A 61,552-nucleotide genomic window follows, 5' to 3' on the forward strand; every position below is an offset into this window, starting at 1 on the left:
GATGCTGTACTGCAAAAGCTTTGGTAAAGTCCCATGTTTATAATAAGGGGCAAGGTCAAGGAGACTCTGAGTATCTTCTAAGAAAGGAAACCTGGAACTCAGACCAAAGTCTCAGAAAACTGTTGGCTTCTTTAAGTTCCCAAGGCTTTAAAAGCTGAGAAGGCCCATTAGCACCACCTGGAGGAAGAAATGCGTAATGCATCGGGAAAGTGTGGAAAGTACGTACCTCATTCAGGATTCACTCACTGAACCACCTAAGACACTGCAGGTGTGGATGCAGCAATGAGCAGAGCGCACGGTTTCTGTCCCCTTGGAGCTCGTCACACTCCAGTGAGGGAAGACAGATACCACCTAAACGAAGACAAGTATGGTTGTGGGAGAGAGAGTGGTTAGACGTATATTAACTTTCTGTCACAACACACCTGAGATTTCACCTTATAAAGAGGAAACTGCTGTTGGGCCTGCGAGGAGACATGAATATCATGGTGAGAGTTGGGTAGGGTTCCATGGTGGAGGAAGCTGCTCACCTCAGGGCAGCCAGGAATCACAAAGATGTCGCCCCAATATCCCACGCAAGGGCATATGACCTAATTTCCTCTAACTGCACTTTTATCTCAGCTGCCTTTCACCATCACCACCACCACAGCTAGGGACCAAGCCTTGGACAGATAATCCAAGCCCAGACCACAATAAGACGTATAAACCTCTGGTAGGGTACCTCTTAATAGAAAACTGAATGGGGGGGGGGGGCAGGGAAGGTACCATGACTGAAAACAGTACAACACTGTCTGTGACTAGACACCCTGCTTAAAAGGCCAGGTTGTACAGCGCCTCAGAAAAGCTTGGAGGAAAGGTCAGGAGGAGGAGCACTTGGCTGGTGCAGTGAGTGTGTGCGGCTCTCACTGGGCATGTCCAGCCCCTGATATAGAAAGAGGATGAATATGTCTTCCTAACATCTTGTACTACAGAGGCCAGCAAACTGGACACGACATGTATTGACATGCGTAGTCTAGAGCCAAAACTGTAGTTTTACCTGGAAGTGACCGACTGGAAGGCTTGCTTTAGCTTCATTGGCAAGATGGTTGCACCTCGGATTTTTCCTCAGGGGTGCTCCAGGGTCAGTGGTAACCTCTGCGGTGTGGAAGGGCATCCCCAGCCGTAAGGCAGCAGTCTGTGGTGCATGTTCTTAGAGCCAGCCAGGTCCTCACCTCCATGGCAGAGGACAGAACAGCTCCCTCCCATGTGAGGGGGGGATAATCGTGGGAACCTAGAAGCGCAATCTGCAGCCCCACAGGGCTTCCCATCTCTTTTGGGAGCACCTCACTGGTAGGGTTTGGGGTTCCCGCCCCCACCCCAGTAACTTATTTTTGTTGTTCCAGAAGTGGTAACAGGCACTAACCTTAGCTCTGCCATGACTAAATTGGGTTTGAAGGAAATGAAGATGCTGTAGCTTTGGGGTATGGTACACTGCCGTCACCTGACACCCCGTCTCTTAGCGGAAAGACCAAACAGCGCCTGCAGCGGCAGGCCAGCACATATGGAGTGAGGGCAGGTAACAGTGAGAAAGTGAATGGCCCGAAGCACATACAGCAGAGCCCTAAAAATTGTCCTTTGTAGCCACAAGGCTGGTGTACCTGGAATAAAATGGGACTGTGACAGGTCTCCTGTGTGAAAGGACATTGCTTTATCGGAAGTAAGACCTGGGAATATTCACTCAGATTGGGGTCAGTCCTGTCTTACAAAGCTGCTCCCAGCGCGGAGGCAGCTGGGGACCCAGGGCTCACTGCTGCAAAAGAGAATCCATCCTCCTTCCCCTAGCTACTTTCCCCCTAGCTACTCCCCCGCCCCCCAGCTACTTTCCCCTCCCTCTCATTACTTCCACATGCAGAGCTGGGGTTAGGGTCTCCAACTCTGGAAGAAGATTGCAGGACTGTGGCACTGTCCGTGGTTCTGAGCAGAAACTTGCGGGGGCGGGGGGTGGGGGGGGGCAAGAAGAGAGAAAGAAAATTTTGTCCGTGTTGGTTGAATTGGTTGATATGGACAACAGAGACATTCTGGGTTCAGTCTGGTTACCGATGGTTGGCAGCTAAGAATGGCTCTTGGAGTGCTTGGAGAAAACAGTCTTTTTTATAATTTATTTTTATTTTATGTGCATTGGTGTTTTGACTGCATGTATGTCTGTGAGGGGGTCAGATCCCCTGGAATAGGAGCTACAGACACTTATGAACTGCTATGTGGGTGCTATGTGGGAATTGAACCTGGGTCCTCTGGTAGCGTAGTCAGTGCTCTTAACCATTGACTGATAAAACTTAGTCTTAAAGGTGGCCTAGAGGGGCTGGAGAGAGGGCTCAGAGGTTAAGCACATGAACTGCACTTCTGGAGGTCATGAGTTCAATTCCCAGCAACCACATGGTGGCTCACAACCATCTGTAATGTGATCTGATGCCCTCTTCTGGCCTGCAGCTGTACATGTAGGCAGAACACTATACAAAACAATAAATAAGTAAATCTTTTTTTTAAAAAAAAGTGGCATAGAAACTGAAATGCCTAAAATGCCCTAGTCTAGTTGGAAGAATCAAAAGCACAAAGTTAGAAATGTTTGATTATAGACTACATGTAATATATATAATTTTTTTTAGACAGGTTATAATGGCAGGATCACCTCAAACTCACTACATAGCCAAGGATGACCTTGAACTAATTTTAAAATCAAAGTTTACTTTTAGCAAAAAAAAAAAAGTTTCTAGCAGGTAAGAAAACAGAAGAAAGTATGCAGGGCAGGAGGGACTGAGTTCAGCAGCAGCACCTGACCTTAAAGCCACAGCCCTCCTCCTCTGCCTCCTGAGTGCTGCTGGGGTTAGAGTGCACCACCGCTGCCCAGCCGCTGCCCTGCCAGGGATGGAGCCCGGGCCTCTGTCATACCAGGCTGTGCTCCACCAAGTGAGCCATCCATCCCAGCCCTTAGCTCATTAGAATGGTCAGGAGGAAAGAGAACACCTACTCTGTTGTTGTTGTTGTTGTTGTTGTTGTTGTTTTGTTTTGTTTTGTTTTGTTTTTGGCAATATTGGGCAAACCCAGGCCCTCTGGCATAAGAAGTAAGCTCTTGCCTACTGGGCTACCTCCCAAGGCGGGGCCTGAAGTCTTTAAGGGATGCAACAATTGAAACAAAATACGTTGGTCGGTATGTTAGGATCCTGAAGTGACAGGGGCCAAGGATTATTCTCCAGGCAAGAAAACCTAAAAGTCCTACTTGATATATATATATATGTTCAATATCTAACAATTAGGCCTGTTTGGAGGCACCAAAATAGAGAGCTGTGGGTGCTGGGTCGTGGGAGCTGAGAAAGCACCAGGACACCATCAGAACCACATCAGATCTAGTTTTCCACAAAGATCTTAAGCCCCATGCCCCTGCATTTAGAAAGGTGGAGATGCTAGGGCTTCAGGGATTACTTGGAGACTGGCCTCAAGCTAGCACAAATCACAAGGGATTTAAAAGGATTTTGCAGTCCACTCATTAGAACAGCTTTTGGGGGTGTTCTGGACTGAACTGTCTCCTAGCCCCAGGTGGCCATATTTGGAAGGTTCTTACAAGTATAATTAAGATGTCATTCTGAAATAGGATGGTCCCTAACCCAATATGGATGAGGTCATTCTGAAGCAGGATGGCCCCTAACCTAATATGGATGAGGTCATTCTGAAGCAGGATGGCCCCTAACCTAATATGGATGAGGTCTGCCTGGAAAAAACAAAGCTTGGTGGCTGGAGATGTGGCTCAGTGACAGAGCATGTGTCTAATGTACAAGGCCCGGGCTTGATCCCTGGCTTCACATGTACAGAAACTGGGAAACAGGTATGTGTATAGATTAACCCCAGAAGAGAGATTGTAGGGAAGACTGCAAGACCCTCGGTTTCTAAGAGCAGGGAAGCGATTCCCCTCTGTAGCCACAGAAGTTGCCAGCGCAGTTCCAAGGTTGCCAGCACCCAGACCCAAAGCAGCCAACCCCTGCTTCCATAAAGCCACGGGACCCTGGCACTTTGTCAGGGGTCCAGTTACGAAAAGGAACCCGGACCCGGGTCTAGCTCACATTGCCATTCTGTGGGCCTCTCCCAGCTCCTGCCCACTCAGAAGCTACTAGAAGCTTCACCCTGACTCAAGTGAAAGCTGTTATGATTGAAACAACAAAGGAAACTCCTGAAGTGCCTTCCCCCCAAAAAAAGCCAAAAGGCAAAAGCACTGGGGGGTGGGGGTGGGGGAGGGGAGGTGGGGGTGGGGGAGGGGCAGTTCTTGTGTAACCTACACTGGGGGGGAGGGGAGGTGGGGGGGAGGGAGGGGCAGTTCTTGTGTAACCCACACTGGGGGGGTGGGGGTGGGGGAAGGGAGGGGGTTGGGGGGCAGCTCTTGTGTAACCCACACTGCCTTCAAACTTCCTATGCGCCCGAGGATAACCTTGAACTTCTGACCCTCCTGCCTCCTCCCCGGTGCTGGGATTACAGATGTGTGCCACCGTGTCGCACGCAGCACTGAGGGCTGAACCCAGGCCTTCACGCCCGCTAGACCAGTGGCCCTCAACCTTCCTGATGCTGCGACCCTTTAATACAGTTCCTCGTGTTGTGGTGACCCCCCACCCACCCCCAACCCCCAGCCACACAATTATTTTCGTTGCTACTTCCTAACTGCCACTTAGCTACTGTTATGAATCATACTGTAAATACCTGATACGCGGGCTGGGGAGACGGCTCAGCCGTTAAAGGCTAGGCTCTGCAACCAAAAATAAATACCTGATTCGCAGGATATCTGATATGCAGACCCTATGAAAGGGCTGTTTGACCTCCAAAGGGGTTGTGAACCCACAGGTTGAGAACAGGGGTGCTGGATAGACAAACTCTACCAAGTGAGCTACACTCCAAGCCTTCAGAAGTGATTCTTGAGGGAATGAGCTTCTAGCACCACCATTAAAAGCACAGTGCAAGACTCCATCACATGTAACTCGTCTCCTACCTACCTACACATAGCTGCTGTTGTGTATATAAACCTCCTTATGAACAAACACCTCCCTGTCACTGAAGCCCACAGCCACACCGTGTGGTGTGGACACCGGCCTGCTTTCCTCCAGTCCAAGGAGCAGAAAACAAGCTGAGTCCACCTGTCAGGTCAACAGCGCCTCCCTCTCTCCTGCTTGTAGGTTGCCTGGCCGCTTCAGAAGCTCTGCTCAAGTCCAATCTGCAGCCCCTACATCTCTGGAAACATCACTGTCCGGGTCTCTGGCCTCGTAGGAAGTGGCAGGCATCTAAATCAGGGGACGAAACAGGTTCTAGAGTACAGGGGACAGTCTCTGGAAGTTGAATTTCTTTTTTTTTTTTTCAAGATTTATTTATGTACACAGTGCTTGCCTGCATGACAGAAAAGGGCATTAGATCACATTACAGATGGCTATGAGCCACCATGTGGTTGCTGGGAATTGAACTCAGAACCTCTGAGCCATCTCTCCAGCCCCTGGAAGTTGAATTTCTAACCCTGAGGTTTTCATCCCCGGTACATGGCAGTGTTTGCTGTAAAATGAAAGATGAGTTCCCTGTTCATCCCCCACCATGAAGTGTTCACTGAGCGCTACATATGTTGGTTATGCTGCAGGGACTCGTGCTGGGGTTGGGGGTGCTGGGGGTTGACCCCAGGGCCTGTGCATGTTGAGCAAGCATTCTGCAGCCCAGTTACATCCCCAGCCCTGCACACTGCTGGTTTGTTTTTGCTTTTTTCGGTGGGTTTTGTTTTTGGTTGGTTGCTTGGTGGGTTGGTTGGTTTTTCAAGACAGGGTTTCTCTGTGTTGTTCCAGCTGTCCAGGAAGGCTCTCTATGTAGACCAGGCTGGCCTTGAACTCACAGAGATCCCCCTGCCTCTGCCTCCCTAGTGCTGCCATTAAAGGCCTGTGCTGCCACCACTGGCTCACTGGTAGTTTTTGATGGGTTCAGAGGACACTTTCTTAGCAATCAGTACAAATACAGTGCACAAAGTTTGGAGGGTGGTGGTGGTGGTAGTGGTGGTGGTGGTGGTGGTTTGGGTGGGTTTTTTGGTTTTTCCAGACAGGGTTTCTCTATTGCCCTGGCTGTTCTGGAACTCACTCTGGTAGACCAAGCTGGCCTCAAATTCACAGAGATCCACCTGCCTCTGCCTCCCAAGTGCTGAGATTAAAGGGGTGTGCCACTTCATTCAGCTAAGGTTTGGGTTTTATGACCTTCTAAATCCTTAGCTAGTGAAGACACTGTGCCCTGACCACTCAGTTGATATTGCCTTAATACTGAGGCCTAGAGGCAAGTGGATCGCTGTGAGTTTGAGGCCAGCCTGGTCTACAAAGTGAGTCCAGGACAGCCAAGGCTACACAGAGAAACTCTGTCTCAAAAAAATAAAAAATTTAGAAAAAAAACCTGAGCCCTGCTCCATATTCGAGGGTACTAGCTGGTCAGTTAATAACAGCCAAATCACATTGGCCCCCTTCCACTGCAGAGAAGGCACAGGAATTCTTCAACATACAGATTGCTTCCAAGATATAGATTAAGCAAGCCAAATCCAAGATCATCACAAATATAGGTTAAGTGGGAAAAATCCAGTCATAAAACCAAAGATGTCTCCCCTCAATTAGTCTGTTTAATTATTTGTCACTTTAAGAAACATAATGAGGGCCTGGAGAGATGGCTCAGTGGTTAAGAGCACTGACTGTTCTTCCAAAGGACCCGAGTTCAATTCCCATCACCCACATGGCAGCTCACAACTGTCTGTAACTCCAAGATCTGACACCCTCACACAGACATACATGCAGGCAAAACACCAGTGCACATACAATAAAAATCAATTATTTTTAAAAAGCGTAATGAGAGTCAGACAGTGATGGTGCACACCTTTTTAAAAAAGATTTTATATGTGAGTGCTCTGTTCATATGCACAGCTGCAGGCCATAAGAGGGTATTAGAGGGAGTTGGAGAGATGGCTCAGTGGTTAAGGGCACTGGCTGCTCTTCTAGAGGACCGGGGTTCAATTCCCAGCACCCACATGGCAGCTCACAACTGTCTGTAATTCCAAGATCTGACACCCTCACACAGATACATGCAGGCAAAGCATCAATGCACATTTTTAAAAATTAATTTAAAAAAAAAGAGGGTATTAGATCACATTATAGATGGTTGTGAGCCACCATGTGGTTGCTGGGAATTGAACTCATGATCTTTGGAAGAACAGACTGTGCTCTTAACCACTGAGCCATCTCTCCAGCTCAATGGTGCACACCTTTAATCTCCACACTTGGGAGGTAGAGGCAGGTCGATCTCAATGAGTTTGAGGCTAGCCTGGTCTACAGAGTGACTTCCAAGACATCTGGAACAACACAGAGAAACCATGTCTGGAAAAAACAGGAGGAAGGAGGAGGAGGAAGAGGAGGAAGAGGAGGAGAAAGAATGAGAGGAAGAAAGGAGAACGAGGGGAGGAGAAGAAAGAAACAGCAGCAGCATAGTTGGGGGTAGAGCTTGGGAGATGGCTCAGTAGGTAAAGTGCCTGCCGCTCACCTACAGGGTGGCACACCTGTAACCCCAGTGTGGGAGTGTGGGAATTGGTGGGTCCCAGGAGCCCAATGGCCGGCTGGTCTACCAGAATCAATGGGCCTCAGGGTCAGTGAGAGATTTTTTGTCTCAAACAATAAGGTAGAGGGCTGGGGAGGTGGCTCAGTATGGAAAGGTATTTGTCCCCAAGCCTGATGATCTGAGTTTGATCTCTGGAACTCAAATGGAGGAAGAGGAGAGCTGGCTCCCAAAAGTTATCTTCCAGCCTCCACACACATGCTGTGGCATCTGTGCCTGCCCTCACACACAAATGAAAGATGCAATAAAAAAATTAAAATAAGATGGAGCATGACCAAAGAAGATACCTGACATTGGCTTCTACATGCATGCAACTGTACACACACATGTGCACAAACACATGTACATACACATGCACATATGTGCACATATCTACAACACAAGTAGACACATAGAAGAATTTTAATTCAGAACATGGCTGCTCTGGCAAGAGATCACATCCAAAGGCAACCTGGGTCTGTGTGATCTGGCTGGAATACAGACATGACTTTGTTTTTGTTTTTTGAGACAAGAGTTTTTCTGTGTAGCCTTGGCTGTCCTGGAACTCACTATGTAGACCAGCAGACTGGCCTGGAACTCAGAGAGCCCCCACCCACCCACCCACCCCCCACCCCCCGCTTCTGTCTCCCACCCAAGTGCTGGGATTAAAGGAATGCGCCGCCACCACCCAGTCAGACATGACTTTAATCCCAGGAGACAGAGGCAAGCAGATGTCTGAGTTCAAGGCCAGCCTGGTATAGAGCAAGTTTCAGGTATAGAAAAGCTTATGTCCAGGCATGGTGGTCCACGCCTTTAATCCCAGCACTCAGGAGACAGTGGCAGGCAGATGTGAGTGATAGTCAGTGCTGCTAAGGCAGTTCAGTTGAGGCAGTGAGTAGAGTTGAGTTCATGGCAGTTCAGTTCATGGAATTGAGAGGCAGTTTTACTGGGAGAGTTCTACAGAGAGAGAACAATCTAGACCCAGATGAAGACAGAACTAGCCAGAGAAGGAGAAGGAGCCAGATTAGAAGAGATTGCCAAAATTAGTTTGAGGTCAAGCAGAGCAATTCAGTGAGAAACCAAGAGAAGCCAGATTGAATCAGTTAGCTTGGAAAGGAGTTTGAGCCTGAACAGTTGAGTTGAACAAGCCAGCCACAGTTCAGAAAGAACTAGAAAGGGTGAGTTTATTCAGCAGTAAGCCTCAGAGGTTGAAAACATTCTAGGCCTAGGTTAGATTGTACAGAGGCTAGAAGCTTCCAGGACTAGGCTCCGGTTAGCAGACGGAGAGACATCAATTACATCAGGTGAATAAAACACTACTTTTACACACACGTGCTCACGCTTGTGTACACACACACACACACACACACGTACGCCCCTTTGCGCGTGCACACACACCCATGTATACTCACACAGTATAGTGATTGAGAGGCTAGTCTCTGGAGCTGGGAAGTGTAGGTTGGAGTTTCAGTTCCAACCATTTAAGTAGCACATGACCTTGGGCAAATCTTGACTGACCCCCGTGTCTGAAGCTCTTCACCCGGAACATAAGAATTAAATGAAAGCCTGCTACAGTGCCTAGCTGGCAACCTAGTCTTTCATTCTCGTGATAAGCATCGCCATCAAGGTTATGCACAAACTCGCTAAATGTCATTTATTGGCTGTGTGGTCTCCCACAACACACCGAGTGAGGACTGGGCGAAGACCCATGGAACCATGTGCCAGACCTGCAGGCCTGCCCACTCATTTACAGCCCAGCTGTAATCTGTGGAAACTTCAAGTTCGTTCCTACAGGATCAGAAACGAATTCTGACACAGTAACCAATACAGGGCGCTCACTCACTCACTCACCCACTCACTCACTCGCTGGCATCCTTTTTAAGATTGTTTTTGTTTTATGACCGCTTTGCATACATGTATGCCTGTGCGCCATGGGCATGTCTGATGCCCTCAGAGGCCGGGAGAAGGTGTGACAGATGGTTGTGAGCTCCCATGCGGGCACTAGGAACTAAGCCCGGCTCCTCTGAAAGGGCAGCCAGTGTTCTTTCATTGTGTTGAGACAGGGCTTGCTGGGAACTCACTATTATAGACCAGGCTGGCTTTGAACTCCCGTCTCTGCCTCCCAGTGTCGAACTAAAGGTGTAAGCCACAATGCCTGGCTTGCGGCAAGTGCTTTTAACCAGTGAGCCCTATCTCCAGCTCTGGGTGCTGGTCTTTGAGGATCAGAGTACAGGAGTTCAGGAGCCATTGGATAGGAGTGTGGTTATGGGACATGTTGGGCCCTGGTAATCCACTCGCTATATGTTTGCTGCTTTTTCCTGTGACCGCGGTTGGTGTTTTGTTTTGTCACGAGACAGGCCCCTTCCCACCACACTGAGCAGCCCACTGCAGCACTATTTTCCTGGATGATCAAGATGAATCATTCTTCTAGCTCAGCTACTGGTTCAGTGGAAGAGGAAGGTTAATTGGCCCTAAAATCCCCAGTTCAACGCATCCAAGTGTTTGCCTGGGTACAAATATTAGCTTAAAATAAACACCAACCACTAGGCGGGGCAGTCGAGGTGGGAGGGTGGCATATGTCTTTAATCCCAGCACTTGGGAGGCAGAGGCAGGTGGATCTCTGTGAGTTTGAGGCCAGCCTGGTCTACAAAGAGAGTCCAGGACAGTCAAGGCTACACAGAGAAACCCTGTCTCAGAAATAAATAAATAAATAAATAAATAAATAAAATAAGGTAGGGGACACAGGAGAAAGACATTGACCCCTGTTCTCTGCATACACATGCACGCGTGTACACACACAAGTATAACACACACACAAACAGTTTCTGAAAGCTAAGCCATGGAAGGCTTAGTTGCTTTAGGCATGAGAAGTGGGATACAGGTCACCCTGTCAGCTGGCTTCATGTAGCTGAGCTGCTGCCTGCGGAAAAGGACAGTGTGGTGTGAGCAGGAGAAGGGAGACTGCAGGCATGAGCGACCGACTCACACGAAACTGAGAGACACGGCTCTGGGGCCTTTCTGTTTGCTTCCTTGCTCTGTTGTGTACGTGTTTATTATTGTCAGCCAGCTTCTCTCCACTCCCTCATATTTCCCCTGGCATTGTAAGGTGTGTCACTGTCAGCTGACAATTCAGTCTTTAGGTTATAGATTGTCAAGATAGAGTTATGTCCAGGCTAGAATGAATATCACCAGAAATAGACATGACTGATGTGGTCCAGGTCTTGACCCGGCCAAACGTGAAGACTAGAGGGTAGATGTGGTTAGTCGGCTTTTAGCATCCACACAACCACTTCCTCAGAGCGGGGACCGGCTCCTGTGCGCCTTGGGTCTGCATACAGATCAGGTCTGCCAACTGCATCCAGATATATAAACATAGGATGAGACAGTGACAGAGGCCATCTCTCAGATGTCTGCTTGGGCTGTTGGTTCACCTTTGTGACAGCCATCTGGGCTGGTGCAAACAAGCAGACGTGGAAATGCACCAGCGGTGATGGCTGAGCTCAGGGTTCAAGTGTGTAATCAGGGAGCCAGGCGTGGTGGTGCACACATTTAATCCCAGCACTCGGGAGGCAGAGGCAGGTGGATCACTGTGAGTTCCAGGCCAGCCTGGTCTACAAAGTGAGTCCAGAACAGCTAAGGCTACACAGAGAAACTCTGTCTCGAAAAAACAAAAAACAAAAACAAAAAGGTGTGTAATCACCTGCTTCCTGGAGGTGGCAGCAGTGGTTGCACACTGTGTGTGTGTGTGTGTGTGTGTGTGTGTGTGTGTGTGTGTGTGTGTGTACACATTCGTGCCTGTGCCCGTTTTCTTGTTATTGCTGCTGACGAGGGACTAAAGCCTTCAGCTTGTTGCTGAACTCCTTCACTTTACAAACTAATTGGATTTAGATTTTTTTTTCCTGGAAATATTTCAGTGGAAGAACTAGGGTGAAGTTTATGATCTCTTGGCAACCACCAGCTTCGGTTTCCTTGGCTTCTGTGGGTCGACTCTGTGCCACCCCAGCAGCACCTGCCCGCCCCGAGCTCACCACACGCACACTTCAGGCCTTCACGGACAAAGCACACACCCCCACCCTCCCCTGACCACGCTTTGCAAAATCACCTCCAGGAAATGCCTACAAGTATATGAAACGTGGATTGCAGACCTCTGAGAAGTTCCATGGCCAGACCCAATTCCAAGCTTGGCCCTGAATTTCCACACAGCACCCTCTCCCCACTCTGACATGACTGTCTTGAGAGAGGGCTTCGTGGGTAGAGAGCGAAAATCCGTGAGGGTGCTGACACTGCGTGGTTGAGCCCACAAAACTGACAGACGCACAAAAACTGACAGTCACAGAAGGGCCAGTGGCCCAGGAAAGCCGAGCCCTCCAAGCGTGTGCTGGAGATGCTGCTCAGCCGGCCAAAGGAGGAGCCGCCTCTGGACCCAGGCTCCTCTACGTTGCCTCTCCTCGGGAGGAGGCGAATTCATTGCTAATGGGATGCTGGCCGCTGGTCTATTCTGGAGTTAATCTGTTTGCTGCTGCTATAACACAGGGCCTGAGTCTGAAAAATCTACAAAAATTAGAGAAAAAAGAGATTTGTTTTTTTACACGTCTGAAGGTTGAAAAGTCCAGAGCTAAGGAGACTGTATGTAGCAAGGCAAGGCAGTCTCCCACCACCACCACACACACACCTCTCTGTCTGTCTGTCCGTGTCTGTCTGTCTGTCTGTCTGTCTCTCTCTCTCTCTCTCTCTCTCCTTCTCTCTCTCTCTCTCCCTCCCTCCCCCTCTCCACTCCCTCCCTCCCTTCCCTTCCCCTCTTTCGCCAGGCTAGCCTTGACCTCACTATATAACCAAGGATAACTGAATTCCTGCTCCTGTCTCTCAGGTTCTGGGATTGCAGGTGTGATGGAGGGAGGGAGGAAGAGGAAGAGAATCTGAGAGTAAGTGTCCACCAGGGGGAGAAGGCTGTTTTGTGTTTTTGATTATTCAAGACAGGGCTTCTCTGTGTAGCCCTGGCTATCTTGGAACTCACTCTGTAGAGCAGACAGGCTTCAAATACAACATGTGTTTTTTTGGGTGGGGACACACTCAAGCCACAACACAGGCCCTGTATCAGGGCACAGAAATCGCTTACCTACAGGCTGGCATGGCCATTGATTGTCAACAGGGAGATCATTCACAAAAACGTGGCCTATCCTCTCTGCCCTTAACTGAGGTGGTGTGTGTGTGTGTGTGTGTGTGTGTGTGAGTGTGTGTGTGTGTATGTGTAGGGTGAGGGAGTGGGGTGGGGGGGTGGGGATGGGAGGGTGGGAGGGTGGGAGGCAGCCAGCGAGGGTGAAAACCAGAACAAGGGTACCACAGAACCCAAGAGGGCGAAGGGCTCCAGCTGGTTGTCAGCCGTGGGAGTCAGGTCAGCTCTGCTGAGGCTGGCTTTGCCGTGAGTGGTAAGCTTAGAGAGAGCAATTTCAGAAGAGGACGCGCAGAAATTGACTTCCTTCTGCCGAGGAGTGAGTGGGAGGGGAGGAGGGGGAGACAGGCGCTCTCTGCTTGTCTTTTAGTGGAAAAGACTTCAACAGTACAGAGAGAGAGAGAGAGAGAGAGAGAGAGAGAGAGAGAGAGCGTGCAGTGTGAGAGATGGGAAAGATGTGTGGGTCTCCGGTCCTGAGCAGACAGATGACCGTTAGGCAGAGGACTCAGCTTTGGTCTCCTCCCTGCTCAGCTTGCAGGCGAGTAGAGGACAATGAGAAATTCTAGTTGGCTGACTGAGAAGATGCCAGATTCCTAGCATAGAATAGGGCAAGGATGGACCTTGCCTCCTTCCTCTCGCTGCGCAGGCTCCAGTCTCTGAAGCCACGTGCAATATCACTCTGGGAGTTGCGAGGCTCAAGGACACAACCGTGGGTGGTGAGACAGATCAGCAGGCAACCGTGCTTGCCACCAAGTCCTGGGTTCAAGGCCCAGGACCCACACGATGGAAGAGGAGAATCAACTCCTTGCAAGTTATCCTCTCTCTCTCTCTCTCTCTCTCTCTCTCTCTCTCTCTCTCTCTCTCTCTCTCTCTCGGAAAGAATCTACAAAGAACAAAGCTGGAGCAATTACCAAGTCCCAGACTTTTCCTGAAATTCCAGGCTGCTCTCTCCTGAGGTTTCTAAGTAGAAAAGACAGAGTGTGGATTTTTTTCCAGAGGCCACGAGGTAGACATGGCTGTCTGGGGTGAAGCAAACCAGGGTGCTTGAGGAGGGTATGGTTCAATGTCGGGTGTTGGCCTTGCATTCACAAGGCTCTGGGTTTGATTCCAAGCCAGGCAAAAAGATTTTAAAAATAGTAGGAAGGTCTGGCTAAGAAACAGAGACAGCAAAAGGCAGAGACATCATTAAAACAACAATTGCATTTATGAGGTGTCTACTCATCCGTGTTTGCATATGTATGTGGACACGGCTGTGTCTCGGCATGTGGTAGTCAGAGGATAAGTTGAAGGAGTCTGTTGTCTCTTCTACCATGGGGGTCCCAGGGGTCATAGTCAGGTCCTTAGATTTGGTGGCAAATACATTTACGGACCGAGCCACCTCACAAGCCATTTGCTCGTTTAGAGTATGTGTGAGCATCAGCACCCTTGCCACGGTGCTCGTGTGGAAGTCAGCTGTGGGTTCTGATGCTTGTCCTTAGACCATCACGGGTGGTGGCAAGCACGCTCACCTGCAGAACCATCTCACTGGCCTAGACATCACTTAGCTACCTCCTCCCCCCCCCACCCCCCACCATGGACTACATCAGATGACATGGGGTTTGGAAGAGGATTTTTTTTATGGTGTTTGTTTTGTTTTGTTGTTGTTGTTGTTGTTTGCTTGTTTTAGTTTTAGTTCTAGGCTAGAGCCCATGCCTTACCTGTTTCAATAAAGAAAAACAATTCATTGGAAATTTGCATAAGGGGGAGGGGCGTCTTGTGCATCTCTGGTTTATTACTCACTTCCTCCCCTCTATCTTCATCCTAGTTCTTCGTTGTCTCGAGGACTCGACTGTGTAGAAAACGGGAAAGTCTGAATTCTCCAGCGTTGTTTTGGCCACTCTGGACCTTTTTTTTTTTTTTTTTTTTTTTTTTTTTTTTGCATTTCTGTATAAATTGTAGGTTTTCCTGCTGGTGTCTTGACAAGGATTGTACTGAATATGTGAGTCGGTCTGGGGAGAATGGCCATCCTAAGAAAGACGAGAATTTCAGTCCTCAACCTTTGAATATTGTCCTTGATTCTTTGTTTGTTTGTTTGTTTGTTTGTCTCTGTTTTTCAAGTCAGGGTTTCTCTGCGCAGGCTCTGGCTGTCCTAGAACTCAGAGATCTGCTTGCCTCTGCCTCCTAAGTGCTGGCATTAAAGGTATTGCACCACCGCCGCCGCCACCTGGCTATTTGCTCTTTTTAATTTGTATTTATTATTTTAATAATTTATATTTATCGTTTACATGTGTCAGGGGGTACGCGCATGTAAGTGCAGTGGCTTGAGGAGGCCTCGCATCCTCCTGAACTGGAGCTATCAGCAGCTGTGACTTACCTGGCACGAGGTTCCAGGCTCCTAACTTCTGGCTGTCCAACTCCTTTATGTCCTTCCTCCCTTGTTTGCTCCTTGTTTCTTGTACGTGTATAGGTGGTTTGCCTACACATGTGTCTATGCACCGCCTGTATGCTTGGTGTCCAAGGAGGACAGACGGAGGCATCAAATCTCCCGGAACTGGAATTAGAGACAATTGTGAGCTACCACGTAGGTGCTGGGAATCAAGCCTGGCGGGGGGGGGGGGGGTCCTCTAGAAGAAGCAGTCGGAGCCCTTAACAGCTGAGCTGTCCCTCCAGCCCACACTCCAACTTCTTCTATGGCCCTGGTTTTGAGCAGAAGAATGGCTTCGTTTGTTTGTTTATGATTTGAGACTGAATCTTGCTGTGTAGTCCAGACTGGCCTGGAACTTTCAATCCTCCTGCCTTGGTTTCCCGCATGCTAGGATTATAGACACGCAGCACAATGCCCGACTTTGATTTATACTTTAAGGGGGCGTTGCTCAGAAGCGTGGGGAGGTGATTGGAAAGCAAGGGGTGCTGGGTGAACCAGGGCACCAGCAGCAGAGAGAAAGAAAGGCCCTTGCTGCGGAAACACGACGGTACCCAGCAGGAGCTGGTGACTGATGTGCACGGAAGAATAGGGATCTCCCAGGCTCCTGTCTGAGGACATGTGATGCTGCCACAGGAGACAGAACACAAGGAGAGCAGTGTTGGGGAGACAAAGTGATCAGATGAGCTTGTGTTGACTTGGGGACACCCACGTGGTATGGTAAGGTCAGTGGATTTGCATCTGCAGGTCCCGGGTCAGGGGTTAAAGAATCATCAAATAAAAAGGAAATAAACATGCAAAGGATGAGGAACAGAGAGGGAAGCAGGAGGGGCAGTGGGGAAATGCCAGCTGAAGACAGGAAGGCCACACAGGGAGCCTGAGAGGGAACCAAGGAAGGTGCCCAGGAGAGAAGTGTGGGACAGAGTGGAGCTTGGGGAGCACGGAAGGAGTCAGGAAGGGAAGGCATCGGAACAGCGCTTCCTGGATTTCAGTCCACGTGCAGATCATGTGTCCCTTCTGCATGTCCCACCTCACTGGGACAAAGGAGCTGGCCTTCAGATGCCAGACACACATCATACACACACACACACACACACACACACACACCACACACACACACACACACACCACCACCACCACACACACACCACACACACACCACACACACACACCACACACACACCACACACACACCACACACACACACACCACCACACACACACCACACACACACACCACACACACACCACACACACACACCACACACACACCACACACACACACCACACATACACACCACACACACACCACACACACACACCACACACACACCACACACACACACCACCACACACACACCACACACACACACCACACACACACACACCACCACACACACACCACACACACACCACACACACACAACACACACACACACACACACACACACACACACACACACACACACGGCTTCAGGGGACATCCCAGGCAAGTCTCTGGCATGCATGATGGCGTCAGAGGAAGAGCAATGGATGTTTATTCACAGGAGAGCTGGGCATCAGGACAGATGGGTGTCTGGGATGGATGACGAGGCATCAGAGATGGTGAAGGCAGAGTGATGAAGAAAGGTGGCAGAGCAGAGCCAGGGGGTCCAATCAGAGGAGAAAGAAAATATATATATATATATGCCCATAGGGAAAAACCACATACACATAAAACCTCCCAAACATGAGTGGTGTGTCCCTTGGGGATCCCAGAGGGTTATGGGTAATTCTGGCTTCCTTATTATGCTTTCCTGTCTTTTGTTCTCTCCCATCCCCTCCCCCTCCTCTCGCCGAATGTAAAAGATAGAAATAAGAAGCAGACATGATGCTGACGCTGGGGCCAGAGGATCAGTCATTTGAGGCTAGCTTGACCTACATAATGAGACCCTGTCTTTAATAAATAAATAAATAAATAAGTGCACGTCTTTAATCCCAGCACTCTCAGGAGGTAGAGGCAGGTGGATCTTTGGGAGTTCCAGGCCAGCCTGGTCTACCCAGCAAGTCCAGGACAGCCAAGGCTACATAGAGAAACCCTGTCTTTAAAACCAAAACAAACAAACAAAAAAAGTGGAGCTGGGGAGATGCCTCAAGGGCTAACAGCAAGCTCCCCTTTGCAGATAAGAGGAGTTTGTCTCACAGTCACCTGCAACCCCAGCTCGAGGGGATCCATCACCTCTGGTCATAGGACCCCCAACACACACATAATAAAGTATTACATTTTAAAATAAAATCAAATAATGTAACAAGTGCGGGATTCATGCTGTTCACAATAGGCTGCTCATAATGGTGAGCATCCTATTTTCTTTTTTTTTTTTTAAGATTTATTTATTATTTATACAGTATTCTGCCCACAGATGGGCCTGCCCACCACAAGAAGGCACCGGATCTCATTACAGGTGGTTGTGAGCCTGAGAATTGAACTCGGGACCTTCGGAAGAGCAGCCAGTGCTCTTAACCTCTGGCCATCTCTCCAGCCCCTATTTTCTTTTTAAAACAGAAACAAAAACAGGGTTGCAATAGCCCAGTGGGTACAGGCACCTGCTGACCCGAGTTTGGTCCCTGAACCCACATGGTTAAAGGCGAGAACTGAGAGGCCTCAGTTGACCTCAGGCCTCCACACATGTACCATGACAAATGCGCTGGCACAAACACACGAGCACACGTGCACACACACTGGGGGAGGAAAATACATGTAATCAAAGCCAGGAGGTGGTGACCCAGGCCTTTAATGCCATCACTCAAGAGGCAGAGGTACACCTGAGTACAGGCCAGCCTGGCCTACAGAGCGAGTCCAGGACAGCCAGGGCTACACAGAGAAACCCCACCTCAAAAACAAACAACAATGTAAGTAATAAATTAAATACTTAGAGCTATAGCCAAAATCCTTTAGAACCATGCTCTGTCTCTCAGACAAGTACGGCCACTTGACTTAGTTTATTTTTCCTTTTTCAACATTTGTTTGGCTTTTTGTTTGTTTTTTGAGACAGGGTTTCTCTGTGTCGCCCTGGCTGTCCTGAAAATTACTCTGTAGAGCAGGCTGACCTCAACCTCAGAGATCCACCTGCCTTTGCCTGTTGAGTGCTAAGATTAAAGGCATGCGCCACCACTCCCGACATGTTTATTTATTTGTGTGTGTGTTTAAAGGACAATTTCAGGGGGACTGGAGAGATGGCTCAGTGGATAAGACCATTAGGTGCTCTTCTAGAGGACCTGGGTTCAATTCCCCGCACCCACACGGCAGCTCGCAACTGTCGATAACTCCTGTTCCAGGGGATCCAACGTATTTACATAGACATGCACACAATCAAAACACCAATGTACATAAAAATAAAAATAAATAAATTATATAACAACGGACAACTTCAGAAATTCTCTTTGTCATGGCAATGCCCACTTTTTTGTTGTTGTTATTGTTGTTGTTATTGTTGTTGTTGTTGTTGTTGTTTTTGTTTCGAGACAGGGTCTCTCTGTGTAGCTTTGGCTGTCCTGGACTCACTTTGTAGACCAGGCTGGCCTCGAACTCACAGCGATCCGTCTGCCTCTGCCTCCCAAGTGCTGGGATTACAGGCATGCGCCACCCTGCCCGGTGCGATGTACACTTTTGATACCAGCACTCAGTACCTAAAGTACAGTGTGGTGTGGTTGAGTGAGCCACACAGCAAGTTCGGGATTTGGGGTTGGGGGTGGTCGATAACGCCCGTCAGCCTGGTGTAAGCTAGACTCACCAGAGACGAGCCTCTGAATGGAATGGGCCTGTTAGCGATTCTTTTGATGGAGTCACCTGAGGAGACGAGGGCCAGCCTAAATGGGGGTGGTCTGGCGAGCTGGGATGAACAGAAAGGAGAAAGGAAGTCAAATACGGGCGTTCGTGTTTCTCTCTGCTTCCTGGCTGCAGACAGCAACCAGACCAGCTGCCGCAAACGCCTGTTGCTATCACTTCCTTACCACGAGCCATTACAAACCCTTTCACCTTTAAGTCGGAACGTATTTTTGTCTCCGCGATGAGACAAGTCACTAACACAGTTATTAAAGTGAGGAGGAGAGGCTGCCCATGGACCATCAGAACAGCCTCCAGGAGGTCACACCCTGGTAACCCTGACTCCAGTGTAAATCCACAGGGCCACACCCGGTACAATGTTCCAGGAAGAGCATCGTCCCTTGTGTTTATCTGGCCCTGGTTTCAGTCTTTTACACCTCTCGAGTCATTAGTGCTCAGAGCTGATGGAAGAAACACTTCACCATCCCATTTGATCAGGAAACTGAGGCCTGGGGGTGGGGGTGGGGGTGGGGGTGGGGGCGACAGCGATCAGCAGGCCACAGGAAGTTGATGGAGGCAAGAAACTAGTCCTCTGACCTGGAGATGGTTTTTTTTTTGTTTTGTTTTGTTTTTCTTGAGTGTAAGGCAGTGTGTGGAGAGGCAGGCAGAGGCAAGGGTCACACGGTGCAGGGACAGTGGACTTTAGTCACCAGGAAAAGAACTGGTGATAGCCTCAGGTCACTAAACTTATATGACTGCTGGAAAATTACAGTTTAAGGAGGTGTGGAGAGCAACAGTTTTCCCGACTCAGAGGCCCCAGGGTTGGGCACAGTTTGGGAGGCCATGGCTCTCTTCACCCTGCCCACACAGTCAGAAAGGGGGGGTTCGCCTTGTAGGCAGGCTTGAGTCAAGCCTCGGCTCTCACCGTGCTCTGTGTGGTGAGACCGTGGGAAAGCCCTTTACCCTTCCGGCCCTTGCTTCTCTTGTCTGGAGAGCCGAGTGGTCATCTTCAGTTCTTTCTCTAGGGACACAAAGAAACCATCTGTGCATCTGGCAGCAAGGACATTTGGTTGTTTTACTTATTTATTTTCATATGCATGTACCTGTGCTTGCATGAGGTCAGGTACCCCACATGCATGCAGCACCCTCCAAGGCCAGAAAAAGGGTATCAGAGCCCCCAGAGCTGCGGTTACAGATGGTCGTGAGCTGCCACGTAGGTGCCGGGAATTAAACCCATGACCCTAACCACCGAGCCATCTCTCCAGCCCTAGCAAAGACACTTAAAAGGCCGGGTCCCTAAGCCAATTCTAGAAGCCCCGGGCATCCTCGGTGCCCTGCACTGATGGAGAAACACTATGTACTCCCACACCAGAGTTGGCCTCAGCACGGCTGTGACCACGGGCACTCCTCAGGGCAGCCCTGGGAGGTGGGCTCTGTCATTTGAGAGCTGTTGGTGGAGGAAGGCTGGAGGGAAGTGCGAGAGAGCCCTTTCTGCTTCAGCAAAAGCAAGACACGGATGCGTGTTTCGTGTAGGGTTCCAGCAACAGATCCGTGTGTGAGGCAGAGAGCAGAAGGCCTCCCCGCCCTCCTCCAGGCCCTCACAGCACTTACCACTCTGAGGCCCTGCTTCTATCAGGAGTGGCTTCCACTTCCACAAACCGCATTACAGTTGCATCTCTTGCTGGGTAAAGATAAAGACCTAAAAATAGAGTCATTGGGCTACAATTATGAGCATGTAACCATTTGCACCTGGGCTAAGTGCTGCCCGGCTGACTGCTAAAGGACCCCATGGACATGGCATTGCATGTCCGCCAGGGAGGGCGCCAGCTAATGGCTTAATGACCTGTCTCCATCCTCCATTCCATCCAGCAAGTCTGTCTGCTCATCCCTCACCCATTACACAATGTCCCTTTTAGACATCAGCTAATAAAGAAAGACTACCTGTTGAGAGTGGCCAGAGCAGCCTGTTTGACCTGTGGCTGTCCAGCAGTGCCTGGGGGCTCCCAGCTGCCTGCCCCTCCTGAACTCCAGAGGCAGGATGTGCTGATCCAGGTGACACAAGGCACACAGTGGGTGTCACTACAGGGACCCCTTCCCCAGATACCTGGGTTCCAGGCTCTGAGAATCTGCAGACATCAGATGAGCCTCTTCCGTGGAGACTGCTGATTGATGGGACAGAGAATGCGGACTGGACCCTGGTACCTCCTGTTACCTCCCAGAGGCCTGCTGCAAAGACCTCAGGGATCCCGCACCTGACATAACCCCAAACCAGAGCCTCAATGACAGCTAAAGTCAGCAAAACTCCTACTATGTGTCCTACTGTCTCTACACTTAGTCTACAACTGACTTTTTTTTTTTTTAATGAGTGTTTTGTCTGCATTTACATCTATGCACCTTATGTGTGGCTGGTGCCTGAGGCAGTGGTGAACCTCCATGTGGGTGCTGGGACTCACACCTGGGGCCTTTGAAACAACAGTAGTTGAGGCAACTCTCCAGCCCCCACCGTATCTCTGTGAGTTCGAGACCAGCCTGGTTTACATAGCGAGTTCCTGGAGAGCCAGGGCTACATAGTGAGACCCTGTCGAGTGTGTGTGTGTGTGTGAGTGTGTGTGTGTTATGTTTGTGCTGTAGTATGTCAGTACCATATGTTGCTCCAATGGGGGTCAGAGGACAGCTTTCAGGAGTTGCTTCTATCCTTCTGTCATGTCCCACACATGGAACTCAGGCTAGTGGCTGAGCCTCCTCACTGACTCTTGTACTTTCTTTCTTTTTTTTTTTTCTTTTTTCTTTCTGTTTTAAGCTGTATTTTCTTATATCTGGGGACAAGAATTATTACCCTTGGTTGTCCAAGGAGGGAACAGACATCACCCCACTACCAACCAAGGCAGAAAGGAAAAGTACCTTATCAACATGGAAGAACAGACTGAGATCAGGGCTCAGGGAGGGGAAAGTGTCTGAAGTCACAAAGTAGATTAAAAACAGACCCTGGTCCTCAGGGTTGTGCAAGTACTCTCTCTCTCTCTCTCTCTCTCTCTCTCTCTCTCTCTCTCTCTCTCTCTCTCTCTCTCTCTCTCACACACACACACACACACACACACACACACACACACACACACACACACACACACACACACACAGAGCCCAGGTGATGGAGACACCCCCCCCACTTGGAGCCTCGATTTCCTTCGATGGAATGGGCGTGCAGCAGGTGCGAGGGCGGCTCGGCGCCGGGCACCTGGCTCAGCAGCAGGGGCGGGGCCGTGACTCAGCCGCACAATCCCGGGGTCGCCCAGCCGGTCCGACCGGCCTCGGGAGCGCGCGCGCGCGCGGGGCGCCTGGCTGGGCGGCCTGAGAGGTGCAGGGAAGAGAGGCCGCCGAGTGCCTGCTCGGGCGGGAAGAGGCGCGCAGGCCGCGAGTGACCAGGATGGGAGCGAGACCCCGCTGACGCCTGCTGGGGCCACTGGCTGGGAACGACATGTGTCTACGCATCGGTGAGCTGGGGTGGGGTGCACCGGAGGCCCTCTCCTGGGGGCGGGACCCAGTCCGAAGCCGGGTCGTCTGCTCAACACAGCCCTGCCTCATTCACAAACTGACCCGCTGCGGGACACTTTCTTCTCCGCCTCAGTTTCCCCAGAAGTAAGATGGTGGCAGTGGTGACAAGTGGCTGGGTTTTATTTGCTTTAGGCAAGTGCTCTACCACTGAGCCCACACACCAGCCTCAAAATTTCGAGACAGTGAAATTACTCAGGGACTAGCCTGGAACTCAGTACTTAGCTCTCACTCTGAACTCTGGATCCTTCTGCCTCAACCTCGTGAGTAGCTGGGGACTCCAGGTTTGTGCCACTGAGGCCCAGCTCTGAGGAAGCCTGCTTTGGATGTGGCCGGTGGTATCTCCATCTCCTGGCCCTATTCTCCTGGCAAAACGAGGCTCTGGGCTCCTCAGATGGGAGCAGGGATGCTCGAGGAGGAAGAGATGGGGATCTAGGGACCAGGCCTTGGGTCTTTAGTCCTAAGCAAAGGTCCCAATTCCATACCCTCCTCTCACCCAGCCGGGCTGGAGGGCCAGTGTGCCCCTCCCCCACTCCCTGGGCAGACTCTGCCGTTTGGGGGGGTCTAAGGCGTTCCCACTCTCCAGCACACACATCTCATGAGCCATGCCCATTTCTCCTTTGTAAAATGAGGGCAGTCGCACCCACCTCTTGACCAGGATGAAGTTGCCTTCCGATAATAAATGCTTAGCACTATGCCAGCCACATTGCCCAATGCTCCCAGCATGGGAACCCAGAAACAAAGCCTGCTCTACCACTAGTGCCGAGGCACAGCCCTAGCCTCCTGTTTGACCAAAGCCTTGCTCCAGAGATGTTGCTGGTCTTGAGCCCAGGCAAATTCCAATAGTGTCTGGGTTGCTACTAATGGGTGGGTGGGTGGGTGGGTGGACGGGGTGCGGCCCATCAGGCCCCTGGAACAAGGCTGCAATTCCTATTCCTGTTTGGCCAGCTGTACGCCTTCACAGGGCCATTCCAGTTCCTCGTGCCTTTCCAGCCCATGGTCTGTGGTCTGCTGCTAAGCTAGCCCCAGAGCCTGCGGGCTCAAAGGGAAAGCTCGGGGACCAGCTAGGCCGACCACTCCTGGTTTTATGAAGAATCCAGAGCCAGGAGGGACTGATACCAGGTCTACAGTGAGTGTGTGACCGTCTAGACAGACCCCTCTGTGGTCCCCAAAATTACGTGTGTGTGTGTACATGTGTATGTGTGTTTACATATGTGTATATGTACATGTGTGTGTGTTACTGAGTTTAATTAGGGTTGCTTACAGGAGTGTGAGGGGGCATTTTACTGGAACATGAGCAACTCACCAGCGGCTACACCTCTGAAGAAAAGAATAGTTGTTTTTTAAGCAGAGTCTCTCTCTGTAACCTAAGCTGGCCCTGAATTCGCAGCACTCCTCAGCCCCCAGTCTCTTGAACATAAGGATTATTAGCCCCCTGGGCCCCCTGCAATTGCCCAAAGGGTTAATGATTCTGTCCCTCTTTCTTCATTTCATTCAGCCGCTGAGCTCACATGTAGGAACAGGGGCAAACCTCTCAGCCACGTGTGGGGAAACTGAGGTTTAGCAAGGGTCTCAAAGGCAGAGCCCATTGGGAGCAGCAGGAGGAGGAAAGGCTCTGCTTAGCTGAGAAGGCCACCCACATCTTCCAGTTTCTCAGAGCTGGCTAAACTGAAAGGACCCACAGGTGGCAGGGCTAAGAGCCACGGAGGATGCTGCAGAGAGCGGCCTGGAGGAGGAGGGCTTCCTGCTAGCCGATGGGATAGGACTTAGCCCCTCGGCCACCCAGGAAGTGTATTCGCTGCCAGCCGCCCTCCTGGTCCCAGCCCCAGTTAGGCAGCCCCTGCCCTAAGACTCTCTGAGACTTTCTGATCCACCCACGGACCTTGTCCACACTAAGAAACAAGGTTTCTTTTCCTCTCCAGGAGAGAAGCGGAGACTCCACGGCTCTCAACAGCTCCATTTAGCAGCTGTGTGTTAAGTACTGCGTGTGCCAGTCCCCGTGTACGGACTGACTACTGAGCAGGGCCAGGCTCCTGCCCAGTATGCTGTGGGCTCCTTGAAGCTTGGACAGTAACCTGCTGGGCTTATGGGTTCCCTAGCACCTGGCACAGAGCAGGCATGCAGGACAGTTTTATATACGAAATAGATGAGTGGGTGGGTGGATGGGTGGGTGGGTGGATGGAAGGAAAGATGGATGGATGGATGGGTGGGTGGATGGATGGATGGAAGGATGTATGGACGGATGGGTGGGTGGATACATGGATGGATGCATGGAAGGGTGGCTGGGTAGGTGGGAGGATGGATGGATGGATGGATGGGTGGATGGATACATGGGAGGGTGGCTGGGTAGGTTGGGTGGGTGGGTGGATGGATGGATGGATGGAAGGAAAGATGGATGGATGGGTGGGTGGATGGATGGATAGGTAGGTGGATGGATGGATGGAAGGATGTATGGATGGATGGGTGGGTGGATACATGAATGGATGCATGGGAGGGTGGCTGGGTAGGTGGGTGGGTGGGTGGATGGATGGATGGGTCAATGGATGGGAGAGTCATGCTAGAGCCCTGCCACTCAGAACTCAACAGTTAGCAAGGACAGCTGTGTGGACCGCCTGTGTGCTTTTCCAACCTCGTAATTCAAGGACTAACAACCAACTGTGAAGCTTTTAGAGTCAAAGGAACAGGGGAGGTTAGATGACCCCACTGGCCAGCAGGAAGCGCCTCACCGTGGACCTGACATGTGTCCCCACAGGTGGCCTGAGTGTGGGTGAGTTCCGGAAGGTGCTGATGAAGGCAGGTCTGGTGCTGGTCGTGCTGGGCCATGTGAGCTTCATCGCAGCTGCTGTGCTCCACGGCACCATGCTGCGCTTCGTGGCCACCACCAGTGACGCCGTGGTTCTACAGTACTGCGTGGTGGACATCCTCTCCGTTACCTCCGCCATTGTGGTATGGCCTGGCTGGAAGGCCAGCAAGAGGGAGGGCTGGGTCCCTGCCAGATCCCCAAGCACTAACCCCAGTAGCCGTATACTAACTGTGCAGGCACTCAAACTCTCTCTGCCTCCACGTTGTCCTCTGTAACATGGGAGTGGTGAGAGTGTACTTGCACGGCAGAGGTTAAGTCATCCACAGAAGGTGCTTAACTCAGGGCCTGGCAGGTAACTGGTGTGAACTGCTGTGACAGATCATCACAGTGTGGTGGTACAGGAGTAAGCATCAGCTTGGCTAGGGAGGACCCGTAAGGGTTTCACGGAGGAGACCTCTGAGTTGGGTGACAGTGGGTGAGTAGGAAGGAATTCCCAATGGACTGTAATTATCAACCCAGGTGTGTGGTAAGCCTGGGCTGGCTGGCACAAAACCATGCCAGGGTGGCATTCCGTGTTCAGACTGTGTGGCAGGTGCAAATGTGTGGATCTGGAGATGGCTAGGGTCTGTTCTGGAGACCCTGGGCAACACAATTAGACAAGGAGTTCAGCATCAGAGTGGATGGATGTACTCGAACTGCTTGATAATCAGATACCTGGACACCTGCCCCACTTGATGACTAAGTCAAAGAGTCTGGTATATTTAGGTTTATAGAGCTCTTCTCTGCCCGTCAGCTAAGGCAGCTGCAGGCATGGGGGTAATCTGCTCAACTTTGGGAGGAGACCTGCTGACTCCTTCCTGGCTGAGGGAACTTCCCTCTCCGAGCTGGTCTCTGCCTACAAGATGAAGCTCAGACAGGCTGCTGTCCTCTTGACCTGATGAGCCAGGCTCTGACGGTGTAGAAGCTCCAAGAGCATGTTCCAGTCAGCATCTGTGTCTTGCTCAGCATCCACATGAGGAAGGCATGGAAGGTGGCCGGCCCAGGGTCAGGAGGCTCTGGGCTGGACCACTTCATGTCTGCTTTCCTTTCCCTCAGTAAATCCTCACCACTCGCAGCTGCCCATGTCTGAGGGGGATTCTTCCCCAACCCCCTTGGGTGTAATGTCTTCCTGTGAGCAAGTCCTGCAGAGAGGGGACTCAGCCCAGACAGGTCGAGGTACTTCCTTGTTGCTACACCCCCCCACACATCCAGTACAGAGTGACCCCAGGAAGGTAGATAGGCTGAACTAAACGGAGCCCTAGTGATCTAGAAGACAGCCACTGAGCTAAACAGTGCACAGGAAATCCTGTCTCTAGAGGTCGAGAAAGGCTGTGGGCAGAGAGTGAGGGTAGGGAGAAGGCAAAGTCCCTTCGAAGTGGAAATTAATGAGGCCAAAGCCCCAAACACGGGTGGAAGTGGAGATTGCAGGACCATGCAGGACATTGGCAGGGGATGGGGGTGGGGATCTTTTTTTTTTTTAAGATATATTTATTTATTTGTACAGCATTGTGCCTTATGTGTGCCTTGCATGCCAGAAGAGGCCATCAGATCACATTGTAGATGGTTATGAGCCACCATGTGGTTGCTGGGAATTGAACTCAGGAACTCTGGAAGAATAGCCAGTGCTCTTAACCTCTAAGCCATCTCTCCAGCCCCAGGGGGTGGGGATCTTTATCCAAACATGGGTCTGGCCCCACGAGCTGTCCTCCAGCCCGGGCATCAAAGTTGACCCAAGCTTCCCCACAGGTCATCATCGCGGGAATTGCAGCCGTGGTCCTGTCTCGCTACCTCCCCAGCACCCCCTTGGTATGTGGCCCTTCCTCAGGGAGGTCTGTGGGCTGGGCCAGCAGCCCCCTTGGCGCCAAGTGTGACAGCCACTGACCAGTGCTCTTCATGCCTAGCGCTGGGCCGTGTTTAGCCTGAGTGTGGCCTGTGCCCTCCTTTCTCTGACCTGTGCCCTTGGACTCCTGGCCTCTATCGCGGTGACCTTTGCCACCCAGGGCAGGGCACTACTGGCAGCTTGCACTTTTGAGAGCCCGGAACTCCCTACGCTGGCACCTGATTGTCCTTTTGACCCTACTCGAATTTACGTGAGTGCCTCATCCTGGGAGCGGGCTGGAAAGGGCCGCTGGGATCTAGCTGCACTCCGGTTGCACCCCTGTCCCTAAGTAGATGCTTGTGCCTCTGTACCCTGCAGAGCTCTAGCCTGTGCCTCTGGGTCATCTCTCTCATGTTCTGTGTGGCGGAGAGCGTGTCGGCCGTGCGCTGCGCCCAGCTCGTGCGTCCGCTGCTAGAACTGAGGCCCTGGTGGGGAAAAGACTGCCACCACACGGTAAGTCCCCTCCACAGTCCTGGGAGGTGCCTGCTGGAGATCCCTGACAAGTCAGTCACTCCCACCCGCTCTCTGAACAGAGCCTCAGATGCTTGGGCAAAAGTTTGCTGTCCACCACCAAAGGGCTCCAAAAATCCAGAGAGGTCAGACCTGCCAACTAATTCACACAGCTCATGTCTGGCTCTCCCAGTCTTGAGGGGAAGTCCAGGCCTTTGGGGGGGGGGGTTAAACAGGGGAGCACTCTAGCCTGTCTTGAGTGAGTGAAAGTGGTGTCCTCCCCCCTGCCCTAGAAGACCTTAGTCCTTCCTTGCTCCAGTTTGGGGGTGTCCTGGAGATAGAGACCCCAACCCAGAGCCAATGACACAAGCAGGTTCCTGTGTCTGCAGATACAAGCGAGCCCAGAGCCCCTGGATGGCCATGACCTACTGAGCTGCGCCAGCTCTGTGCAGCTGACCCTCTGACATCTCAACAGCGCCATGGCTACTGAGGTGACACGTGACCAAGCCTGCACTGACTAAGTGCCCCAACACCCATGGAGGCCTAGATGGATGGATGGAGACAGGATTCGTAGAGCACATCCAAGAAAGCTCATTGGACCCCTGGGCTCAAAGTGGTGGGCGGGGTGGGGGCTTTGAACGCCCTCCCTTGGCCACCAAGCACTTCCGCACTGAAACAAGACTTTATTTTGAAGTTAATAAAAAGAACAAAGATGCTCCGTGTGGCTGCATGCAGAGGGAGATGGGGCGTTGCCAGGGGCCTGCACTTCTTTCCCACACAGAATACTGTGGAGGGCCTCTGCCCGTTTCTCTGTGGGCCTGCGTCTGGTGTGTGTGTGTGTGTGTGCGCGTGTGCGTGTGCGTGTGCGTGTGTGTGTGTGTGTGTGCACATGTGCGCATGTGTGTAAGAGGGGGTGAAATAGATCTGTGGTCATCCAAATGTGAAGAGGCAGACTGGATTTGGGGACCCCCTGTTGGAATCGTGGGGGTTTTTTATTTTGTTGTTTTTGATTTTTTGTTTAACCATGGCCTCCAGCCAGCAAGAGCTGGGGCAGGAAGTGTTCTTCTGTAGGGGAGTAGGTGGAAAACCAATTCAAGCCCCACAGCCCGGGAATCCTCATGTCTCCCCACCAAGCAAAAAGACTGTTTACCTGGGCACGACTCCTCACCTCCCTCCAGGCTGAGGATCACCCAAGAGGGACCTACCCCCTGCCTTGTGGAAGAGCCTCAGGGCTGTAGGATCAGCTGTCTGAGTAAAGACCAAACCAGAGGGTCATCTTAGTCCCACTAAGGGAGATTCTGCCTCTAGAGCCGTGGGTACTAACTTAACTGCTATCTTGCTTAGCCCCTTCCTTGCAGGGTTCGCTTCTCCAGAGGCCCCCCACAGTGCAGACCCCCTAAAAAGGGATCCCTCCCCCCCAGTCTGGCCCCCAGCCTGGATAGACACGAGGAAGAGGAAGCTGAGAGCCGGAGGGCCGGCGATGGCAGGGAGGCGAGCTGGCTCGTCGCAGCTCAGAACTGGGAGGCGCTGCTGGGGTCGCACTGCAGCAGGCGCACGATCGATGGGTCGCTTTTGGCCCCGCGGATGAACTCCTCCAGTGACAGCTTGCCTGCAGAGCGAGGGGGAGGGCTGTGCTGAGGAGGCAGCCGCGAAGCCAGGCAGGTGGTGCGGGAGAGGGAAGGAGGGAGGCCGCCCACCCCCAGCCCCTACTCGCGGCGCTCACCGTCGTTGTTTGTGTCCATTTGGCGGAAGATTTTCTCAGTCCTCTTTTCCGGGGTCGACTCGTCCTCAGGCATCTTCATCACGGAAGAAACCATCTTGTAAATGGCCTAAGGGCGGGAGGGGGAGGGGAGAGAGCATCAAGAAGTGAGAAGAGCTGATTTAAGCCCCAATCTCGATCTCCGCCTCTATAAACATCCTAGGGTCGTGCTCCGCTGTTCATGAAGGGAGGAGAGGGAAGGAAAAGTCTGGAAAGGCTTTCTAGAAGAGGGACCACTGAAGAGGGCCCAGAGCCCTTAGAGGACCAGGTGGGAATTGCTGATGGAGCTGATGAACAAAGGCACTGCAACCTGAAAGCTCCAGGTAGATGCCAAGATTTGGGGTGCACAGTCAAGAGAAATGTTGGAGGCTTCCCCAGATAGCAAAGCGCCTAGAACGCGAAGTGCAGCTGGGGTGTGCGTTTGGAGGTTAAGAGCTGAATTAGCCCTCCCTCCCAGGGACCTACAGGGGGCGCTGAGCTGAGAAAGAGGGCTCTGGGCTGCACTGCGGGCTATGATCGACAGGGGGCGCAGAACAGCGTGGAGGCAGCTGGGACCACGAAGGGGCGGGAACGTTATGCAAATGAATGCAAATGAGCACCTGCCAAGGGGCCAAGGACAGCCTGAGCTTTGCTAGGCTGAGGGCGGCATCTGCCACGTGTAGGAGCTCCAGAGGCAACACGGAGAGTTTCTGAGCTAAATGTTACAGAGCACGTAGTGCTCAGCCTGTGGGATGGGCTATGTTTCTGCTCCCTGGAGCTCAAAAACCAGACTATATCACCTCAAACGTAACAAAGAAAGAAGCCTCCTTTCTTCCCCCTTACCACGACCCTCCCCACCCCATCCATGACCAACTTTGTTTCTCCAATACTTTTTTCCAGCCTCTTTTCCTTCAGATCTGTCCCACACACTGCCTCTGAAGGCTCTTTCTAAACACAACCCTCCAGCTACCACGTCCCCAAACCATCAGGCCGCTCCCTTGTTTCCAGCTTTCCTAGCAAGGTCATCTGTGAACCAGCCTGGGCCAGGGCCCATCGGCTGCACAGGGCCTCCTGGGCTTTTCCTCCCTGGAGGCCTGTGCCTGCTTCCCACCATGCAGATAGGAAGAATAACTCTAACCACTTCTAAGATTCCCAAATTCAGGCGGGTGTGGTGTCCTACGCCTTTAATCCCAGCACTCGGGACGCAGAGGCAGGCAGATCACTGTGAGTTCCAGGCCAGCCTGGTCTGCAAAGCGAGTCCAGGACAGCCAAGGCTACGCAGAGAAACCCTGTCTAGAAAAAAACCAAACATAAATAAATAAATAAATAAATAAATAAATAAATAAATATTCCCAAATTCCAGAACAGTGCCTTGGCACATGGCAGGGAACTCCCTGTTTAAAGGCCATTGTCACCTCCCACTACTCTGTACCGAGTCCAAACCATTTGCTTTTGGCATTCGAGGTTCTTCACAAGCTGTCCAATGCTGGCCTCACCATCACCAGGCCTCACAAATGAACACCCCAGGGCCTATCAGAATCCCCACCATTTACACCCTCTGCCGGGAACAATATGAGCTACCCTTAATCATGCAAGTGGTCCTATGTGCAGGAATTGTGTTTAGTTTTGTTTTTCCTGGCTGTCCAGGAGCTCACTCTGTAGACCAACCTGGCCTTGAACTGAGAGATCTCCTGCCCCTGTCTCTGCCTCCCGAGTCTTGGGATCAGAGTTGTACGCCACAATGCCTGGCATACATGCAGGATTTCTAAGCTGTACATCAGCTCAAAAAAAGCATGTATCAGCCGGGCGGCGGTGGTGCACGCTTTTAATCCCAGCACTTGGGAGGCAGAGGCAGGTGGATCACTGTGAGTTCGAGGCCAGCCTGGTCTACCAAGCGAGTCCAGAACAGCCAGGGCTACACAGAGAAACCCTGTCTCGGGGGGGGGAAAAAAGCATGTATCAAATTCTTCCCTTTTGAGCCGGGCTTTGGTGATGCATGCCGTTAAGTCCTAGCACTCTCGAAGCAGAGGCAGGTGGATCTCTTAGTTCAAGGCCAACCTGGTCTACAGAAGGAGTCCCAGGACAGCCAGGGCTACACAGAGAAACCCTGTGGGGGCAGGGAGAGTTTCCGCTTTCCGGATAACACACCAAGATTTGGGAAAGGAATTGATGGAAGGTGCTAGATTAGAGCTTGTTTTCTCTTCACGGCTAGACCAGTGATTCTCAGCCTTCCTAACGCTGCAACCCTTAAACACAGCTCCTCGGGTTGTGCTGACCACCCAACCACACAACTATTTTTATTTCTTGCTACTTCATAACTTTAATTTTGCCACTGCTGTGAACGGCAGCATAAATATCTGGAGTGCAGGATATCTGATATGTGACCCCTGTGAAAAGGTTGTTCAACCCCCGACAAAGGGGTCTCAGCCCATAGGTTGAGAGCTTCTGTGATAGATGTATGCTTGGGCAATTTGGAATGATAAACAGCAGGAGTTCTGGAGTGGAGTGACATCCTGGTCCATTCTGCACTCGCCGTGCATGCTGCGATAAGGACTTAGCCTCCGTAAGCCTGCTTCTTTCTGCAAAATGGAGAAGCGTGTCTATCTCATTGGAATTGCCTAGAGGGTTAAATGAGATAGAAAAATATACCAATGGCTGCCTGGCATAAATGGTCACTAAGCAGCAGCTTATAGTGTCATTATTCATCCACCGTGTCCTCTGGTTTTTCAGTCCCGCAGTCTCCTGACCACGTGCCACTGACCGCCTTAACGTTTCCTATCAGAGCGGGGAGCCCCATGAAGCACACTGCCCCTTTCCCCACATGCATGGGGCCACCACCTAGTGTAAGACTGGGCTGGGAGAAGGAGTGAGCAGTGACTTAGAGAGTGGCCATTCCCTTTGTGACAATCCTCCTGATTAATCGTCCGCTAGCTCAGAGTGTCACCGGAGCCTACTTGTCATTAATCAGGCCCTGGGGTTCACAGAGCTCTGTCTGCTCCAGCTGTCTGGAGCCTCTGGGCTGTCATAGAGGAAGTAGGGGGTCTAGAGGACAGAAGCTGATTTAAAAAAAAAAAAAGAGGGCCCAGAGGTGCCTAGGGAACGGACTAGCTTAACTGCTGCAGCGGGCAGGGTGGCTTCCAGCTGAGATTTGCCAGTGTATGAATGGAAATCATGAGCATCTCTCTGAATTCGTTGGTAACCAGAGGATTGCCCCAAATGACCTGCCACCACTCCTTCGACCTTTCTAGCAGGGCCCCTCGGGTCTCCCATCATCCTGCTTCCAAAGAGGAGTGCGTGGCCCAAAGGCTTCTGGGGCAAACACTGAGGCAACAGGCAACTGGCATAGGGAACACATCGCTTCCCAAGACAGCCTTTTCAATCAAGCTAAAGGCTGAGGTGCATGTCCCCAGCAAGACGGGGAGCTAGATATGAGCCCCTGAAGTGGAGGGGCGAGAAGGGAAGAGTGCAGAGATGCAGGCGAGAAGGGAAGAGTGCAGAGATTCAGGGAGGGGCCCTGTGCAGAGCCACAGGGCAGCAGTCCTCACGGCACACCTTGCGGATGCTTCTGATGCCATTTCAGTCTATGCAGAAGATGAATGGAGAAAAGAGGGATTGACAGTCACCGGAAAGAAAGTACCGGCTCAGGACCCCAAGGCCAAGCTCTCAGCACAAAGGAACGTTATTTGCCCCTGAGGGACAGAGGGCAGGGAAAAGAGACAGAGGATGAGAGGGAAGGTGACATGAACAAAGGAGAGGTAATTGTCCCAGAGGACAAAGGACTGCCTCTGGACAGAGAGGAAACAGATGTGGCACATAGGAAAATGGCGGTTTATAAAGGTAAAATCTTAACCCATGTTAAGATTAGATGTTTAAGCCGGGCGGTGGTGGCGCACGCCTTTAATCCCAGCACTTGGGAGGTAGAGGCAGGCAGATCGCTGTGAGTTCAAGGCCAGCTTGATCTACAAAGTGAGTCCAGGACAGTCAAGGCTACACAGAGAAACCCTGTCTCCAAAAAATAAAAATAAAAAAAGATTAGATGTTTAATAATTTGTTTGTTTGTTTTTGTTTTTCAAGACAAGGTTTCTCTGTGTAGCCCTGGCTGACCGGGACTCATTTTATAGACCAGGCTGGCCTCGAACTCACAGCAATCCACCTTCCTCTACCTCCCGAGTGCTGGGATTAAAGGCATGCACCACCAGGCCCGGCTTTAGGTGTTTAATTTTAATTGGGCATGTTATTTAGGTAAGCCAAAGGGGGCTTTTGATTTCTAGGCTACAATACTTTGATAGCTGGATTATGGTAGTCAGCCTTGGGAGGAGGAGAAAGTGGCCAACTAAAGGCATAGGCCTTGGTGTCTAGCTTTAGGAATGTAAGCTAATGGTTTTCAGCAAGGCAGAGGGAATGGGGAAGAAGGGCAAGGCCTGCCAGAGCCATGCTTGCCGTGCTCGAGCTGGCCAGAGTCCCGTCAATCACTAACATTCACTGAGTACCAAGTACTGAGTACCATGTACTTGGTACCAAGCCCTCAATGGACCCATTCATCTCTGTGAGAGTGTTGGAACAGCGGGCAGAAGCCAGCAGGTTTCTGGCTTCCTGTTTTCTCGATAGGTAAAGGCGCTTGCAGACAAAGCTGACAGATCTTAGTTCAACCTCCAGGATCTGCACAATGGAAGGAGAGAGCCGATCTCTGAAAGTATTCCTCTGCCCTCCACATGTGGGCCGTGGCATGGACATGCCACCCCTACACATAAACAAATGTGATAAACAGGTGTTTAGAGGCCAGCCAGTGCCACACAGAGACAGACCCCGTCTAAAGGCAAATGTTCAGAGTGGGCACGGAGCAGGGTGGACGAGAGAATCGTCATCGCACTGACCGCCTTCAGTGAGCCACGGGGGATGGGTGCTGTGGAAAGCTTCTGCTGAAATAAATCTAGTGTGTTTCCTACTTCAGTTTGTACTAAGAAAAGACATTCATGACAAGTCTCTAAACCTCCTCATGCAATCAGCATCGCTGTCACTGCTCCAGTTTTTATAGACGAGCAGCCTAAGAGCTAACGCCAGTCCGGAATTGGAAACCTCATCTCCTAAAAGCTCGCTCGGCGCCTTCACAAAAGGCAGCTTGGAGCGGTGGCCAGCCTGGGTTCAGTCCCTCTTGTACACACGGAGGCAAGCCACACTCTGCCTGGCTGAGACTCGCGGGGCTGCCCTAAGGATGCGCTCAGCTCAGGGATCAACTAGCTCATGCTGGTGCACCTATGCAATAGTTAGGAGATGTGGACACCGGAGCCAGGCCGCCCACTCACAGGCTGTGAGGTCTCGAGCAAGCGCCTTCTCTTTTCAAAGCATGTTTCCTCCTCAGTAAACGAGCATCGGTAAAACAGTCCTTGTGAGCCGGGGATGAGGCTGAGTGGTGGAATGCTGCAAGCAGGTGAATGAATGAATGAATGAATGAATTAATTAATTAATTAATTAATTAATGAACGAACGAACGTGGCTGGGCATAGGAGACACACACCGGTAACCCTATGGCTCAAAGGCTAAGCAGGAGGATTCTGAGTTCAAAGCCAATCTCAGCTACATAGAGAGACTTGTCTCCAACCAAACCACACCAAATATAACTTGCCTAAATCAGAAATGTCAAGACAGGAAAGACAAAGTAAGGGAGGGAGCGTTCCAAATTAAGCCAGAACAACAAAGCCAGACATGGAAGCATTCTTTAATCCCGGCACAGGCGGATCCCTGTGAGTTGGACGCCAACCTAGTCTATAAAGTGAGTTTCCGGGCTAGCCAGTGCTATACGGTGAGACCTTGTTCTCTAAATAAATATGACCAACGAAGTAGGATACTAAAAGTCAATGTAGGAACCTGGCGTGGTGGGGCCACGCCTTTAATCCCAGCACTTGCGAGGCAGAGGCAAACGAATCACTGTGAGTTCAAGACCAGCCTGATCTGCAATGGAAGTCCAGAACAGCCAGAGCTCTGTGTAACAGAGAAACCCTGTCTCAAAACAAAACAAAACAAAAACCAAAAAAGAAGGATCCCAAACCAGAGTGTGCTCTAGCACGCGCACGCGCGCGCACACACACACACACACACACACACACACACACACACACACACGATATATATATGTTCCATGTATGAAACATTCTGGCAATGAATGTACCATGGCATAGGACTTGTACATTAGAATTAGAAAATGCCTCGACTTGGATAGCCATACTTTAGGATATGTAAGATAATGTCCTATTAGTCTTAGGAAATGCATCATTTACCTAAGGGGGAAAGGGTCGATGCTGAGAACAGCCAGAAAGCGTGGCACGCACACAGAGATAAAGCTGGTGGATATGGGCTAAGGACGCACAAGAACTTTCTTGGCTTTTCCTTCTTTTCTTTGTTGTTGTTGGGTTGGTAGGGGGAGGGGAGGCAGTTTCGTGCCGTCTAGGCTGGCCTCAAATTCAGCAGAGGCTGCCTTTGAACTCTTGACGTCCTGCCTCTTAACACCACAACAGTTTTAAGCATTCAGCTTTTCTTTACATAGAAAATCATGTCACTCTAAGAGATTTTTGTAAATGGGATGGGAAAAACATCCCCTTGCCACTGTTGGCTGGCAGACCGGGTGTGTTGAGAGGCTGGGGGGAAAAAAAGGGGGTGGGGGTGGGGGATGGTTCAGCCAGTGACGGTAGCGGCCCACCTGCACAATTTCTAGCATCTCCTCCCGGCTGATGTAGCCGTTGCCGTCCAGGTCGTACATGCTGAAGGCCCACATGAGCTTCTGCTCCAGGCGGCCACGCGAGGTCACGCTCAGAGCGATGATGAACTCCCGGAAGTCGATGGTGCCGTCGCTGTTGGTGTCAAAAGTGCGGAAGACGTGCTCGGCGAACTTGGAGGCATCGCCGTAGGGGAAGAAGTTGGCGTAGATCTTCTTGAACTCGTCCACGTTGAGGATGCCAGTGGGGCAGTCCTTCAGGAAACCCTTGTACCACTCCTGCAGCTCCAACTCGGAGAACTCCGTGTTCTCCCGCAGGTCCTGCAGCATCTCTGGCCGTAGCTTGCTGTTCTGCTTGCCCATGGCAGATGAGCCAAGTCCCACCTGGGTGCCCACAAAGGAGGTGAAGGGACGGAGAGCAATGGTTATGTCTTTTTTTTTTTTTTTTTTTGCCACTTGACACCACTCTAGGAGGACCCTCAGACACAAGACACTCCAAACTCTCACTTGACCCCAGACGAGAGAGGTGAGCCCCAGATCACACAGCCTGCACCCCGATTTGTGACATGCATGTCTAGAGAACAGACCCAGAGAAAAAGGAAGGGACCAGTTCACCCTCAGTGATGCCCTTCTGGCTGTCCCTGTTAAGCCTATACACAGGGCACATCTTCATCCTCCCAAAGAGGGATCTGAGGGTCAGCTCCATTTTCCACAGAAGGGAAGCTCAGAAAAGCAAAACGATCCGCCTCAGGTCACATGGACACTACCGGGTAGAGCTGATCAACCCCAGAGTTTCCTAGAAGGGTGCAGAAAGATTCTGACGCCTCCTTTGCACCTGCTGCCCTCTCACGGCTTGCCAGATGTCCGATGACCCTACAGTGCACCTGCAGCTTGGGTGCTGTCCAGCGCTCATCCTGAAGATGTGCTCGGCAAGAGGCCACATCACCTGGGCTCGAATCCCAGCTCTCTCCCTCTCCCTCTCCCTCTCCCTCTCCCTCTCCCTCTCCCTCTCCCTCTCCCTCTCCCTCTCCCTCTCCCTTTCCCCCTCCCCCCCTCCCCTCCCCCTCCCCCCCCTCTCTCTCTCCAGCTATGAGCCTTGGACACTTTCCTCAAACTCTCTGTCTCAACTGCAAAGTGGGTTTAATAACAGTACTCACGTCATAGGGGCATGGTGGGGACTAAATTAGTTAATACCTGTGAGCACCTAGAACTGAGCAAGCAAATGCTACCTATATACATGTTAAATGGGTATAAAAATGATTTGCATGTACTCAGACTCCACAAAAATCAGGCATGATATGCAAGTGCACGTCCCCCCAGCACAGCACACACTGATCCTAATGCCACATAGATCACCAAAGGCACTCACTGGGTCCTATGCCACTCACACACCAGCCTACACCACACATGGGTCACCATGCCTCCACACACAACAATCCCCCTGCCCCACAACTCACACGCACACTGGCACATGGCCCCCACGCACAACTCCCATACACTGTGCAACAAGACACACCAGCCCACGACCCCACATGTCTCACACATGCCATCACACGCCAACTCACATGCCGACACCCCTCACATGGCCAGCTGCACGTGGGACCTCCAGGCACCCTTGCCATTTGCCTTTCCATACCCGAGGTGCTGCCAGGTCCCAGGAGAGGGAGCTGCAGCCCTTCCCAGACCTGCTGAGGATTCCCCCCGGCCCCCCAGGGAGCCCTACCCAGTCCACCCAAACCTCCCTCACCACTCACCTTTTATCTGATTTTCAAAAGGTCCTCTCAGGGCAGGGATTAAAGTGTGAGGCTGAGGACAAGCAATGGAGGGGAAATAGCCAAGGCAGTCCTAAGCACAGGTGTAGGGGCGTGCGCAAGTGGCTCTTGAGGTTAGAGATGCGAGTAAGATGGGACGAGAAGGGTTCCTTGTGCATGAAGGTACATGAAGCTCTGTGTACATGCGTGTGGGTGCATGTTGAATGAATGTGCTCACACATGTGAGTCCCGGGCTCTGCACCTCGTCTTTCTCCCTATGCATTTCTATGCATGTCTGCGTGTGAATTTCTATATGCGTGTTGAATGGGCATTGCACCTGTCACAAAGAGAAGAATGTACCCGGGAATGTGAGGGGACCTGTGTCTGTCCTCAGCAGTGTGTCATGCATGTTCCTGTAAGTTGGTGCCCCCTCCTTTCTAGATCAGCCTCTACTGCCCCAGGCTGAGGAGCCACAGAACAAGTGTGTGGGAAGGGACTGAGGAAATGCGCAGAGCTGAGCAGGGGAGCATGTCCCTTACTCCCCTCCTCAAGGTCCAAGGAACTGGGTCAGCGGGGCGGGGGCAGAGCGATGCGCTGGGCAGGAGCGCTCCTCCAGGTGCCCCTTCCTCCCGGCCACCCTTGGCATTGCCTCTCCCAGCCGGAGGAAGGGTCTGCAAATACCCTTAGAGCCCAAAATAGGAGGAACCTCACAGTTAGAACCGTGAAACCCACCCCAGCATCCCCTCCAACCCTCTCCAGACTCCAGCCCTGAGCCCCCGCCTCCATCTTCCCGCACTCGGTGCGAGGTCCCTCCTGGAGGGGGCGCGCGGGACGGTCGACGCGCGACTCCCAGGAGCCGGCCACTCAGCGGTCAGGACCCTGGAGAGCGCCACGCGATTCCCCAGGGGCAGCCCGGGGCTGCCAGCGCGGCGGGTGGGAGGAATCCCACGAGGCTCGGGGAGGAGCAGGCAGGAAAGCCCTGGACTTGGGTTCTTGGTTCCGGGGCTGCCATCCCCTCATCCCTGACCCGGGCCGGAGGGTCCCCCACTCACCCAGCAACGCCGAGACACCGACTGCGCAGAGAAGGCGGCGCTGCTGCGGCGCGCGGCGGCAGAGGCGGCCGGAGGGGCGGGCGGGACTGCGAGGGAGACGCCCCGCAGCGTTGGCCCGGAGCCCCTCCCCTGGGGGGGTCCCCCCATTGGCAGCTAGGCTCCGCCCCCGCCCCCGCCCGGGAGAGGGAACGAGACGCCCTCGCTGCCCCGGGCCCCCTTTCTCGGGAGCTCCCCGCTGTGAGAGGAAGATCGGGACCCCCAGTTCTGCAAGGAAAGAGGCGGGTCAGTGCCCAGGGTCCGCGCTCCTAATCCCTACCTGGGCGCGGAGCCGCCTGTCGCTCCGAGGGCGGAATCCGATAGGCACCCTCGCTGCCCCCGCACCTCAACTCCGGAGCTAGCTGAGCTGGGGGCTCTCTAGGAAGGCAGGTGCGCCCACTTCTCAGTCCCAAGGTCTTCCAGGGGCCAGACACGCCCCCTGCCTACCTCCGCCTCAGAGAGCCCGCCCCCCCTCCTGCCTACTACTCCGGATGTCATCATCCCCCACCCCATCTAAGAATTAATGCCACCTCCCACCATCGATGAACCTCACTCTTCGCAGTACCCCTCCAGGCAAGGTATCCTGTCATCCCCCGAGTCTCTTCGAGTGCAGGCCTGAGACCTGCGAGTGCAGAAGCACTCCACCTTGGGGGCTGGGGGGTTCTGAGGCCTCTTGTCTACACTCAAGGCAGCTGCTCTCTAGAGGCGCTGATGGGGGTCACAGCTCCTCTAGTCTGTATGGGGGCTGCACCCTCCCACCTCCAGCCCCAGTCACAATCTCTACATCTGAGCTTAAATTCTGTCTTATCTCCCTCCCTTCCCATCGCAGAACGAGGAAACTGAGACTTAGAAGGGTTAAATGCTATTCCCAATTCAGGAGTGCTCATTCATCCATTTAAAAACATTTCTCGGGCATTGCTTCTGCACTCAGCCCTGTTTCAGGGGCTTGCAATCACGCAGAAGAAACAATGACCTAACGTGCATAGTCGGTCCCGTAGTGTGTCAGATCAGCAGTTTGGAGAAAGGTTTGGACCGGTGGGCTGAACAATGGACCCTCCGGGCTGCGGTCCAGGTGAGGCCAGGGGTCCTGGTTGTTTTGAATAGAGTGAGGGGGTCTGACTTCCTTGCAACAGCTCACTGAAGTATTGCATCCAGAAAAGAGAGACAGAATGAACCTGGTTTCTGGACCTCCTTCGAAGATGGGACTGACAGCATTTGCCACTCCCTGGAAAGCTCTTCCTGGTGTGTTTTATCTATCTGTAATTCAGATCGTCCTGGTTGCCCAAGACAGAAAAACAAAGCTCTCCCTGAAGGTGCCTAGACCAAGCCATCAGTTTAGCCTTCGCCTCCTGGGCTTGAAGGAAAAGGGGGTGGGGGTGGGGCACATTGACAGAGCTGGAGAGCCAGACCGGGATGGGGTAGGGACAGCTGGGCTCCCAGGAACACCGGCTCCACTGTGTGCCTTGGCTCCTGTGTTGGGACCCCCCAGTGGAGGCGTGAGAGACGCCAGATGAACGTGGGTGGTTCCCAGCTGCCTCCTTCAGGAAGACCTGCAGACTGGAAGGGAGTATCGATCTCCTTAGCCCCCCTACCCTAGACCCCTCCTAAGACAACCTCCCTCCCCTCTCCCTGGTGGGCCCAGAAGGACAGCCATGCATGCTTGGGACATGGAAAAGAGCCGTTCCGTCTGTCCCCACCACTTCTTTCCCCTTTCTCCAGCTTGAAGCTGGAATCTCCAAGCCTGACTTGATTCTTCCTCCCCCCCCACTCCATCCTTGGGTGGAGGGTCTCAGGGTACCCCTACTTCTGGAGAGGGACTGTGTCACACCATCATCCAGGGTACCTGCTTTCTTTTCCTGTTTCTACATGCCCATGACTGAATCCAAAAGTAGAGTCTGAGCCTTCATGGGCTCTGCTGGCTGCTCACATCAGACGTCTCTGCTCTCCCAAGAGCCACAGAAGCTCTGGAAAGGCTCTTGAGCCCAAGAGGAGGCCTGGGTGCTTCCCCGACTCTATAATAAAACCCTGCGTCCAAGGCAGGTGCCCTACAGTTTAGTTCAGAAAAGGCAGCGAGGGGATTGCTGCTTGAGAAACCTGGGTCTCTCATTTCTGCACCTCCTGAAGCAAATGGCTCTTTCCCTTGCTGAGCAGATGACAGTCGCGAAGACAGCTGAGACATCAGGGTCCCTGTGGTTTGCCTTATTTGAAGGCCTCTTGTGTGCCTGATCCAGTTCTTGCTGCTGAGGCTTCGTCCTCTCTCATCTCAGGAGGATGTGTCCAAGAGGGAAGGAGGGGCTCAGTCTATTTTTGTTTTTGTTTTGTTTTCGAGACAGGGTCTCTCTGTGTAGCCTTGGCTGTCCTGGACTCCCTTTGTAGACCAGGCTAGTCTCGAACTCACAGTGATCCACCTGCCTCTGCCTCCAAGTACTGGGATTAAAGGCATGTGCCACTACCACCCGGCTTGAGGGGCTCAGTCTGAAGTGGAAGTGGAGCCAGGAGAGGCGGAACAGGACAACAGGCAGTCCATGGAAGAAGGGACGTGTCTCCAGAGCAAAGAAGTGAGAGGGGAGGGCTTCATAAACCTAGGGAGAAGCCAAGGGTGGTGCAGGCCTTGAAAACCTGGGAGACAGAGGCAGGCAGTTCTCTGATTTTGAGGCCAGCCTGGTCCACTGAGTGAGTGCCAGGGCTACACAGAGAAACCCTTTCTTGAAATAGCACTCACTTGGGCTGGAGAGATGGCTCAGAGGTTAAGAGCACTGACTGCTCTTCCAGAGGTCCTGAGTTCAATTCCCAGCAACCACATGGTGGCTCACAACCATCTACAATAAGAACTGGTGCCCTCTTCTGCCCTGTGGGTGTACATGCAGACAGAGTATCTGCATATCTTTAAGAAAAGAAAGAAAAGCCAGGAGTGGTGGCGCACACCTTTAATCCCGGCACTCGGGAGGCAGAGGCAGAGGCAGGCGGATCGCTGTGAGTTCGAGGCCAGCCTGGTCTACAAAGCGAGTCCAGGACAGCCAAGGCCACAGAGAGAAACCCTGTCTCAAAAAACAAAACAAAAACAAAAAAAACAACAACAACAAAAAAAGAAAGAGCCAGGAGGTGGGTGGCACATGCCTTTAATTCCAGCACTCAGGAGGCAGAGGCAGGTGATTGCTGTGAGTTCTAGGCCAGCCTGGTTTACAATGTGAGTCCAGGACAGCCAAGGCTACACAGAAAAACTCTGTCTCGAAAACAAAAACAAAAACAGAGAGAGAGAGAGAGAAGAAAAAAGAAAGAAAGCACTCACTCAATCAATCAATCAATTAAAAGAAATCTGGGACGCTATCTTATTCTTCTACCGTTGCTGAGACACTTATCTCCTGCATACCTACTGTTCACAGAGTGTCCCTGAGAGTCTCTAAGACGGCCACCATTTTATAGATGTGGAGCCTGAGGCTCAGAGAGCTGAAGTGTCCACCCTGAGCTTCAGCAGCAGTAAGACAAATCCGAGCCCAGGTCTGTGCGACTGGGGAGGTGCAGGTCCTACCCTGAAGTGGGCGGGTCCGACCCTTTCTCTAGCCCACTCGCAAGACTGACCCAACCCCCTTCCATGTCTCCTGGGTCCTCAACGGTTTGGAAAATCCCGATGAAAGCAGATGGTGGGGACAGATGGAGGGGAAAGCATCTTGGGGGCGGAGTTACACAAACAAACATTGATAAAGTGATTAAAACCTCAAGCTACCCCTTTGCAGAAAGCCCTGTGCCCACCCAGCTTGGAGCACAGTGAGCTGTGAAGTGGGGGGGTCTGGGGAGAAGGGGGCAGGGAATCTCCCAAATGTCCTGGGTCTCAGCCTCATTAATCCCAGTTTCTGCTGGCTTCCCTTGACGCCAGGGACCACCCCCGGACCAGAGCCCAGGGTGGCAGAGCTGCCAGGAGTACAGCCCGGGGGAGGGGGCGGGGCAGGCCTGGCTGTTCCCCAGGGAGCTGGCCATGAGGAGGGAATAGCTGGGGAGGGGTGGGAAGTCCCGGGCTCTGAGCTGCAGGCCTGAAATCAGGACCAGCCTGAGCAGAGGTGAGGACGCTGGGGCTGGGGTCCCTTTTGGGGAAGCCTCGCTTGCCGTGTGGGGACTCAGTCTGCCCAGGTCACACACACTGCAGCCAAGCTGCTCACAGAACTGAATCCTGGGCTTCTAACAACTTGAGTTGCCTCTCTCCCCTCTGCAGATAGAGACAATGTCTGTTTCAAGCCTGGACGGGAGGGCTCTAAGGATAAGGAGGAGCAGCCTGGACATGGAGCCTATCTCTGTACCTGAGCTCAGTGCAAGCACCTGGGTACCTGTACAGAGTACCGAGATAACAAGAGGCTGGGACTGCCTGGTATAGCTCTCTACCGAACAGAGGTCTGTAGTTGTCGGGCTCAGCAATAGAGAGATGGATGTATTGACCCCAAGATGAACGGGGGTTCCTGAGCCAAAGCCTCGGAATCGGGTGTCAGGGCCCTAAGTGATAGTGTTATCTTCTCAGACTCACATTCAAATCCCACATTGGCCCTTTTTCTAGCTGTGGAAAGCTGACATAAATAAATAAATAAATAAATAAATAAATAACCCCTCTGACCTTCTGGTTCCTTCTCTGTTAAACCAACATTTCCAGCTGTTTCCTGGACTTACTCCCAGAGGCCCACACACACACCCCCGGCTCAAGCCGGCCAGCAGAGGCAGCTTACGGCTTTCCACCCACAAGTTGCCAGGTCTTTGGGTCCTCCTCCCTTCAGCAAGCAAGCTGCCACCCCATCATATCCAGGACCCTCCCTCCTTGCTACCTCCCAAGTCCAGATCATTCTACAAGAGTGGGCAGGCTCTCAGGATGCCTCTCCAACTTACTCCCCCTCGCTTCTGGCCAGACCTGCCTCCTCAGATTCCCTGCTCTGGTCCCTCTCTCTCTCTCTCTCTCTCTCTCTCTCTCTCTCTCTCTCTCTCTCTCTCTCTCTCTCTCACACACACACACACACACACACACACACACACACACTGGGGTCAGTTTCTCCAATCCGGGCTCCCACAGTTTTCCAGCCTAAAGGGACATCTGAGGCACCTCAGCACCAGGGCGGCCAGCCCCACTCCCACAGAGTGAAGGAGTTCCTGGCCTTCTCCCAGCCCTAATCTCTCCACATGGCATTGGATCTAGATGCGGGTGGGTGAAGTGACTCTGACAGCTGGGGACTCATCCTCCCAGCCAACTCTTGCCCAATTCAATAACTGCCCTTCCCTCTGCCGGAAGCTGGAAGCGACTCTTAGCCGGAAGCCAGAGAGGGACAGTCCTTTGCCTGAGGTCAGTCAGCTGGGCCTGCTGTCCTCCAGTCACCCTTTCATATAGCTAAAACTCTGGGATCGTTCTAAGGCAGTTCATGACCTGGGCATCTTCTTGCCTCTGGGCCAGCCTACTCAGGCCAGCTTCCTGGGGCCACCGCACAAGCAACGGTCACTTATGAAAAGTAGGGTAGGGATAGAAAGCTGTTTCCTTTAATAACTTCTTCTTCTTCTTCTTCTTCTTCTTCTTCTTCTTCTTCTTCTTCTTCTTCTTCTTCTTCGTCTTCTTCGTCTTCTTCTTCTTCTTCTTTGTCTTCTTCTTCTTCTTCTTCTTCTTCTTCTTCTTCTTCTTCTTCTTCTTCTTCTTCTTCTTGAGACAGGGTCTCACTTTGTAGCCCAGACTGAACTCATTGTAACCCCCCTGCCTCAGCTTCTTAAGTCCTGGAATTATAGGCATGTGCCACCTTGGATAACTCTACACATTTCATTACAACCCATGTGCAGAACATGGGAGATCTGAGTCAAGATCTAAGGAGTCAGGCTGCTGCTGTTGCTGCTGCTGTTGTTGCTGCTGCTGCTGCTGTTGCTGTTGCCGCTGCTGGTTTGAGACAAGTTAGCTCTGGCTGTCCTGGAACTCACTTGGTAGACCAGGCTGGCCTCAAACTCAGTGAGATCCACTTGCCCCTGCCTCCCAAGTGCCGTGGTGGAATTAAAGGCATGTGGCACTATGCCCGACTGATGTTTGGGGAGATTTTTTTTGTTATTGGGTTGTTTTTGTTTTTGTTTTTTAAACATTTATTTATCTAGGTATTTTACGTATATGAGTGCTTTGTCTTCATGTATATCTGCACACCAGAAGATGGAATTGGATCTAATGGACCATTAGAGATGCTTGTGAGCCACCATGTGATTGCTGGGAATTGAACTCAGGTCTGGAAGAGCAACTCAGTGTTTTTTTTCTGCTAAGCCCTGTTGGGTTGAGGTTTTTGGGTTTTTTTGTTTATTTGTTTGTTTGTTTTTTTAAGTTTTAAAACTGGGCATGATAGTACAGGCCTTTAATCCCAGCACTCAGGAGGCAGAGGCAAGTGGATCTCTGTGATGTTGAGGCCAGCCTGGTCTACACGGTGAGTTCTGGGACAGCTAGGGCTGTTGCACAGAGAAACTCTGTCTGGAAAAACTTTTTTAAAAAATTAATTAAGTGATAAGTGGCATGCATGCGTGTGCATGTGCATGTGTGGGTGTACATGTGAGTGTGTGTGTGTGTGCGCGTGCGTGCATGCACGTGTGTGTGCATGTGAGTGTGTGTATGTGTGTGTGCACACATGTGTGTGCATGTGAGTGTGTATGTATGTGCACATACACATGTGCCACCTGGAGGACAACTTTGTGGGCCTGGCTCTCCCCTCCCGCCTGTATATAGGTTCTCGGCCTCTCATCAGGTTTGTACAACAAGCAATCTCCCTGCTGCATCTGGCTAGCGGGAGTCAAGACTCTGCGGGGCGTGCTGGTGAGTGCTTGTAACCCCAGCACTCCAGAGATAGAGGCAAGCGAGTCAGGGGTTCAAGATCACCCAAGCTGAGATGTGTGAGACCTTGACTCCGAGTAACAGTTACAATTAGGGCTGGGGAATGGAGTTCAGTGATGGCACAATAGACTAATATGCACGACATCCTAGGTTCGATCCCTAGAAAGGGGCCATCGGGTATGTGTCTGTGTCAGGAAATACCAAGCTTTTTATTTTTATTTTTTTCATTAAAAGTCAAGATTTTGAAGAGGAAATCCCTCCTGCACTAGAGCCTGCCTCCCAACCAGCAGCTCTGCCTTGGGGCCTGGCTAAGCAGAATGCTATTCCCAGTATTGACTCCCAGCATTGCTGGTCAGGATGACAGTCTTTTTGGCCAACTCCTCACAACCCAGGAACCTATTTGAAATCCCCAGCTGCCTCTGTGGCTGCCTCTGTGGGGGTGGGGCAGATACAGCCTCAGCTTTGAGCAGCAGGTGCCTCCCAGGGCCTCAGCTCTCTGTGGAATGTCCCCTTCCTAGAGCTGTGAGGCGCCTTCAAGACATTGCGAGAAGGGAATGCATGCCAAGGGGTGGGTGGCTTCAGGCCTAGGGATGACCACAAAGGCTAGAGGGCGATGTCCCAGAGAGGGGACAGTGCAGTGGAAGCTCCACTTCCTGACTCGCTTCAGCAGCAGCCACCTGCTAGCTTCTCCAGTCTTATAGAAGTGGAAACTGAGGCACAAACAGGTCAAGTTCTGTGCCGGAGACTGGCTTAGAGTAAGAGTCAGATCCGGGGTGAGCGCTAGCTCCGCCACAGGGAGTCAGGGAAGCCAGGTTGCCTTAAAGAAGGAAGGGTCTCCCAGGGACTCCAGAGCTCAGACCTCCTGACTCAGGATCCTCCCAAGCCGGGTCTCTTCCTGGGAAAACCCAGCCAGATCTCCCATCCTAGCACCTCCCGTTCTCTGGAGGCAGGCCTGGGATCGCCTCCTTGTTTCCATAGTAACAGCGAACAGTGGGCCTTCTGTAGCAGTAAGGGGACTGACTGACACCAGTACCTGCAAGTCCGCATGTGCCCGCCCTGGAAATCCTTGGAATGGGGCAGCCTCTAGCAAAACGTCCAGGCACACGTGCGCGCCTCTGCGCAGCATACATACCCAGGGCTGTGAACGCATGCTCCTCCATAAAACACACGGATATTCTTAATGGGGAGATCACCCTGCAGGATGTGACCCGCTCCCACAGCCATCCCACTCCACCCTGGTGCAGGAAAGGCTCGGGGAAAGAGAGGATCCCACTTAACGCCACCCACTGCAACACAGTTACTGACCACGTGTTGGGGGCTGCATGTGGGCATCTCCGGTAGCCCTCAAAACACCACCACGGGATAGGAACCAAATAAGGAAAGAGACTCCCTGAAGGCAGAGTCCTTTGCCTGTGGTCGCACAGTGGGGATGGACAGCACGACAGTTTAAGCGTAGGACTGTTGGACTGCAAGCATGTGGGTTCTTTCTCTCATCGGCAGGAAGAACCCCGGCTCCATGTTAGAGCCAGGAGCGCTCATCTTGATAGCCTCCCCCCACCCTCACCCCCCCCACCCTCACTCCCACCCCCACCCCACCCCGACATGATGTTGTAGTCAAAGGCAGGACAGGAGAGGAGGTTTCCCAAGCGAAAACACCAGCAATCATGAGCTTTTAGCTTGCAGCCAACCTTCGCTTCTGTGGCGTTTAAAGCCGTTCCAGGAATGGAGTGTGGGAGGCGAGGTTATCATGGGGGCTCTTCCTTTGTGGCGTTCTGCCTAGTCAGCTGAAAGGAAATAAAACAGCCAGCACCAGACCTTCTGTGGAGCCACCTGGGGTCACTAATTGGCTGCTGGTTACTGTTCCTCATTCCTCCTCGTTAGGAAATCTAAGACAATGCCTAAATGCCGGTACTGCTGTCTTCATCTTAACAGCCACCACAGACTGGACACCTGGGCGGTTACATACAGCAGGCACTGTCAGGTGACATAAGTGGGGCTAGGACGTAGCTTGGTGGCAGAGCACCTGACCAGTATTACGCCGGCACAAGAACTTGGCTTCAATTCCTAGCAGCAGAACACAACAATAAGCTTATGAGGGGCGGGGCGAGTGAGGCAGGAGGATCGAAAATTCAAGGCCAGCTGCATATAGCCCTGCCTCAAAAGAACAAAATAAATAATGATAACAATGACCCACTGGCCACAGTGACCCATGGGCCACAACAGCCACTACTACTAATACTTGGATAGCTCCCACACAGCCTTTAGTGCACACTGAATCCTCATAGAACTGCCTGAGGCAGACGTTAGGGGTGGGCCCTTTTATAGATGAGAAAACTGAGGCTCGGTGACTTGAAGGCAGTCCCTGGTGCTAGTGACTGAGCCTTTGATAGGTTCCCGGAGAACTGCCATCCTGGGTGGTGGCCGCCAGCTTCATCTGCAGCTCTTGTTCTCTGGGGTCTTCCTCTATGGGAAAATGTGAATTCACTATAGCCGGAGTGGGCGCCCTCTGCTGGTCATGTCCTGGCTCTGCAGGGCCATCTTCCCTTCTGGGGTAGCCCCTCAGAGTAGGCCATGTGAGAGGTGGGGGTTCCTGGGGCCTCAGATCATCGCTCTGTGTGGCCTTACTTGGTCAGTGAAAAACAGAGGTTGAGGTGAACCATCCAGAAAGGCCGAGTTGAGGAATGAGCCGAAGGGCGTTGTCCTCCCCATCCCTGTTATCCCCCAGCCTCCACCTCAACCCTCCAGAACGGCCCCTGGCCTCTGGCCTCTGGCCCTGTGCTTTTGGGAGATCTGGGTGGCTGTGGTGTGTGACTGAGAAACTGTCCCCAGAGGCACAGAGCAGACAGGAGCTGTCTTTGTAGGCCTTGAGCAAGGTGGCCAGCCTCCCAGAGGACTGTGAAGTGGACAGGAATGAGGAACTGAGGAGAGAGACCAGACTCCTTCACCTAATTACAAGGCTCCTCCTCCCACTCTTCTTCCCTCCCCCCTCCCTCCCCCTCTCTCGCTCTCCTCTTCACCCCAATTGTCAGCTCCCCAGCCTGTGGTGTATACTACTAGCCTTTTCAAGAGACCACACTGGGGGCTCAGAAAGGTGGACTTTCCGGTGGGGGCCCAGCATCACCCAGCCAGGTGTTTCAGGTTTCTGAATCTGAACTGGAATATCGGAGTCCTGACCACTTCCTGTCCTTCCTCCCACCTCTCTCCTCAGTTCTCCTTTGATTCCTATGCACGGTTCCTCCAGATGAAGGAAGAGGAGGAAGAGGAGGAAGAGAAAGACAGACAGAAAGAAAGAAAGAAAGAAAGAAAAGAAAAGAAAAGAAAGCCTTTAATCCCAGCACTCAGGAGGCAGAGGCAAGTGGATCTCTGTGAGTTCAAGGCCAGCCTGGTCCAGGACAGCCAAGGCTACATACATAGAAACCCTGTCTTGAAAAAAAAAAAAAAAAAAGAAAGAAAGAAAAGGAAAAAGGAAAAAAGTCTCAGCTACTTCTTTGGTCTCTGTCGGTTCTGTCACCACTCAGATCCAGACAGTATTTCAGGCTCTGCCTCCGTGCCTCTTCACAGGTCACCTGGTCCCAACCCTGTTTTCTATGGTCTAGTCTGCTGGTATGCTGGGACCGTGGGCCTTTTAAAGTGTAAATCCATCACACCACAGCTCTGCCTTGTGACCCTGCTCCTGGCTAGAGAGACCGCTCTCCCACAGCCTGGGGCCCCAGCAGCCCTCATTCCCTCCTACTTTGCCAGTAAGACTCCCTTAGATCTCTCTGGCTTTTTTTAGTCTTTGGAACGCACCCGGCATACTCCTGCCCCAGGGCCTTTGCACTTGCTGTCCGCGCAGCTGGAACTTGACATACCTGCCTTCTGTTCTTCTTCAGCCCTTGGCTCAGAGACCACGCCTCTGGCCTTTCCTGCCCAGCGGCCGCCACCGCAGCCGCCCCATTATCTCATCTCTCTCACAGCTCCTGTCACAGCCTCGGAAGAGATTTGTTTATGTGAGTTTGAGAAAGAGTCTCAGGAACTCGGGCTGGCCTCCTTAGCCAAGGATGACCTTAAGCTCCTGAACCTCATGCCTTCACCTCCCTAGTGCTGAGATCATAGGTGTTGACAGTCACAGCCAGTTCATGCAATGCTGGGAACGGATGGGCAGACACTACCCACTGAGCAACATGTACAGCCCAGCCTTGGACGTGTATGTGTGTGTGTGTGTATGTGTGTGTGTGCGTGCGCGTGCCTCTGTGTGTGTGCGTGGCGTGTCTACATGTTTAGTCTGCCTGTACGTCTGAGCACCACATGCACGCCTTGTGCCCGAAGAGGCCAGAAGAGGGCATTGGGTCTCCCAGAAAACCAGAGTCACAGACGGTTGCGAGCGGGTAAGCGGTTGCTGGGAACAGAACCTGGGTTCCCTGGAAGAGCAGCCGGTGCTTTTAACCGCTGAGCCACCTCCCCGGCCTCTCAAAGGCATCTCAGTCGTTAGTGCTCGCTTATGCTTGTCTCGCTGAAATATACACACGTGGAGAGCTGGCTTCATTCACAGTGTGTTCCCAGGACCTAGAAGGTTCTCAGTTAATGAACGAAGCTCCCTTAGCCCGTCTGTCTTCTCTTGCAAGCTGCTCAGAGCAGTCTTTTCCTGTCTAGTCTTAGTTTTCCTGCTCCCAGCATTTCAGCTCAGGGCCAGTGACTCCCCTGCCTCCCCTGCAGACACACTGCGCTCTCAGCTTTCCTCCCTTGCCCCTCCCCCTCCTTCCTCCTCTAGTTCCCAGCAGGCACTGCCTCCTCCCAGGGGCCCTCCTTGCTTCCTTGCCAGTCAACCCTCTCTTCTGCCCCTAAAGAACTGGCGCCCTCCACCTGAGAACGCAGTCCTCCTCGTCCCTGACCATGGGCACTGTTCGAGGGCCAGAACCAATCTGCCTCATCACCGAGGCCTCAGGACCCAGTCCAACAGGCTGGGCTTGGCGTAGGACCCAGGAAAGACGAACCTGGCCTAGCCTCATCCTAATGAGGGCCACCATCTCAGAGACAAGACAGACCAGTGTCTCCAGGCTCAACAAGCCACTCCCAGTCTCCTCACCTATAAGATGGGCGTGTTCTGTGAGGACTCTGGCACGTGGGAAGTGTTAGGAAATGGTGTGTCCCTGTGGGCTTCACCACTTCCCCTGTGAAGCATGCCCTGATCCCTATCCTGAAAAGGGAGGTGACAGGCATGCCAGATCAGGCCCTGAACTTGAAGCCATGAATTTTCGTTCATGATCTGTGTGGTCCCAGTTAATGCCCCTCGCTTCTCAGAGTCTAAGGTTTTTGGTTGTGGTGGTGGTGGTGGTGGTGGTGGTGGTGATTTTTTGTTTGTTTGTTTGTTTTGGTTGGTTGGTTGGGTTTTTGCTGTTGTTGTTGTTGTTTTTCAAGACAGGGTTTCTCTGTGCAACCTTGGCTGTCCTGGACTCAATTTGTAGACCAGCCTGGCCTCGAACTCACAGAGATCCACCTGTCTCTAGTGCTGGGATTAAGGGTGTGCATCACCACACCTGGCTGAGGCTCAGGTTCTTGATCTAGAACTAAAGCTGACGATACCCACCAGCCTTAAACTCCAAATAATGCAGGTCGAGTGGAGTCCTCCCTTATTGTACCCCAAAGCAATCTCCTCCTCCTCCTGCTCCTCCTTAGCCTTCTCCTGAGTCTTCTGTGACTTGGGGCTGTGTCTGAAGAGCACGCTAACCAAACAGTGATGACGCACACCTTCGATCCCAGCAAAGGCAGGAGGATCTTTCTCTGAGTTTGAGGCCAGCCTGGTCTACAGAATGAGTTCCAGGACAGGTAGGGCTACATAGAGACAATTTAAATAATAATAATAATAATAATAATAATCATCATCATCATCATCATCATCATCATCACACTAGACATTTCTATTCTAAGATTGGACAAAGAACCTTCTGATGGCAGCCTATGATCTAGTGTGGCAACCTGTAGCCTGAGATGGGCTCTGAGACTCTGAACAGCTTTGACACCTAAGAGGGTCCAAATGCTGGTGAGTCCCCAAGGTGTCACTGTCTTCAGAGTCCTGCAAGTAGAGAAATGTGAACGCCCGCCGCTGGGGAGGACACATTCCTTCTCTCCAGGACCTCTTTCCCCTCTCCCACCCCCGCCCCTCGCCCCGCCCCTCGCCCCGCCCCCGCCCCCGCCTCCCCCCCTTTTATGTGTTTGTGTGTGCTTCCCAGAATGTTTCCTGGAGCCAGGTACTTAGTAAGTGCTCGTTAAATAACGTGTTAGAAGAACGCGTCTGTTCCGTACAGTCAACAAACATTACTGAATACCTACAGTGTGTCTGGCGCTGTGCTAAGGTAGAGAGCATTGAATAGTGTATATAAAAAACGAGTGGTGCTGACAAACCACTTCCCAGGGTCCCTCAGGCCAGGCACCTCCGGGTCCTTTCAGTTCTCCCTGCTTCTAAACAGCTCCGACTGGGTGCTAGATTCTAGGCCAGGGCTTCTTCCAGAGCTGACACAATCCCCAAGCATCTCATGAATCCTGGGAAGGCTAGACTCCATGGTCAAAATTCTCCAAATTCTCTTAAGTCTGCCATGCTGCCTCCCGCAGCGACCTGCAACTTCTCCTCGCTCCCAGACACCAAACTGCCCTTTCTCCCTTTCCCCCCTCCTAACGCCCTACATCGGCCTGGGGTTCTTCCCAGAACAGCCAGCAGGTGGCGCGGAGGCTCCCCTTTCCCCAGTCACTGGACTCTAGGCCAGACCCCCACTAGAACCTTCTCCCACCTTTTTCCTCAGCCGAGATAAAATTGGATCCTATGGCCTCTGTCTGACCCCTCCCCTTCCTGCGGCTCCTTTGATGGCCAACTGAGGAGACTCCAGTTGCTCCCGCAGGCCCCCCTGGTAGTCTGGGGGAAGGCATGGAGGTCTTTGGGGGTTAAGCTGCAGCTGGTGGGGTGGGGCTGGTTGGGCGGGGCAGGCAGCAGCTGCCAAAAGAGAAAAAGAAAAAGAAGGGGGAAGGTGCCCTGGCTGGGCAACCATCCCGGGGAGATCGGGGGGCCCAGCAAGGTCCCAGCTGAGTCTCATCCCCAGGACAAGGTACGTGGCCAAGGAAACAGATGGTGCTGGGGTGGGGTGGAGCATCCTACCTATCACGGCAGTCCTTGGGGTACAGAGGGCTGGATGCTGTTATTGGAAATCTCTGGAGCCACCTCCCACCTCATTTTCTCCAGGGGGTCAGGTAGGGGACGGAGTCCTTGGATGGGCATTAGTAAAGTGTTCTGTGGCTTTTCCCCCCCTTTCCCTCATGGTTGGGAGTTTGCACCAAACCTTGGGGTCTCTGTGTGTCTGTTTCTTAATCTAAAGACGGGATAGGATGGAAGGTTCTGGAGGCCTCTGTGAGATGCCCTCTTTGGGAAGAGTACCTGTCGGGATCTCTGGAAAACCTATGACAAATGAGCTCCCCACCCACCCACCCACCCAAGGGTGAACTTTCAGATGTAGTGGGTGTTTGTGTGACAAAGCACGGCCCTCTCTGTGTCTGCAGGCCAAAGGACTCTCCTCTGGTCTAGTTTCACTCCTCAACCTTGCCTCTCTGACTGTAACTTGGAGTCAAAGAATGACACAGGCTGGGTTTGGGGGTGCCTTCTGTTGTCCTGTGGTAATTCTGCCTAAGGAAAGCATAGTGTGCACAGAATGAAGGCTCCAGAAGGGTGTGTGAGGACAGGCTGGCATATGGCTGTTCCCAAGGTGACGAAGGAAGGATTATCAACGTGCATTAATTAGCGGAAGCTATCTGCCACATCTCCCAGCCCCTAGCACTTTAAAGCCATTAGCTAAATCACTGCTCAGCCAGGCCAGAATGCGGCATAGTGGTCCCCAAAGCCTCCAGAAACCACAGCCTCCGCCCCTCTGTTCTTGAAGAAACATGGTTCCGGCTCCAGATTGTTCTTTTAATAATCTAGAAGGCGCCAGTTTTATAGAAAGTGATTCTAGATGCCGGGGTGCTGAAGTCACTGTGTGGGGAGTCTGTTGGGTCAAGCCCAGCTTTGGGAATCAGTGCGCCTTGGGTTTAAATCCTGCCTGTTGGTGGGTCCTTGCACTAAATACCTACCCTAAACTGCAGTGTCCGGTCCGTCCGGCCCATAACGGAGTAGCCCTTAAGAGGGTGCTGTGAGAACCAAGTCCCAGACCCAAGTCAGGCCCACTGAGTGTCTGTGCCTGGCAGGTATTCACAGAGCTTTAACGGGGATTAAAAATAGCCACAAGAAAAAGAAGACTGGCCTGAGATCTCTCAGCTAGACCTCCAGAGAGTAGAGAAGACCCTCTTCAGCCCGGATGGACACACCTAGCCCCTCCCCAGGGTGCCCTGCTTGTACCCTACTTACACGCTGTAGCTCGTGTGTGTGTGTGTGTGTGTGTGTGTGTGTGTGTGTGTGTGTGTGTGTGTGTGTGTGTTGTGTGCCTGGGGTGTGGGATGGAGTGAGAGGTGGGGACACAGATGGGCATCTCCCAAGCACTTGTCCTCCCTCTCCCCTCGGGAAGGGCCGGGCCAGGCAGGGTCAGGGTTGGGGCTGAGACCGCCAGTGGCTCGGTGCTACGGCTCCTGCACTGGCCAGAGAGCTTGAGCTTCAGGGTCCCCAAGCCCCTGGCTTCCCGGAAGCCGACAGAGTGGGGAGCGGGGACAGGAGTCGGGTCGCCCGCGGTCCTCACCCCGCCCCCGCCCTTTCCCCGCAGCGGGGGCGCCCCGCCCCCCCGGGCGCCCGACGTGGACGCGGCCGCTGCCGCCACCGCCGCCGCCGCCGCCGCCGCCGCGCGGGAGTCGCTGTCCGCGGAGCCGATATGCAGGCGGCGCGGGGCGGCGCGGGGCGGCCGGGCCGGAAGGGCCGCGGGCTGGAGCGTGAGTGCGAGCGGCCGCCTGGCGCAGGAGCCGCCATGCCCCCAGGGCCGTGCGCCTGGCCGCCCCGCGCCGCTCTCCGCCTGTGGCTGGGCTGCGTCTGCTTCGCGCTGGTGCAGGCGGGTAAGGGGGCCCGGGGGCGAGGGACGGGGGAGGGAAGCAGCTTCCCCTCCCACGCTGCCACGGGGTAGTCCTTGGTTTCCCTTCCTGCTCCCTGAGGTCCTTCTGTGTCACCTGCTCCCTACTTTCCTAGCCCGATCCCAGCGCCTCCGAACCTTCTTGACCCCTAGACCCGTCCTTCAGGCTCCAAACCTCTTCCTGTCACCTCAGCCCTGGGTATTAGGGTTGTGTGTCCCCTGATCCCTGATTCTTTGCCTCAGTCACCTTTCCTGGCCCTGAGAGCAGCTGAGGACATCAGTACCCCCACCTTGGGCATCTCTCTGTATCCCCCAAAGACCTCTCAGAGACCCACAGGGCAGCTGCACCTCGCTGTGCAGGAGCGACTGTGAAGAGTCCTGGACCCTGAGGTTGCAGGATGTTGGGGTGTGGGGAGCCCTAAGCCTACCGCAGTCAGTGTCTGGCCCCCACCCCATGGGGCCCTGCATCCCCAGATCACCCCGATCTTGTCTCTCCTGGCTGCTGCTGCTGCTGCTGCTGCCTAACTCTTTACCTCTACCATCTCTTCCCTCAGCCTGCTTCTGTCTCGGTGTGTGTCTCTAACGCTTCACTTGTCTGCTCTCCGGTTCTGTGACCGCAGCCACCTGTCTGTGTCCTTCTGTGCCTTTCCATCTGCATGTCTGGCATAATCCTGGGGCCTTGAGTGCACTCGTCTGAGGGGTATGAGGTTACTGCTCAGGCCCAGGGCTTATCCTCTTGGGAGACATAGCTCTGTTTGACTGACTCCCCTCTCTTGGAAGGTTCCTCCTGCCTTGCTCCCCCATTGCTCTCTCCCATTTATCCTCTGACATCCCTGCCCTCCCCCCCCGCCCCCCCCACCCCCCCGCCCCTCCCCCCGGCCCCATTCATCTTCTTCCTTCACCCAGAAGGCCTTGCACTATCTTGCCCTGTGTCTCCACAGAGGGGACCTATTCTAAGTGTCCCCTCTTCTCTAACTTGCTCCATCCCTGTCATTTGAGGCCTCACGGAGTGTTGAGAGGGCTCAGAGACCCTTTCGCTTAGGTGCCCTCTGCCCAGATCACCACGTGAGGTTGCCCCTCAGCTCCATGTCAGGGCTTAGCCCCGCCTGGCTCTTCTTGGGGTCTGTCTCCTTCCATCAAGGTCACTTGACAGTGTGGGGCTATAGAGTGAGCAGTAGACTGGGAATCCACCAGACTAGTCAGCATCTGCAACTCCAGTCAGCTATCCCCTCCTCTCTCCCCCCCCCCCTTCATAACTAACTACCCACCCTAGCTCTTGCTCTGGTTCAGGCCCGGAGCCCATCAATTTTATTTTAGGACCCTTGGTTTGGCCAATCTATAGCCAGCAGGAGTTTCTATGCTAGTTCCAAGGAGCCTGGGGCCTGTCAGCCCCTGAGGAACTGAGACCCATGTGGGCCAGTTGAGGCCTCTCCATATAGCGTCTTCTGGCTTTCCTTTTCTCATATATGGAGGGTCTGGGCCTCACATCAGGGCACGCTCAGGCTCAGGTGCCTCCCTGCCCTGCAGATAGCCCCTCTGCCCCCGTGAACGTTACCGTCAGGCACCTCAAGGCTAACTCGGCAGTGGTCAGCTGGGATGTCCTGGAGGATGAGGTTGTCATCGGGTTTGCCATCTCTCAGCAGGTAACCACGAGGGTGTTTGTGGGTGTGTGTGTGTGGTGGTGGTGGTGGGGAGGGGAGCATATTAAGATGGTGACAGGAAACTGGGTGCATGTGGTGTTCCATGCCTAGCAGGCAGTTCAAGGCCAGCCAGGCAACAAAGCAAGACCCTGTCCTTTTAAAACCTGGAGGGGAAGGGAAAAAAAAAAAGATAGTGTCCAGGATAGAGAGTAATGGTAAAGAAACACAGGGCAGAAAAGATGGCTAGGACATGGCAACTCAGAGTGTGGGACGGACCTCAGATACACAGGGGTTTAGGACGTACTCACATCCTCGGAAGATGTGTGGCTTTGGGCAACATCTGGGCCTCTCTGGACCAGTTTGCTCAGCTGTACAGTGGAGATAATGGCGCCCAAGGTGATAGGATGCTGATGGATGTGAAAAGGACATGTCACTGCTACGGGAGGTGGGCAGAAGTGGGGCTGGTGCCTGCACACTAACATACCAAGGGCCTCCCCCTTTTTAGAAGAAGGACGTGCGGATGCTGCGCTTCATTCAGGAGGTAAACACCACCACCCGGTCCTGCGCCCTCTGGGATCTGGAGGAGGACACAGAGTACATCGTTCACGTGCAGGCCATCTCCATCCAGGGCCAGAGTCCGGCTAGTGAGCCCGTGCTCTTTAAGACCCCGCGCGAGGCCGAGAAGTTGGCCTCTAAGAACAAAGGCAAGTCCGATGTGTGCATGCGGAGGGGTGGGGGGCAGGCTAGAGTCCGAGGGTGAGGGCAGTTGGGTGAGGGAGTAGGGCCGACCAGGAGGAAAGCGAGGCAGCCCAGAAGATGGAGAAGGTGGCTTTAGTCCCCCCGCCCCCCAGGAGACTCCCTCCTTTGGATTGAGTCAGAGTGCTGCCACCCCTTTTGTTCCTGGATCCCTTTATGTTGGGTGTGTTGACACTGATAGAGACATTTCTTGTTGTGGGCTCAGCCACCCCACCCCACCCCCGAGGGAAGGAACCCAGGAGTACCAGCTGATGTCTCTCCACAGATGAGGTGACCATGGAGGAGATGGGGAACGTTCAGCAGCTGCGAACGGGCGAGGTGCTGATCATCGTCGTGGTCCTCTTCATGTGGGCAGGTGAGTCAGGCTCCCAGGTCCTTCCTCACTGACCCTTGAGCAGCCGAGGACCTTAATCAACCCAGCTGTCCCCAAAGATGTCGAGGAGTGGGTGCAATTTCCAAGTCCTGCCTATGGCAGCTCCGGAGGCTAAATCTAACCCCTTCTCTGATCCCCGTCTACTCCAAACAGCATACTGGGGGAGCTTTGCCTTTTTTCCTCTCAGAAGTGGTCCAGCCTCCCAGCGGTAGCCATGGCCACAGTCACAGCTTCCTTTTCTTCTGGGATGCTGGGCCTCCAGGGTCTTCAAGCATGGCAAGCTCAGAGCAAGACACTGCCTGACCTCAGACTTGCAGCACTCTCTTTAGCTACCTGTTCTTCCGGATGTGAGCCACAACCATGCAAATCCCGCACCCACACCCACACCCCCACACCCACCCCACCCCACCCCCGCCGGCCCCGCCCACTCACAGGGATGGTTTTCCTGTTGGTTTGGACCCACAGCACACTGCCTCTCCTTAGTCCTTACGCAGTTTGGCTGGACTTACGATACTCTCTTTTCTTCTCAGCCTCTGCGGTCCCTGAGGATAAAGTCCACGTGTCACTCATCTTTATATTCAACACGGCTTGCGTTTATTGACCAGCCATTCCATTCTAGGCTGTAGCGTTACGGTCATGACTAGGAAGGAAGAGCCTTGTTCTTGCAAGGAACTTGGGCTTAACTATAATTGAATATAAGCGAGTGCTATGGTGGTAGTTCCCATGTGGGGCACGGGACTGGAGAGATGGCTCGGAGATTAAGATCCCAGAGATTAAGACCTACTGATCTTCCAGAGGACCCCAGTTCAGTTCCCAGCCCCCACATCAGGGTGACTCACAAGCACCGAAAACTCCAGTTCCAGGAGGATCCAACACTTCTAGCCTCTGTGGGCACCTGTACCCACATGCGTACACATAGTTAAAAATAACAATAATAAGTCAACAATCTTAGAAATAGTCCTAATATGAGAACAGAGGAGATGAGGTCAATTCTGGAGCTAGAAGTAGGGAAAAAAAAAAAAGACCACATAGGGGCTGGAGGTGTGGCTCAGTGGTAGAGTCCTTGCCTATCATCCATGAGGTCTTAGGTTCGAATTCCAGCACAGACAAAACAGGACAAAAGACCCAGAGAAGAGATAACATGGCAACTGAGCCGTGAAGGCGGAGTAGAAGCCAATAGAGGAAGCGACAAATAAAGCGCACAGACTAGGAGACAAGGTGGAATTGTGGGACGAGAGGGAGGAGAGGCTGAAGACGAGGGTCTTTGGAGGGATTTGACCGCCATTGCTCAAGCCTGATTATCACAGTGGTTGAGGGTAGACTCTCGAAGAAGCATTTGGAGGTGCAGGTGGCGGGGGTGGGTGGGGGGTGGGGAGGATGTTTCTTAGGCACATAGAAAAACAGGCAGGAAGACAAGGGTTATGCAAAAGGGGAGGTTTGAGTACGGTTCATTATTAGATTTGGCACGGATGGTGTTTACATGGATCGTAACAATATAAACAGAGAATTAATCCAAACTCCTGGCAGGAGTCTTAGGATGTTGGAAAGGGAAGCAGGAGCTGTTGGGGCTTTTTTATCCGCTGATGTGAAGCTGAGAGCAATCTAAGCAGCATCGAGAAAGACCACTCCAGTGGTAGGATAGGGGACATAGCTCACACTGGAGTCAGCACCGTGACTGCTCTCCCTGTGGTACTAGGTGAGCAGTAGACAGTAAGCAGGCTCTGCCTATCACCTTCCAGCCAGACCCCGGTCCGTGTGACCTTGCGTTACAGAAACTCTCTCACCAGTGTGCTCCCTCGTACCCTGGGATGGATAATAATGGGCTGGAGGTGTGAGGCTCAAGGGAGAGTGCACACGTCAGTGCACGGCCATCGTTTCCGTGGTAGCCGGCAGGGGCTTAAAGACACGAGAGGCATTGATCAGATCCATGCCCTAGCGGGCCAGCTCGGCTGCAGTGACAGGGATGGCTGGTGACCAGGAGCTGGAGGGAGGGTGCAGCAGGAGTGCAGACGAGGCCATTTATTTGGAGATGGCAGCAAGCATTGGAGGGGCTGAGGCACGAAAAGTAGGAACTCAGACTCCGGCCTCTGACTGCCCTGGCGTATCTTCCTAGGTGTTATAGCCCTCTTCTGCCGCCAGTATGACATCATCAAGGACAACGAACCCAATAACAACAAGGAAAAAACCAAGAGCGCATCAGAAACAAGCACACCGGAGCACCAGGGCGGTGGTCTCCTCCGCAGCAAGGTGAGGGGGAGCACCTTGGTGGGTGGCCCTGCGCCTTAAAACATTTGGAGTCCCTGGACTGCAGAAGGGGGTCAGCTCAGGGCCTGGCACAGCAGCAGCTGGACGAAGCCAAGCTTTGGCAGCTGCCTATGTAACACAGGGGACACTGCAAATGGATTTTTGGATCCTTGCCTTTTGAAGGGTGCCAAGCAAGGGTCAGTGGTAGGTTGTTGTTGTTGTTTTTTTGTTTTTGTTTTTGTTTTTTAAGACAGCCAAATATTGGTGTGGGCGGGACAGCAAACCAAACAAAGGAGTGATGTGCGGGGTGTGTGTGTGTGTGTGTGTCTCTGTGTGTGGGTGGGTGAGGGGGGGCAGGGCAGCATTTTACCTCTGTGCCTTCACTTTCTTTTTTATGAAAACAGATATGAAACCTTTCCAGCGCTTGCTCTGAGCAGCTCAGAAGACAGTAGAGAATGCGAGGGCTTCCCTGCTCTGACGACAACTATCCAACCACATCTGGCCCTCTCTGCGTCTCCTCCTACTTCCATCTTCCCCTGTCACCGGGCTTTACTATCTTCTCTCTTGGCTTCTCTCTTTCTGATGTCTTTTCCTGAAGCCTCTAACCAACCCCTAACTCCAGGAGCACCTCAATAATGTCAGTGGCTGAGGCTGCACCTAGAGACAGATCTGCAGAACGTGAGAGAGCCAGCCAGAGAGATGCCTTTGCTGGGGGGAGACTGGCCACCAGGGCTCTCGGCCACTCAGCTTGACCGAAGGCTGTGTGTGAAAAGACAGAAAAAATGAGACTTTCAGGCAGGGCTATTCTTTCCTTTCTGAAGGGACAGGAGCCTGGTTTCTAGGCTGCAGCCCTGGGACGGGAGCCTGGTTTCTAGGCTGCAGCCCTGCTGTTCCTTTCTTCCTCTGTCCTGTTTCCTACCTTGCAAGAACTCTGTTCAACCCGTTCTGGCCACTTCTCTATTTGTTGCCTTCCCAGTTTCTCCGTGAATGTCATCAAAGCGTGGCTACCCCCCATCTGCAGGAGAAGGGTGTCGTCCTCGGCTGGTCCCTGTGTCCTTCATGGGGCACAGGGTGAAAGCTGACGAAAGCGGTGGGGGTGCAGCTCACCAGTTCTTCCTTTTCCCCATCATAGTCTGACAAAGGAGGATGAACTACAAACCCAAATTGTGCACAAAAAAAAAAAAAGAAAGAAAGAAAGAAAGAAAGAAATCAAATAAGCCACAAAGCTAGAAGAAGGCCGGGCCCCATTCTCAAGAAGGCAAAGCTGCATGAGACACAGCCCGCTGCTGCACTTTTCCTGGACTGGCTTCCACAAATGCACAAAGCTCTGGAAGAGAGCAAGCGCCAAGACTGGCTGGAACTGTGTCTGTCAGACCAAGGGCACCAGGGAAGCTGTGGGGCGGCCCTGACTCCGTCAAGCCCTTTCTGGATCTGGCCAATAAGGACATCTGCAGTGTGAGGTGCTTGCTCCTTTGCAAATGTGTACAACGTCCGTTGTTCTGACTCTTGGAAAAGGCAACTGGAGCGAGGGCTGCACGCCCCCCCCCAAGGGTAGAAGGCTCTGCCAAGGCGTGAGATGACTGCTCGCATCTACCTTGCACAAAGACAGATCTTAGTGGGGAGATCGATATGAAGTTGAGAACAGACCCAGAAGGTACTGCCCACTTTCAAAGGAAGTGCCTCTGCCGCAGCAGTGTCAGCTTGGATAACTGGAAAGGCTACATCTAC

The 61,552-nt window shown here is 52.7% G+C and overlaps 3 protein-coding genes across 5 annotated transcripts in view; 2 read left to right on the forward strand and 1 right to left on the reverse strand.

Moving 5' to 3' along the window:
• The first annotated feature begins 22,288 nt into the window (after window positions 1–22,288).
• On the forward strand, window positions 22,289–28,415 carry TMEM54 (transmembrane protein 54). The gene is made up of 6 exons (XM_084786015.1): window positions 22,289–22,468; window positions 25,279–25,472; window positions 27,115–27,174; window positions 27,270–27,458; window positions 27,566–27,700; window positions 28,087–28,415. The coding sequence occupies exons 1-6, from the start codon at window positions 22,453–22,455 to the stop codon at window positions 28,159–28,161; spliced, it is 669 nt and encodes a 222-aa protein (XP_084642141.1). The 5' UTR covers window positions 22,289–22,452; the 3' UTR covers window positions 28,162–28,415.
• HPCA (hippocalcin) lies at window positions 28,361–39,384 on the reverse strand. 3 transcript variants are annotated; one of them, XM_084786013.1, is made up of 4 exons: window positions 39,264–39,384; window positions 36,130–36,528; window positions 29,421–29,526; window positions 28,361–29,306 (listed from the first exon to the last, which is right to left on the reverse strand). In XM_084786013.1, the coding sequence occupies exons 2-4, from the start codon at window positions 36,505–36,507 to the stop codon at window positions 29,209–29,211; spliced, it is 582 nt and encodes a 193-aa protein (XP_084642139.1). In that variant the 5' UTR covers window positions 36,508–36,528; window positions 39,264–39,384; the 3' UTR covers window positions 28,361–29,208. The 3 variants fall into 3 exon arrangements, with proteins under 3 accessions (XP_084642139.1, XP_084642138.1, XP_084642140.1); XM_084786012.1 differs by lacking the exon at window positions 39,264–39,384 and adding an exon at window positions 38,948–39,052; XM_084786014.1 differs by lacking the exon at window positions 39,264–39,384 and adding an exon at window positions 37,899–38,075.
• A 15,130-nt stretch (window positions 39,385–54,514) lies between these two features.
• Window positions 54,515–61,552, forward strand: part of FNDC5 (fibronectin type III domain containing 5) — a 7,803-nt gene continuing 765 nt past the window's right edge. The window contains exons 1-6 of the mRNA XM_084785117.1: window positions 54,515–54,797; window positions 56,339–56,454; window positions 56,957–57,155; window positions 57,473–57,562; window positions 59,694–59,827; window positions 60,229–61,552. The exon at window positions 60,229–61,552 is cut by the window's right edge and continues 765 nt beyond it. Of these exons, the coding sequence (XP_084641243.1) occupies window positions 54,620–54,797; window positions 56,339–56,454; window positions 56,957–57,155; window positions 57,473–57,562; window positions 59,694–59,827; window positions 60,229–60,234 (723 nt within the window). The 5' untranslated portion in view covers window positions 54,515–54,619 and the 3' untranslated portion in view covers window positions 60,235–61,552. The remainder of the gene's footprint in view (window positions 54,798–56,338; window positions 56,455–56,956; window positions 57,156–57,472; window positions 57,563–59,693; window positions 59,828–60,228) is intronic.

The sequence above is a fragment of the Acomys minous genome (assembly GCF_964271855.1).
Source record: "Acomys minous genome assembly, chromosome: 6".
Lineage (NCBI taxonomy): Eukaryota > Metazoa > Chordata > Mammalia > Rodentia > Muridae > Acomys > Acomys minous.

Excerpts from the sequence above, each read along its gene's own strand:
- HPCA (XM_084786013.1), bottom strand. The coding sequence starts at position 36,507 with ATGGGCAAGCAGAACAGCAAGCTACGGCCAGAGATGCTGCAGGACCTG. Across the intron at positions 29,527-36,129 it reads AGATGCTAGAAATTGTGCAG|GCCATTTACAAGATGGTTTC; the intron begins GTGGGCCGCTAC and ends TCCCGCCCTTAG. Across the intron at positions 29,307-29,420 it reads AATGGACACAAACAACGACG|GCAAGCTGTCACTGGAGGAG; the intron begins GTGAGCGCCGCG and ends CTCGCTCTGCAG.
- TMEM54 (XM_084786015.1), top strand. Across the intron at positions 25,473-27,114 it reads CCGTTACCTCCGCCATTGTG|GTCATCATCGCGGGAATTGC; the intron begins GTATGGCCTGGC and ends GCTTCCCCACAG. Across the intron at positions 27,459-27,565 it reads TTGACCCTACTCGAATTTAC|AGCTCTAGCCTGTGCCTCTG; the intron begins GTGAGTGCCTCA and ends TGTACCCTGCAG.